Source organism: Arvicola amphibius, chromosome 4, assembly GCF_903992535.2.
Source record: "Arvicola amphibius chromosome 4, mArvAmp1.2, whole genome shotgun sequence".
Lineage (NCBI taxonomy): Eukaryota > Metazoa > Chordata > Mammalia > Rodentia > Cricetidae > Arvicola > Arvicola amphibius.
In genome coordinates, this window is record NC_052050.1 from 22,369,729 (window position 1) to 22,440,903 (window position 71,175).

The following is a 71,175-nucleotide window of genomic DNA, read 5'->3' on the forward strand; positions in this document are numbered from 1 at the left end:
TTCAGAACAGAGGCAGGGATGATAAGCCTCGGTTCCTCTCCATTTCTGAAGACTTAGATCTTGCTGTTACTGTAAAACGAGAGCAGAGGTCTGGAAGTGTCTCTCCGTTGGTAGCATGCTTGCTCATAGAGTGCTTGCCTGGAGACCACAAAGGCCTGGGTTCAGTCCCCAGACCAGTATAAAACTAAGTGGTAGCACGTGTGTACAATCACAAACCTCCGGAGGTAGAGGCAGGAGGATCAGAAGCACATTGCGTCCTCGGCCAGCCTAGACTATACAAGACTTTATCTCAAGGTGGGAAGTGAGGCGAGAAGGAGCAGAGTCCAATCAGAAAGGCATGCAGGAGGCATCGGCAGCTTTGCCCAGGTCTCATGCTAGAACAATCTGAAACCTTGTTGGATCATTGTCGGTCAGTATCTACCTGAATGAGCATGTCAGCAATACTCATGGGAAGTATATGATTAACTTTTCCTATTAACTGTGAAAAAAAAGTCAGTTCCTTTCAAATTAGCAAGAAAGAAATTACCAAATCAAAAAAGAGCTCCATTAAATGCAAAATCAATTCTAATGCTATCACTAATTTTGACTTTGATAACAATACAAACAAAAAAACTACACGTTGAGGAATGTTCCCTCTCATCACACCGAGGGGTTTTAATTGCATTTGATAATCAGGGATACGCTCTGACATTGGGAAATCATGCAGCAAATTGAATGGAATGGAACTGTCTTTTCTGAAGAAATTACCAGTCACCAAAACCTCTCAAAGATTAGAACAGTAATTCTGAAAAGAAGAGAAAAAAAATGGCTCCACCTTATCTTTTCTAACGTCTGACCCAGCCTCATAAAAAGAGCCAGTAGAGTAGGTTTATGGAAAAGGAATTATCCAATTAGGGATTAACAAAACTGTAGCAGGGATTAGGAAATGACAGAGAAAAGGAACACCCTGCTGGCGTGTATATAAGAGCCAACAGGCAGCCAAGAACAGTTCTCTCCAGTCTCCCGAGACAGCTCAGCACTGGCAAGAACAGCATGGAGTGCTCAACTCAGAGATGGTCCTGCTCCTCCCGAGTCTCCTCCTCCTCCGGGGCCACAGGCAGCAGGGCGCATGCCGGTGGAAGCATCTACAGCAATGGGAGCAGCTGTGGGCTGGGGGCAAGTCCTTCCTGGGCCTTCCAGGGAAGCAGCAACAGCTGTGGCCCGAGTGGTGGACCTACAGGCAGCTTCAGAAGTGGCACTGGAGGGGGCTTTGGTAGCTGCGTGGTAACGGGTGGGTTTGGAGCAGCCTCTGGCTTTGGTGAGGGCTCTGGCTTTGGTGGGAGCTCTGGCTTTGGTGGGAACTCTGGCTTTGGTGGAGGCTCTGGCTTTGGTGGGGGCTCTGGTTTTGGTGGGAGCTCTGGCTTTGGTGGGGGCTCTGGCTTTGGTGGGGGCTCTAGTTTTGGTGGGAGCTCTGGCTTTGGTGGGAGCTCTGGCTTTGGTGGGGGGTCTGGTTTTGGTGGGAGCTCTGGCTTTGGTGGGGGCTCTAGTTTTGGTGGGGGCTCTGGATTTGGTGGTATGGGAGGCGGCCTTGGTGGTGGCCGTGGCGGTGATGGGGGCCTTCTCTCTGGAACTGAAAAGCAAACCATGCAGAACCTCAATGACCGTCTGGCCAGCTACCTGGACAAGGTGCGAGCCCTGGAGGAGGCCAACGCCGACCTGGAGACTAAAATCAAGGCATGGTACAGCACACACGGGTCTGGAAAAGACAACTGTGGAAGAGACTACAGCAAATACTGGCCAGTCATGGAAGATCTGAAGAACCAGGTGGGACTCAATAGCTCCGGGTCATAGACTGTGATGAATTTCCTTTTACATTTATTTGTGTGTGTGTGTGTGTGTGTGTGTACGCACTTACGTGTACAGAGAGGGGGGCATGCATGCCAGGGCACAAGTGTGGAAGTCAGAGGACAACTTACAGGAGTCGGTTCTCTCCTTCCGCCATGTGAGTCCAGGGATCAAACTCAGCTCATCATACACGGAAGCAAGCGCCTGCCCCGGCTGAGCCAGCTCGAGGGCCCTCTAAAGAAATGCTGAGTCGAGGAACTGTTTGTGTGTGCAAAATGGGTCCTCCTGTATCTTGATTGTGGCTGTCCTGCATATGACATACGACAGTAGTGTTCTGTCTGAATCTCAAATGTGATGACGGATCGCCACCTGACAGGTCGTAAGAGGGGCGATACTGAATGGATAATTAGGGTGACCTAATTACTTCGTGACTCATTCTGACTGGTTAGTATACTTTTGTGTCTTTCTGGATTCGTCTTTAAAATTATTTTCTTCCGATAGAATCTGGTAAAATGTTGCATAATGTCATGAAATGGGAAATTATGTATGAGCCGTATGTTTTTAAGTGGAATTCTGTGTTCACATTAGTTTCTTCAATTGGCGAGGAAATAACTGATCTTCCGAACAACAGAAATAGGCAGAGGACGGCATTCTTTAAAACAGTGTCCCGTGTCTACCCCAATAGCTATGCACGCTGTTTCCCGTTGCGGAGACGCGGGATGCTAAGTGTACACGCGCCGCTGCTGAGCCAGTGTGCAGGCCAGTCCACCTTTAAGAGTTAATGACACAGGCGATGTCTACCCTCATGGGTAGGTATTATAAGTAAGACAGAAAAGTCAGCTAGGAGTCTGTCCTCCCTCTTTCCCAGGTCATTTCAGCCATCATTGAAAATGCCAGGAGGACCCTGCAGATCGACAACGCTAGACTGGCTGCCGATGACTTCAGGATGAAGTAAGAAGCATGAAATCCTCGAAAACAAGTATCACAGGGAATGAAACACAGCCCGATTGCCGAGGGAAAAGCCCTTTGTGGGTTCACAACCAAAATTCACACAGAAACCAGAGGCGGACTTGGATGGTTTTCTTTTTGTTGTTTTAGTATTTGCTTGGTTTGGAAAGGGTTTTCGTGTTTTGGTTTTGTTTTGTTTTTAGACAAAGGCTTGTGTAGCCCAGACTGGAGCTGAACTCACCATGGAACTAAGGCTGCCCTTGAACTAACCCGTCACCTTCTTGCCTCTAGCTGGACTGCTATGTTACAAAAGTGAGCATGGCTCACAGGACTAAACTCTAGAGGCCATTGGTGGAAGAGAAGGGAGGAAAAGGAAGGGAAAGCAAGATAGAGTGGGGGGGGAGGAAGTGGGGAGGGCGAGAGGGGAAATTAAGGCTGATAAATATTAAAAAAAATATTGTACACGGCTAGAATTAATATTAGAAATTATTTTTCTTTATGAGATTAAAAAAATCATCAAAGAAACCTCAGCTAGTTTTATTTATCAAAATACTCGGGGGTAACTGGGGGTGTAGGGCCTGGGTCCCACACCACAGAAAGAAAAAGAAAAACCAGGACTCCAAAGTCAAAACTTTTTCCAGGGGTGTGAAAGAGAGGTACTCTGGGGCTGGAGAGATGGCTCAGCAATTAAGTGCCCTGACTGCTCTTCCAGAGGATCCAGGTTCAATACCCAGCACCCACATGGAGGCTCACACCTATCTGTAACTCCAATTCCAGGGCTACCGACACCCACACACAGACATACAGGCAGGCAGAACACCGGTGAACATAAAATAAAAATAAATTCAAAAAACATAAAAAGGAAGGAAAGAAGGGGAGGGAGGGAGGACGGATGGAAGAAAGGAAGGAGGGAGGGAGGGAGGGAGGGAGGGAGGAAGGAAGGAAGGAAGGAAGGAAGGAAGGAAGGAAGGAAGGAAAGAAGGAAGGAAGGACGGAAGGACTGGAGAAGGAAGGGTCCCCTCACCTGCCTTCCTGCCACCCCTTCCAGGTATGAGCAGGAACTGTGTCTCCGGGAGTGTGTCGAGGCCGACATCAACGGCCTGAGGAAAGTGCTGGATGACCTTACCATGACTCGCTCTGACCTGGAAATGCGGATCGAGAGTTTAACCGAGGAGCTAGTCCTCCTGAGGAAGAACCATGAGGAGGTAGGAACGGGTTCCGCATACATGAACAGCTCTGCCATCCATATTTTCTCCCCACCCATCCAATGGCCAGAGAGCATGTTGCATCTTGACGTTCCTCCAGGGTGCCATGGTTTCCAATGTTTATTTACAGTAACACAAGCATTAGAAAGTGGCAGCTTACCATCCGCGTCACCGTGGCGCCTTTTTAAATCCCTTCATGCTAGGAAATGAAGTGTGCGCAAGGAAGATCTGGAGGCGACGTGACGGTAGAGATGAACGCTGCCCCAGGAACCGACCTGACCAAACTACTGAATGACATGCGGGCCCAGTACGAGGCGCTGGCTGAGCACAACCGCCAGGAAGCCGAGAGACAGTTCAACGAGCGGGTATGGTGCGGCACCAAGCGCCTCAACCTGCAGCTGCGCATCAGCCACCACCTCTGCTGCTGCAGCCTATGGCAACTGTGCTTTATTTCCATTTAGAGTGCATCCCTGCAAGTTCAAATCTCGACGGATGCAGGGTCAGCCAATTCTGCCAAGAACGAGGTAATGGAACTGAGGCGCACGGTGCAAACCCTGGAAATTGAGCTTCAATCCCTGCTGGCCCAGGTACATACAGACAGGGGTTGGTTACTTTGTTTTAACTCTCCAACAAAGAGCCTAGCCAATGAGTTCTCCTTTGGCAAGATGCTCACTACACATGTAAACACAGAAAAAGGAAAACTGCTTTGTCTGCTAGAAAGAATAGTCAGGCATGAGGGGGCGGGGGAGGGGGCGGGGCCCTCGCCTTTAATCCCAGCACTTGGGAAGCAAAGGTAGGTGAGTCTCTGTGCATTCTAGGCCAGTCAAGTTCTACAAAGCAAGTTCCAGGACAGCTTACACAGAAAAACCTGGCGTGTGTGTGTGTGTGTGTGTGTGTGTGTGTGTGTGGTGTGTGTGTGTGTGTGTGTCTGTGTGTGTCTGTGTGTGTCTGTGTGTGTCTGTGTGTCTGTATGTGACTGTGTGTCTGTGTGTGTGGAGGGCAAGAGTCAACCGCGCTGCTCTCTGGGGCTAGAGAGATGGTTCCATGGGGAAAGTACTTGCTATGCAGGCATGAGGACCAGAGTTCAAATCCCCAGCACCCATGTGAAAACTTGGGGGAGCGGGGTGCATGGAAACAGGTGAACCCATGATTAAACTAGCCAAATCAGTGAACTCCAGTCTCAATGAGAGACCCTGTCTTGAAATGCATAGGGTAACAGAAGAAGATCCGTATGTCAACTTCCAGCTCCACAAACACATGTGCATATGGGCACATGCGTATACACACACACACACACACACACACACACACACACAAAACTCTCTCTATTGGCATTAAAGATTTCATTTGAGCTGTGCCAAGGAAAGTTAGAGAAGCAAAGACAAGACAATATAGATTGTGCCCGTAGCAGACAAAAGCATATCCCTACTCATATAAAATCGGATATTTTTCTAAATCATCCATTGGCTTATTTTCAACATGATTGTTTATTTCTTTTCTTCGTCTTAGAAATGCTCTCTGGAAGGGAGCCTGGCTGACACCGAAGCTGGCTATGGGTCTCGGCTGTCTGGAATCCAGACACAGATCAGTTGCCTGGAGGAGCAGCTCAGCCAGATTCGGGGTGAGACGCAATGCCAGAAGGCCGAGTATGATTGCCTGCTGAACATCAAGACACGCCTGGAGGAGGAGATCGAGACCTACCGGCGCCTGCTCAATGGAGAGGGAGGGTGAGCGGAGATGCGTGAGGTGGGCTTGTGAAATCAAAGATGGAGGGGGAGGGGTCAGACACAGCCGGATCAGAACACACGGAAAGCTGCACCCTGGAGCCTCTGGGGGCTGGAGGACTTCTCCCACCTTAGGCCAGTGCAAAGGAGAACACCACTCTTTCTTCTTGCCTGCAGTGGGTGTGATTATGGAAACTTAGCGTCCAGGCATGTGGTGCTGAGTGACTCAAGATCCAGGAGCTGTTCTGGCCAAGGAAAAGGTAGACGTTTTCCTAATATTGATGATAATGTTACCATCTAAAAGCATTTTTATGATGAATTGTCGCTGAAGAGTATTTCACAATGAAAAGCAGGCTTTACGTGTTGCATCTTCTTACTGTTGGGTTGGGGAAATGGCTCAGTCAGAAGTACTCGCCTTGTAAGTATGAGAACCTGAGTTCAACCCCCAGACAGAACCCATGGAGAAAAAATAGCCAGGCATGGTGCCACAGACTTATGGACTTGTAATTCTAAGGCAGGAGAAGGGCAAAGACAGATAGATTGCTGAAGCTTTGACTAGCTGCTGAGAGACCCTGACTCAAAACAAACAACAACAACAAAAACAAGGTGGGCGTTGCCTGGGAAACCACAGTGAGGTTGTCCTCTGACTTCCACATGCACACACAAACATGGATGTGCACCTATCTATACACACACACATGCACACACGTTTTAAAAATAAATGTTAAAACATGCACAGTTGCTGACAGCATCTTAAGCAGAGAGCGCACAGTCAGGAAGAGCAGAGTTTCTCCTGCTCTGGGCTCAGTGACCATCTTCACACCGACCTTGTGGTCCCGTGATTTCCAGATCCCAGCAAGACAAGAGTGACGAAGACCATCATAGAGGAAGTGGTAGATGGCAAAGTCGTCTCCTCTCAAGTCAGCAGCATTTCTGAAGTGAAGATAAAATAAGCCGTTTCCAGATCAGCAGGGGCGTCTGTCAAGGGAAACAGTTGAGAGGGGAATTGGTGAAGAGCACACCAATCTGACCTAGTGATGGCTCACTTCCAAGAGACCTGCTGTTCAATAAAGCTGACCAGCCCATTTCTTGCAGCCTTGTATTTTCTTATTAGAACATTCTTTCAAAAGTAGAAAGGAGAAGTTGGCTCTGACTGCTTCTGTGCTTCAATAAACTTACTTTTGCAAGCTAACAAAAGTCATTCCTGGATATTTATTTTCCCAAGAAATTTAATATTTTGCCGGGCGGTGGTAGCACACACCTTTAATCCTTGCACTCAGGAGGCAGGGACAGGCAGATCTCTGTGAGTTCGAGGCCAGCCTGGTCTACAGAGTGAGTTCCAGGACAGGCTCCAAAAAAAAAAAAAAAAAAAAAAAAAAGAAATTTAATATTCTACCCAGGGATAGAGTTGTGATTGACAGCTCATTGTTGTGTTATTAACCTTAATTCATTATTTAGTTGATGAATTCCTTAGTAAGGGAAGATATCAGCCATTCAGCGTGTGGGTTGTAACGTCACACAAGACAAGAACGGGGGGCTGGAGAGATGGCTCAGAGGTTAAGAGCATTGCCTGCTCTTCCAGAGGTCCTGAGTTCAATTCCCAGCAACCACATGGTGGCTCACAACCATCTGTAATGGGGTCTGGTGCCCTCTTCTGGCCTGCAGGCATACACACAGACAGAATATTGTATACATAATAAATAAATAAACAAATAAATAAATGAATGAATGAATAAATGAATGAATGAATGAATGAATAAATAGACAAGAATGGCACCATCGCTGAAAGTAGACCTCAGTGTCCCTAGCAATGCAGCCAACAGTCCTAGCTCCTCAGACAAGGGTTAAATTATTAGAACAATCATCTTATAATTCATCAATGCCTATTTACTTATGCCAGTCACTGAACAACTGTTGTATACATTTAGAAAAAGACACACAAGTTATACCAAGTACTTAAACAAGTTCACAGCTGGTCGCGGCTGTTCACACCTGTAACCTCAGCACTTGGGGGGACTGAAAAGGAGGAAAATGCCACAAGTTTCAGGGGAACCTCGGTGACACACTGAATCCCAGACTAGCCAAGGCTACAGAGTGAGGCCCTGCCTGACCAACAGTACAGAGTTTATGTTGTCGCTGAGGAGGGAAACTAAACATGAAGACAGCAGGCACTACAGGGTACTCTAGACTTCAGCCCAATAGGATGGCACACGCCAACAAATTCCAGCACTCGGGAAGCAGAGGCAGGAAGATCAGGAAGTCGATGTCATCCTCAGCTACACAGCAAGTTTGAGGCTAGCCTGAGCTACATGAGATCCTATCCCAAAAGAAAAAAAAAAAAAAGATTAGCGTAGAACTTGATTTGACAGTATTTGTCAAACACAGTGTGGAAATGAGACATTGTGTGTTTGGAGACGGTAAGAGATGGCCCAATAAAGAACATAGAGAAAGATGGTTGGACATGTGATATGGGATCTGATTTCCTAACACTTTAAAAGCCCCAAAGAGAAGAAATGTTTGGAGCTTGTTCCTTTGCCAATTTTAGCCAGAACTCTAACCAAAAATTACCAGTTGGCAGAGCTGGCATTTCTTCTCCCCACTCTCCACATTGGAGACGTTTTTACCCCATGGATAGTGGCAGCTCTGTTTTATTTGCACCGTATCGCCAAAGGCTTAAAACTCTGTCTTGGTGAGAATACCAAAGAGTTCCGGTTGGATGGCTCAAGAACCAGGCCGAAGATCTAGCCAGACTTCACGCAAAGCATTTCATATTGGCCACAGCCCAAGTTGGAGAACCAACTCCATAAGCTGGTCCTCAAGGGAGAAAAGTTCACCAAATATGATACAGAGAGCCAAACTTAAAATTATAAAGCAATGAGCCTGGGATAGAGCCACAGCTCAGTTGGAAAAGTGGGCTGAGTACAGTCCCTAAAGGTGACATTTTTTTTAAAGCCACGCTTGGTGTGTACACTTGTAATTCCAGGGCCAGGGAGGCAGAGACAGGCAGATGGACCCGTGACCCTCCCTGACCAGCCAGTCTAATCAACCATCTCCAGGCCAATGAAGAGACCCTGCCTCCACCCGTCACAAATGAACCTGAACTTAATTCACAAAACCTGTAACTTCACATATAACACCAATCAGAATTATGTAATATCAACCTTAATCATCAAAGCAACTGAAAATGTAGATTTTGTAATCTAAGCATACTAAAGGAAACATTAAAAATGGACACCATGGCTGGAGAGATGGCTCAGATGTTAAGAGCATGTACTATTCTTATAGAGAACCCGAGTTCAATTCCCAGCACCCACATTGGGTGGTTCACAATCACCTGTAACTCCAATTCCAGGGGATCTGAGACCTTTGCCCTCCATAGGCACCTTATACTCATAAAGACACCTGCACACATGTACATAATTAAAATACAATAAAAAGTAAATCTTTTTTAAAAAGGAATATTAGTCAATTCTTCCTTTAGAGTCCCTCCTTCTTCACTTTTCTTTAATAAATCTGGTTTCTGTGCTTAAAAATAAAAACACCTGGATACCTGTAACTTGTTCAGCCACCCACCCCAGAACGAAGATCATGGCCTAGAAAGACAGTGTAGCATTGTAAGAGAAAAGGCATTTCTCATTGCCTCAATTCAGTAAAGAAAACACAGGAGAGTTCTACTCAAAGATTAAGAACAACCGAAGGAAAAACATGACCCAAACGATGAAACCTCGATGTTTCCAGAAGGGGAAGTGTGTTCTGTGTAATCATCAGCCATTAGCTAGGAGTCTTCCCAGAACTGGCTTTCTAGCTATGGGTCTGACTACCTGGGCCTGTGTTTATGACTGATGTGGCCCTGGTATGTCTCCAGAACCCTTCAACCCTTGTATTAAAGCAAACTATAAATCTACTCAGAAAACTCCCTGGAGCTGAGAGCCCTGCTCCCTTGGCCAGTGTTAGCATGATGCATTAGTATTGAAAGTGTTGTTTATACAAGGAAAAGCCCAGCTGCGTGCACCAAGTTACAGCGTTGCAATAGAACCTTCTTAATAATAGGCTACTGAATCCCATTGGATCATGAAATCTATTTAGTGGGATGAGTAAGACATTAAGAACTTAGAATTTGCACGTTATTCCCTGTCCAAACACTATGTTCATACTATACAGCAGGAAAGGGTTTGTATGGGAACTCATCAGTTGAGCTCTCCAGTGGCATTTAAAGGAGTGGAGCTTCATCTGGGCGGACCTGCCCAGGAGGAAGAGCCAAGGCTAGCAGCAAATGGATTTCCACCCGATGTCAACTTCTGATCCAGAGGTTCATGGAGCTGTTCTCATCTTTGTGATCTTAAGGGGCGATGGACAGAAATGAAGAGAATGCTTGAAGTGCCATCTGTCGTCGCTGAGATTACAGGCGAGGGGTACTGGCAGCCAGCTGGAAAGGGTGCTTGTTAAAGGACTCCAGGTGCTAAGGAACAAGGCCAAACTTGCCTGGTGACTTCATGGAATCAGCAGGCAGTTCAGAAGACGGAGACAAAGGGAAGGACATAAATCATCTGAAATGTGGTTCTAGCAATGTTGCCCAAGCCACCTCCCAGAGTAACAAATGCCACAAATAAGAAATGGCTTTAAATTATTACCTCTAAGTCATATGTGACATTGAATAACAGGAAAAAAAAAAGGTCAAAACCTTCTAAAAGGAATTTACTCATCTGTGACATCAAGCCTTACTGAGATGGGGAGAAGAAAGGAAGCGCTGAAATAGTGTCCAACAATGTACGTGTTGGTGTCCCTGTGCAGACTGAGTGCAAGAGCTAACGACAGAGGTGCCCAGTCCCCTGGAGCTAGAGCCACCACAATCATTCGGATCCTCCCCGGGAGCAGCGAGCACTCCCAACTGCTGAGCTACCTCCAGGCCCAACCACCTATTTAAATTAAAAAATTAGCAGTTGAATAGCATAGGAGAGAGCTTCCTAGAACCGGTTCCACGCTAGGGCAGGTAGACAGGGTATGATGTAGTGTTGTTTTTCCGATGTGGAGGTGCAGGGAGCTCATAGCAAAATCGCCGCGGGATGCGTGTCACTCGGCTTCAGCTTTCTGCTGAGTGGCAGAGCGGAGCTGAGCAGTGTTAAGATTTAAGTGTACCCCCAAAGGTCAGGTATTGGAAGCTTGATCCTTCTTCTCGTTGCTTATAACTGTCTATAAATAAATTGTCTTGAACAATTTTTTGTTTACTTAGCCTAAGAATAAATATATAAAATAATTTTTAAAAAAGAACTAGGGGTTGTGGGTGTGACTTGGGGATTGCACGACATGTGCAATCTGGGCATGAGAGCCCATAGGTAAAGTTCTGATATCGATGCTCTTCATTTCTCTCACAATCATGACAATATAAAAAAAAATCAGAATTTTAATGAGTTGGGTGGTGACTCTTACTCCGGCCTCCCATTCAGAGCAGAAGTTTCTCCTGGAAGATGACTCTAATCTAGATTATTCCGAAGGGCCAAGGTGCCCAGAGCTCGAAACTTCTTCATTTGGCAAAGCAGCCCCATCAGTCTGAACAAGCACAGCACTGGCAGTGTTCCCTTGTATGGGGCCAAGCCTCGCTCCTGGGAACTTCCTGCTCTTTGATCCGCGGCCCTGGCTTTGGACAATGTTCAGAAACAGCCACTGTGTCGTCTCCGTTCTAGACAAAGGTCTTGATTTCTTTAGTTGTGTCTTCTCCGACTCAGTCTTCATCATCAAGGTCACAAAAATTTGAATCCCACGATCACTTTCACATGGAAAATCTCCTTCGATGAGTGTATGGTGGCATGTGGCTACTCTAGCACTTGGGGAGTGCTGCAAGAAGAGTCGGTTTTAGCATCATCTTTGGCTACACAAGGAGTTCAAGATCACCCTGGGCCACATAAGACCTTGCCTCAAAAAGAACAAAAACTTGATGTTCATGTCCTATGCCACCTCATGGGGCCCACAGGAACCATGCGTGGTGAATCAGAGAGCCATGCTGAGGCCAGTCCCGCCCTTCACTGACCCTGCCTCTCATTCAACACTGCAGCAAGAAAGCTGGCCACCAACCCTCACAGGAGAGCTGACCCCTGTACTTGGAGAGATGGCAGTGCCCCCACCCACAGGAGGGGAAGAACTGACCGTGATGACATGGGCATAGGGAACCTGGCTCTAACCCCTCGTCTAAGTCTGGTCAGCTAGGCTAACACCCAGGCCTACAGCAGCGCCTTGGGTTGGCCCACCCTAGCATCTACCCCCATCTTGGACCAGCTGGAGCTCTTAAGAGGACTGGTCCTCTGGAAGGATACCCACAGGATCTCCAAGACTCTGATTGGCCGCACGATGTCCCAGAGGAGTTCCCAAGAGGATCCAGTGATGGTGGTGTACCAGAAACCAGATGCCTTGAACCAGACCAGTGGCTCATTGCATTGAACATTCGCTAGTCAAGCTGATTATGTGACATTATGTGACACACTCCTCCCTGTGCCACAGGATAATTGAAGAGTGTGGGAGAGGCGGGGAAAGATGGAGAAGGAAAGAGGCTTTGTGGGGGGTTTGTTTTGTCCTTGGTTTTGTTTGCTTGCTTTGGTTTGGTTTGGTTTGATTTTTTTAATTTTCTTTTGGGGGAAGCTGTAGGGATAAAGGAGGATATGGGGGAGCTGGGAGATCATCAGAATTAGGGTACATGATGTGAAATTCCCAAATAACAATAAAGAAATTATGCTTTAAAACACATAAATATACATATACACATATATTCGTACATATGTATTTCTTCTGAAATAGGACACCCAGAATTAAGCACAGAGAGTGCAACCAGCCTCTAGCTTGGAAGCCATGCTGTCTACCCAGCATGTCACAGTCAACTGCTCTGTCACCTGATGATTTCACAGAGATTGTACCCTCCATCTGATGTTTGATTAGCTTACTCTACTTATTTTCATAAGGTCTTGATTATTTGCAGGTTACCATTTGAACCCAAAAAAATCCTTTAGTAACTATTTTATCTCTGTTACTCAGCATATAAAATATATTTTGTATCATTATTTTAGAAACAAAACTCACGAAAATACAATTGCTACCACCATAATATTCCCTGGTTTACCCATGACAGCAGGTCCAGGTTGATATATGTGTTCCCTAAATATATCATGTGGGCATTTGGCTCTAAGTGTTGAATTATGCCAGTTTTAACAAACGTTTTGAGTGTTGTTTAATTAATAGATATTGCACTTGCAGGCATGGGAGCAAATTCAGACTCCCTTGAAAACGGAAGATCATGAGCCACACAAGTATCAGCTACGCCAGCTTCATTCACAAAAAGCATCCTTGGTGTTTGATGGCTTTTGTCAGGAAGAAAGAAGAAAACAGGAGAGGGGATGAGACGGGAGAGAGGATAAAGGGGAGAGAGAGAGAAAAGAGGAAAGAGAGGAGGGAAGAGGAACGGGGAGATCCCTTCGTTAGTCTGGGGTCTGTCTCACTGCCTCTGACTGCACGGTCACAAAGAAAAGGACAGTGAAAACAGAGCCCACACGTGTGCGCACACACAGTGACCATGGAAGGAGTAAGGCATAGTCATGCAGAGGGTTAGAGGACCCGGGAAATGCCAGTGTTTGCTGCTGTATCAGCCATCCATTGCCCTTTGCTCTTCTCAAGAGAGCCATGCTTTCCCGAAATAAGACAGAATGTCACCAGTCACTTCAAAATTCTGAGGCAGGCTCCGAGACAGAGTTCTAACTTTTCTTTTAATTACCAAAGAATATAGTAAAGTGATTCTGGCCATTTTCTCTCCCTAGATTTCATTATTAAATACTTTGACTATCAAATGCACAGGCTGCGTGCACTTAGACCCTGCTGTTCTGCCACCTCCAGAAGTCCCTAAAAATGGATATTTTCATCAAAAGAGAGGGAGCTTTTGTCCTGCAGTTCCAAAGGACTGGACATTTTACAGGCTCAACTTGGAAAACAGATGAAAACCTATGAAGGCAGAAATTGTATATGGGAAAGCCAAAGTTCAGTTACATGGACTTCTAAGTCCACTGCTTGCAGGTATCTTCTTCTCAGAAGCCAAGAGAAATTCCATAAAGAAGACATAGGGGGCTGGAGAGATGGCTCAGCAGCTAACAGTGCATGCTGCTATTACAGAGGGCCAGGGCTCAGCATCCAGGATCCACTTTCAAGGTTCACAATTGCCTACCTCCAGCTCCACGGGGATTTGGTATCCTCTTCTGGGCTCTGTGGGCACCTACACACACATGCACACACCCTCCACTCAGGCTGGTACACACACACACACACTTAGTAATATTTAAAAAAATAAACAAGTTTTTAAAAGAAAGTATTAAACAACTGCTTAATGTATCTGCCACTAAAGAAATTGTATATAAATACATCTACATTTTAATTACATCATTTCTTTGAAAGACCTAAAGCTGACAGTCCTGGACATCAGCATAGGGCTGGGGATAGAGCACCTGCTTCTTGTGCCCAATACTCCAGGTTGACAGACCTCAGAGAAGCTCTGGGTGTGCCTCACCTTCATCACAGAGTGGACACTGAGCTGTGGACTAGCCAAAATGTGAATTTAAGCTTTATGTACAGGGATAATTGTTGGGGGCACAGAGGCACAGAGGTGCTAAGAGAATCAGGAACATTCATCAGGCAGGGGTGTCTCCTCACTGGAGGAGATAAAATCAAACACCTGCCTTCCATCCAGAAAGCTGGGAGTAGGTTTTGTTAACGACCTGGTGGCCTTGTTGCCATCTGGAGAGGCAGACCTCACCCGCCTTTGCTCTAGAGACCGCACCCTAACTCCTAAGAATGATTATCCCAGACTCTTTCCTCCCTAGACTGTTACCCATCCCTAGGGAGGTGTCACATATACTCTATGGCCTGCTGACCTCTGCAATCCGTCAGAGACCACGCTAAATTCTAGGCCTTTCTCCCATAGAACTCACCTTCATAGTCACATGTACTTTGTAAAGGAGTCTCTATGTCGTCTCAGCTTGAGCTTCATTGTGCACCTGGAACTGAACCGACTGCTGCCTGGAAACCTTTCCCCAGATTGGACTGTGTTTTCAGGATGCCGACAATGAACCGCCTGTCATTCCCGAAGTCTGATCCAGGTTGACAAGTCAATCTGCATGGGGTTTTCATTCTCAGCTCTTTGTGGGTCTTCTTCCTGGCCTGGATGTATTTCCCTTTTGGGGAAGGATGAGCTCCTAGAAAACCTTGTAGCAACTCATCGTTTCCCTCGATGTTTTGAGACGGGTTCTCTCGTAGCCCAGGCTGGTATAAAACTTGACCTATAGTTAAGGATGACCTTGGACTCCTAACCCTTCTGCTGCCGGCTCTTTTGTGCTCAGATTACAGGCATGAACCACCCGGCCCAGCTAGAGCGCATCACTTACGATCATGCTGTGGTGATCCTGTCTCTAACAGAAACACACCATCTAACTGTGTCTCACAAGTAATTTTTTTCTCCCCAAGGCAAGTCCTCAAGCACGATGGTAAGTGTTCCAGCACGGAGCTCCACCACCAGCCCCAAGTAAGATTCCTGTAAAAAAAAAAAAAAAAAAAAAAAAAAAAAAAAAAAAAAGCTACGGTGTGTTCCTAAGGAGTCTATTGCGCTGTCTCTTTTGCACGTGCAGATCTTCAACACCTGACAAGAGCGCAGGGTAAAACCACCGCATCCTAAACAATCAATGTGCTGAGAACACTCTGTCCCGAGACTTCCAGCATCTTGGATGCAACAAGGAACCATTAACAGCCAATTACATCAACAAATATTGAACCGGAGGTTAGCGTCCCTCCACTATTCCTTTCATAAAATGTCCTAAATAGATCATGGGAATAGGTGATGGCAATAAAATTGTTGGAAACCTTCTCCTGGTGTGAACCCAAGCTGACCCTGCAGCAGAGACTCATTCACATCCACCGTCGCCTGTACCACATCCTGGGTGACCGGACCTCACCTGAGACCAATGAGAAAACACAGATGGAAGCCCTGGAACAGGCATCAGCTTATCTCCAAATGAACCACGGGGACGGAGGTGCCCGAGGAGCAACCTCTCCGGCCTTACTTAATCCCTATCGCCTATTCAGGGGATCCTGAAGGAACTGACTTCTGCCATTATGGTTAAGCACCTTGATCATTTCCAAGCCAGGATATTCAAAATCAGCCCATTGTCAAAGGGTCTGACATGCATGTGGGTAGGGACACTGGCCCCAGAACTCAGGGAGAGGAAAACTCAGCCACAACAAAGCAGATCACCAGAGCTGAGGACCCGGGTGGTGGGGCACGCCTTTAATGCCAGCCCTGGAAGGCTAAGGGAGGAGGGTCGCTAGCTGGGGTGGGAGGACAGCCTAGACTACACAATGGGATTCTTACTCTACCCAGCCCCCCCCCAAAAAAAAAGCCAGCCAAGGTCAGGAAACCTAGGACGATGTTCCTTCTACGACTCTGCTTTAAGAATGGTACTATTGTAGCAAAGTGCTGTCTCAGCCGTTTGCCACCTCAGACGCTGCCGCTCCTGCTGCAGCAGCAATTCCAGGAAGATTCGGAAGGAAGAACTGAAAGGGCTTTTAAGGTCCCGGAGACAGAAGGACAATCAACAGTAGGCCCGATACTGAACAGCCCCACTCCCACCGCACCCCCAGTGAATATTCTATAAGCCAAGAACCTCACAGACAGTTTCACGTGAAATATAAAATGTATTTTTAAAAACATTGTACCCCCCTAATAAAGGTGTTCTGATTATTTTAAGACTCAAGAAAAAGTCATCCTGGGCATGGTGGTACATTGTGCGCTGTAATCGCGCATGCCTTTAATCCCAGCATTTGGAAGACAGGTCGGAGGATCAGGAGTTCAAGGTCATCAACTCCATTGCAAGTTTGAGGCAAGCCTGAGCCATATGAGACTCTATGTCAAAAAACAGAGAAGGGGCTTAGGGAGTAGAAAGAGAAAGAGAGAGTAAGGGGGGTGTCTCCAAGACCTTGGACTTCTTCATTTAGTAACTGGACAAGGCTTTTTTCTACCTAATGTCTAAAACAGAAGGAGGAGGAGGAAGAGGAGGAGGAGGAAGAGGAGGAGGAAGAGGAAGAGGAGGAGGAAGAGGAGGAGGGAGAGGATGAGGAAGAGGAGGAGGAAGAGGAGGAAGAAGAGGAGGAAGAGGAGGAGAGGAGGAGGAAGAGGAAGAAGAGGAAGAAGAGGAAGAAGAAGAGGAGAGGAGAAGAGGAGAAGAAGAGGAGGAGGAGGAGAAGAAGAGAGGAGGAGGAGAAGAAGAGGAGGAGGAGAAGAAGAGGAAGAGGAAGAAGAAGAAGAAAAGTCTGGCAACCCCACCATGACTTCACACACCAGGCGCTGCTTTAAAAAATATTCCAGCCACAGAACGAGCTGGGCCACTGAGAACGTCAGCATGAGGTGCTGCCACCGCCCGGAAAGCTCTGGCTAGAATTCAGGATGAGATCACCGCTCCTCTTGCCAGGCAGGTGGCAAGGCAGGCTCCTGTCTGAATGCTTAAGAAACGTAGGCTAGGTAAAAACGGCTGCATGTAGGTCAGCTGGGGTTCTCTTCAGCACTGAGGAACATATGCCTTTTTAATCAGAAGATGGTGCACTTCAGCCTGAATAAGGTCTACCTCTGAAAATGTTATTAACTTATATGTGTACATGTTTTGCCTGTATATATGTCTATGCACTACATACATGCCTGGTGTTCAAGGAATCCAGAAGAGGATGCTGGATCCCCTGGAACTGGGGTGACAGGTGGTTGTTAGTTGCCTTGTGGGTGATGGGAATCCAACCTGGATTCCTCTAGAAAAACAACCAATGCTCTTAACCAGTGAGCCATCTCTCAAATCCGTTGTTCAACCTTTTTTTGTGTGTGAGACAGGGTTTCTTTGTGTAATCCTGGCCGTCCTGGAACTCACTCTGTAGTCCAGGCTGGCCTCAAACCCACAGAGATCTGCCTGCCTCTGCCTCCCAAGTACTAGGATTAAAGGTGTGCGCCACCACCACCCAGCTTGTTCCACTTTTTAAATCTCCTTTTACTTACACTGTATTTGTTTTCACATTTATTTATTTGTCTGTCTGTCTGTCTGTCTAGGGGTTAGGGCACATGTACCACAGTGTACATGTGGAGGTCAGAAGACAATTGGCTGGTGTTTCTCTCTGTCCGTCATGTGGGTCCCCAGGACTGAACTCAGGCTATCACATTTGGTGGCAAGAGACCTTACTACTCTCTAAGTCATCTCACTGGCCCATTTATACTCTAAAAACCTAAGATTATTCAGGAGGACCCCCCACTCACTCACAGGAGGAGCCCCCACTTGCTGGCACACTCACCATTCCACGTTTCAGGAGCAGTGAGGAAGGCTCTGAAACAGTAGCAACTGCATCTTCTGGAAACTCCAGGTAGCCACTGAGACAGGCTCGTCCGCTGCCCCCTCATTAGAAAGCTGCCAAGCTCCCCACCTGAACCTCACCCCTGGGCTGTCTGTAAATTCTTCGTGTAATCTTAGGGAAATGGCTCTTCCACAGGAGTCCCTCCCTAGGCCACAACTCCTGCAATACAAAAGAGCTGGTGAAGCCCAGGCCAGCGCTGTACCACTGGGCTAATCATCTCCCTGGCAACACTTGGTGATGGCCGGAGGAGATGTTACAACTTAGATCTTAACTCTCCTCTCCTCAAAGGCCTGTGTGTCAAGGTTTGTCCCTAGGGTGATTCCATGAGGACATGGAGCCAAAGGGGAGATCACTGGGACACTGGAGACCCCTCCTTTAAAGGAGACAGCGAGCCCACCGCCCCTTCTTCTTCTTTTCTTCTGCTTCCTAGCTCATGAAGTAAAAACATTTTCTCTTTATAAGCAATCATCTCAGGCAGTTTGTCACAGCGATGGCACCTTAGCAGCCTGGCACCTTCTAGCTTTGGAGTCTAGGAGTGTGCCCTGGCTAGAGCAGTGTCCTGGAAGTTGCTTAATATAGAACGTCTGCTATCAGGGTTCCAAACGGCATCTCAATCTTGGCTCCAGAGATCTCGTGGACTAACAGTTCCTTGGGGTGGGGTCCCTCTCCTGCGGATTGTAGGGAGCCAGGGACAGGTACTTCCCTCCTCTCTTGTGACCATTAAAAATGTCTCTCCAGGCCTGATGGTGGTGGTGCTCACCTTTAATCCCAGCACTCAGGAGGCAGAGGCAAGTGGATCTTTGTGAGTTCGAGGCCAGCCTGGTCTACAGAGCGAGGAGCAAATTCCAGGACAGGCTCCAAAGCTACACAGAGAGACCCTGTCTCAAAAACAAACAAACAAAACAAACAAACAAACAAAACCTCCAAATGTCACCAAGTAGAAAGGGGAGCTAAACTGTTCACAATTGCTTCTCTGCTCCTGAAAACAGGGTTCCCCTCCTCCACTCCAGCAATGCTAGTCCCTGAATGCAGCTTGATATGAAAGTAACAGGGAGCCTGAGATGGTCTCCTTCCTGGAGCATCACAGCTCAGCCTTGCCCAGACGTGAGTGCTGCTGAGATTATCTCTCATCTACTTGAGAAGGGAGAGACTAGAACGAGAGAGAGAGAAGACCCATGCACAGCCTGCTGCTCACCCTACCCAGACATCGCTGCTCATCTGTCTGTGTCTGGAAACCTTTACTCCCACTCCCAGGGGGAGAAAAAAATCCCTTGAAAAGTCGAAGCCAACTCCCATACTCAACTTCAGGGACCCAAATTGCAAATCAGCCCACTTGAAACTCAGTAGCCCAGAGAGAACAAAAGACAGACAGCGGGCTCTATGCAGCTCCTGGGCTTCCAGACACACCTGAAGCACGAAGCGGGGACCTGCCACCACCTGCACAAAGGACAGGGCCAGTGACAAAGCCACGCATATGGTAAGAAAGACAGGGATGGGGCAGGGGTAGGCACGGAATCCATTGATCTTACTGGCACTTTAAATTAAATGCAGCAATATGCTATGCTACCAAGGCTGGACAGACTTGCGCAAAGCCCATCTATTAAAAACTGCTTCGGTAGTTAATACCCCACCCCTGCTCTGTGACGGCAGAGTTAGTTCAGGAACCAGACCCTAGTCCCATTGATGGCTCCAGGGACAAGGGAGTCCACCGTTGTTCATCCAGTCAAACTGAGATCTAGGCCATCACGATGGTTCTGCCTTCCCTTCTGTCCTAGTTGGCTTAAAGTGTCAATCTGACACATCATAGCGTCACCCAAGAAGGGAGTCTCCAATGAGGGATTTCCCAGATCAGATTGACCCACGGGCATGTCTGTGGAGACTGTCTTCCCTGGTAATTGATGCAGAAGGGCCCACCCTATTCCATTCCCTGGGTGGATGGTCATCAGCCTTATAAGAAAGCTAGTTAAGAGGCTGTGGTGGCACTCGCCTTAAATCCCAGCTCTTGGCAGCCATAGGCAGGTGGAGCTCTATGAGTTCGAGGCCAGCCTGGTCTACAAAGCGAAATCCAGCACAGCCAGGGCTACACAACACAGTGAAACCCTATCTCAAAAAAACAAACACAAGTCAGAAAGCTAGTGAAGTATGGAGCATCAGAAAAAGCAGAGTTCTTTCAAGCTTTCTTCTTCGAGATCCTGACCTGACTTCCCTCAGTGATGGGCTGAAGCAAGAGAAAGAAACTAGGGCTCCTACACTAAAAACAAGCACAGGTGCCCCGGGCGTTTCATACTTTGTAGTCATTTGAGGTTGTTCAGTTCAAAAGCAAAATAATATAAATATATAAAAGGCTAAAACCCAGTGATTTCAATTTAGGGTTTTTAAAAAATTTATTTTTAGTGTGTGTGTGTGTGTGTGTGTACATGAGCATGCAGGTGCCTGCAGAGACAGAAGAGGACATCAGCTCTCCTGGAGGTGGCATTACAGGTAATTGTGAGCTTCCTGATGTGGATACTGGCAACTGAACTCCAGTCCCTTATAAGAGAGCAGTATAGTGTATCTTAACCACCGAGCCTTCATGTTCCTAGCCCCAGGCAACTTAGAGTTGTAAGAAGCATTCCAGATATTACAATTTGTTTTCTTTTGTTTTGTTTTTTGAGGTCGGGTTTCTCTGTGCAGCCCTGACTGTCCTGGAACTCACTCTGTAAACCAGGCTGGCCTCGAACTCAGAGATCCACCTGCTTCTGCCTCCTGAGTGCTGGGATTAAAACCGTGTGCCACCACTGCTCAGCTTGATATTACAATTTTTTTATAAATACCTAAAACAATCAAAACAAAATTAAGCTCCTTTTTATTCATAAACTTTAAAACTGATCTTAAAAAGGAAGTAAAATAAAGAGTAAATTCTTTTCTATTTTATTTAGTTATTGTTAAACAGGGGCTCGTGTAGCCCAGGCTGGCCTCTTCAAACTCCATTTGGAGCTGAGGATGACCACGAACTTCTGATCTTCCTGCCTCGTCCTAAAGGCTGAGATTACAGACATGTGCAGGGTTTTCCGCAGTGCTACGCGTAGAACCCAGTGCTTCCTGCACGCTAGGCAAGCACTATCTCAACTGAGCTACATCCCCAGCTCAAGGGTAAACTCTATAGGAAACCTTTCCATTATTCTCCTTCATAGTCTTCACTTCCAATACATCCCAAGGCCTGAAAAAGGATAGCTTGTACGTGAATTAAGTCCTGTGAAGGCAGTCACCATCACGTAAAATCAGAAGTCGCCTGTGGAACAGTTTCTCTAAGACGTATCTCCAAACACTGCTGGGTTCCTTTCCCAGATGCATACTTATAATAATAGATACAAATTTCTTAGATGTTATCACTGTGTCACATTTAGATGACTTTCTTCTGACATCATTTGACTCAGAATGCAGGGAGACGGTCTCGGTTACGCTTACTGGGAAAGGTCACAGGACACAGAGAAGGAAAAGAAGTACACCAAGATTTTGTTGCTGTTGTTGGAGTTTTTTGTTTTTTGTTTGTTTGTTGGGGGTTGTTTGGTTGGTTTTTCAAAACAGGGTTTCTCTGTAGCTCTGAAGCCTGTCCTGGAACTAGCTCTGTAGACCAGGCTGGCCTCGAACTCACAGAGATCCACCTGCTTCTGCCTCCCGAGTGCTGGGATTAAAGGCGTGCGCCACCACCGCCCGGCACACATCAAGTTTTTAAAAACATGATGTTTAACTAAAAACAAAAAGTAGGCCAAATAAGGCTTAAATATGTAGGTGAGTTGAAGGTGTTGTTTTTCCAGCTGCAGCTTGTGACCTCTTCGTTAAAAATATTGAAATACAATCAGCATTTTTAAGCGGAATGGAACAGAAAATACCAAAACATGTTACATAGAGAGAGTAGGCAGTACTTTAAATACTGTGTGGTAGGGCCAGTGACATGGCTTAGTGCCTAACAGTGCTTGCCACCGAGGTTAATAACCTGAGTTCAGTCTCTAGGAACCACACCGTGAGTGGAGAGAAATTACTCCCGCAAGTTGTCTTATGCTGTATCCTGCATGTACCTCCTACATCCACACACACATGACACACACAAACACCGAAAAGGTTTTAAATTTTAATAAATAAGACAAGTATTATTTCACATATAATTAACAACCCAGACATTAGCTAGGTATATAAGTACATCCCTGTTACCACAGCACTGAAGAGGAAATGGCAGGAGGATGCTAGTTCAAGCCCACCCTGGGGAGATGCTGTCCACCCATACCATTTTACAGAGGTTGTTTCACTGGTGTACCTGTGTGGTGGTTTGAATGAGAACGTCCCCCATGGGCTCAGACGCTGCCAAGTTGATAGCCAGGTTTGTGTAGGGTTAGGAACTGTGGCCTTGGTGGAGGAAGAATGCCACTGGGGGTAGGCTTGGAGGTTTTAAAAGCCTCATGCCATTTTCAGCGTGTTGTCTCTGCTTCCTGCCTGTGGTTTGAGATGTGCGCTCTCAGCTGTTCCAGTCACGATGTCTGCAGCCTAAATCCACCATCCGCCTCCATGATACACTCTAACCCCTCTGGAACAGGAAGCCCAAATAAACCCTTCCTTCTAGAAGTTACCCCGGTCACGGTGTTTTAGCACAGCAAGAGAAACAGCACTTAGGGAATTGCAAGAGTTTTTCTTGCACTCTGCCGCCTCTTGCATCAGGCTATCGTCCACACGGCTGCCACACCTCCTCAGTTCAGCTTCACCCTCCCTCTTCTTCCCACAGCCTCGTGCTTCATGCCGCACGTCCTCACCTTCAGGCGCCAACCTACTTAACTTGATGATGCTTCTCTCACGGCTCCTCCGGGCCCTGCTGCACATGCGCCCTAACTCCCGGCCACAGGCTGGCCTTCCCTCTGACCCCATACTTACCACCCCCTTTCCTCTCTGCGTCAGCGATTGCACTGGCCTCTGTCCTCAGCAGCTCCTAAGCATCAGCTGAGCCTCTATGGCCCTGAGAGATGGAGTATTCCTTTCCCATGGGAAAATTGAGGCACTAAAGAGCTTGACCACGGCTGCCAAGTGATCTCTACCAGTTTCCAGCCTGTGTCCCCCAGAGCACCTGCTCTTAACACCAGGCAGTTCTCACTTTCCTAAGGGAACAAGCCCCAAGTTCAAAAGACGCACAGCGACTTTGGTGAGCATCTCGTGCAGCGAAGGCATCAGCAGGGCAGGGCAGCAACTCGCAGACATCTCAGAGATAATGAGTTTTGAAGGTGACCAAGCTTGTGGCACCTGTAGGCCAACAAATCCTCCAGCCTCCAATCTGGAGTCAGCGGTGACAGATGGTGCCGAGCCACAAGCAAGTTATGAAATGTGAGAAAAACAATTAGGGAAGAGCTGAAGCTCGGTGGATCCACGTAATTAATGGATTTTTTTTTTTCTCCTGGCCACAGCATGAAAGCTACCTGTGAAGGGTGTGGCCGAGTGTGCACTCTACTCCACTCAGCTTGTCCCACCAAGGGTTTTGCTTTCATATCAGCTGGACTCGGATCAGAAGGGCTGGTGTGACAGCTGCAGTTTCCAAATGCAAACGCTTGCAGTTGAAGGCAAAGGGCATTTGAAAATGCACTGTACTTTTTTTTTCTTAATTGGACCCATAATATAAAGAGGCCATAGAAATATAAAAGTCAGGGCTAGGAGATGGTCTTGGCAGGTAAGGTGTCTGTCGTTAAGCTTGACAACCTCTGTTCCATCCCTAGGACCACGAAATAAATAAAGCAAGCGGACGGTCATCAGTTCTTCTCTGATCTCCACACACTTCTGCCATACACACGCACGCATGCACGCACGCACACACACACACACACACGCACGCACGCACGCACACACGCACGCACACACGCACGCACACACGCACGCGCACACACACGCGTGCACACATGGACAAATTAAATAAAATGTAAAATAAAATAAAATAAAATAAAGAATTATGGTTGCCAGGACTGAGAATCTAAATAAACAAAATGAGAAAAGAAAAATCCAACCGAGAGGTTGCAAAATTACAAGGATGTAAATTCTTGTAGTCTTGCAGCCCCCTGAGAGCTCTTTGTGTCATCAAGAGGGGTTTTTCAGGCTACAGAGATCAGGGAGCAGCAACTGCTGCAGGAACTCAGAGTGGCTTGTGCTGGGCTGAGGTGGCCAGGAAGGGTCAGCTGGCCATCAGGTGAGTGGACGGTGCACGCCTTCAATTTACGGCTAGACTGCCGCTCCTCTCCATGGAGAGATCAAAGCCTACTGCCTGCTAATTAAAGGTGTCACAGCAACCTCAGAGAGCTGATCTATCAAAGGCTTTTAGAGGATCAAGCGTCTGGAAAGGGGAGCCACCTGCTTTGTTCACAGGGATTGGACAGGAAGAAGGGAAGCGCTTTCCCTGATCCTCCCAGTGCTGACTTCCAATACTCTCATCCTGTGCAAGGAGGTGCTTGTCCTACGGCTGTTTTAGGGAGGTCCCGGAGACAATACCTTTTGAGAGTTAAAAACTAACACCCCAACATTTTCTCCAAATGCTCAAAATTATTTACAGGAACACAAATATTCTATTTGTGTCGAATGTGATGGTCTGTTGGTGCAATTAAGCTTCTTTAGACTGAGTAATTGCTGGCGTGGCATATTGATGCCTTTAATCTGGTCTCACACCCAAGAGGGAAAGATTAGCATTCCATTCTAAGTATACAACCGCAATGCCTAAGTGAGCAACCTCTCCTGGTCACACACACAACCAGAAAACTAAAACAAACTCAAACCTTCCAGTGAGCATTTCCAGGACATAAAATGTGCACTATGGGTTTAACAATAACCCATTCCATTAGGACAAGATACAGAGGAAATTCAATTAAAAAATTGTCTGCTGTAGAGCCAGAGTTTGGACACATTCCTGTGATCACAGCATGAGGGTTGGGGGGAGAAGAGGAGGGAAGATCAGAAGTTCAAGATTATTCCCCACAAGACAGCCAAGTTTGAGACCAGCCAGGGATAGATGAGGTCCTTTAAAAGAAAGCGAGAAAGCAAGAAAGCAAGAAAGAAAGAAAGGAAGAAAGAAAGAAAGCAGGAAGGAAGGAAGGAAGGAAGGAAGGAAGGAAGGAAGAAAGAAAGGAAGGAAGGAGAGAAAGAAAGAAGATTCTCTATTCTAACCTGAAAATAGGAGAACTATTAGGGAAGAGGAAAGGGAGCTGAGAAGAAAAGAGGGTACAGGAAGGACATGATCAAGGTATGATATATATGTGGGTAGATGAATGCACGGATGCAGAGATGAATGGATGGATGCATGATGGATTGATATGTCTTATTCATTTATACAATTTTAATTTTAATTCGCATTAAAAATTATCACTATAAAACCATTGCTAGAGCAGCGAGATAAGCGGACATCAAGCCTGATGACCTGAGTTCCATTTCTGGCCCCCACGTGGGAGAAGAAGAGTAGACTCCTGCAAACTGTCCTCTGACTTTCACACATAGACGATGGTACATCTGCCCCAACCCCGCATGCACACAGCGTGAAAGCGCAAAATAAACTTTAAAAGATGACTGTCTACTCTGATATTTATTCACAACAACATTAACTAAGTGCTAACCTTAGTGGGCAGGCTCCAAAGAAGTAAGATAAATGAAGTGATTTCGAACTAGATAGTGGTATTTGAACTTTGTGGATGGATTAAACGTAAATTATCTGTTCATGTTATGTAAACTTTACCTTGATTTAATTTTTTCCATTTTAAATAGTGCTGTATGGGCTGGAGAGATGACTCAATGTAAAAACAAACGAACAAACAAACCAAAAAACTACGACTTGGGTAGCCCATCACTGCCTATAACTCCAGCTCTGGAGACAAGCACCCACATCTGCCTTCTGTGGGCACCAACACTCATGTGCACAAACTGACACTAAGGCACACATACACATATTTTAAAATGTAAATAAATCTTAAAATAGTGTTCCACGTGGACGTTAAACTGAAAATGGGAAATGTTAGGTGTTTTAAATAAATCGCTTACAATACGGCATACTACTTCCCCCATGAGTCCATTGGGGAAATGTGATTCTCCACAAAGGAGAAAGCACATTTTATTAGCCAATAAGCATTAATCCGGGAGGCAATGTGCATGGCAAGGGAGTCACTAAGGGTCCACAAGCACAGAGCAAACCCTGGCACGTTAGACAACCAATCATACAACCAACAAGGCTGTGTTCTCAAAATAAGCTGTGGTTAATTCTCTAGTAAGATGGTCTGGTGGACCATTTGCCACACAGACGTCATCCTGGGTGCCAGGTGATTAGGGTGATGTCATAATCTTTTACACAAGACAAATAAACTTCCATCTTTATAACAGATGGAGGTTTAAAAACAAGGTGCCTATGGACATCAAGCTGCTAAACTTGGACGAGAATGGTGTTAGTGTCTTTGGACATTTACATCCCAAAGAGAGAGTTTCCAACTCCTTAAGAAAGACTGGAGTGATAGAGCACAACTCTAATCCCAGCACTCAGGAGGCAGAGGCAGACAGATCTCCATGAGTTCAAAACCAGCCTGGTCTACAAAGTGAGTTTCCAGGGGCTGGAGAGATGGCTCAGAGGTTAAGAGCATTGCCTGCTCTTCCAAAGGTCCTGAGTTCAATTCCCAGCAACCACATGGTGGCTCACAACCATCTGTAATGGGGTCTGGTGCCCTCTTCTGGCCTGCAGGCATACACACAGACAGAATATTGTATACATAATAAATAAATAAATGAATGAATGAATGAATGAATAAATAAATAAATAAATAAATATAAAAAAAAACCAAAGTGAGTTTCCAGGACACCCAGGGCTACATGCAGAAAAACCCTGTTTCAGGGCAGAGAGAGACATTTCCTATTATTAAAGTCAAGCTGCCAAAAAGCTTATTTAACCTTTTTTGTCTGCTTGTTTATTTGTTCTGGTGTGTGTGTTGTTGTTCATGTAAATATGTGTAGGTAGACACACGCATTAAATGCCAAAGGTTGTGCCCAGTGCCTGCCTTTATCACTCACTGTCTAATTTTTTGAAGCAGGGTTTCTCACTTAGACTAGAGTTTACCAGTTAGCTACAGTGACTGGCCAGAGAGCCTGGCGATCCATCTGTCTCTGTCTTCAGCTGAGACAAGAGGTGCCCGCAGCGACATCCCACGTTTCATGTGGGCGCTAAGACTCCAGGCTTAGGTCCTCATGATTGCACGGCAAGTTCTTTGTGTCAGGGAATATCATTTTAAGGTGTGTTACTTTTGTTTATGCTGTGGAACATTTGTTTAAGGATGTAAAGATGTGTTACTTTTGTTTGTGCTGCATTTAACTCTGTGAAGCTGTGATTCTTTGCCTGGCTAAAGCAATTGACAGGCTAATAAAGAGCTGAACAGCCGATAGCAAGGCAGGAGCAAGGATAGGTGGGCTGGCGGGCAGAGAGAATAAAGGGGAGGAGAAATGAGGACAGAGGAAGAGCAACGAGAGAACAAGGGGAGGAGGATGTCAGGGGTCAGCCACCCAGCCACCCACCCAGCCACCCACCCAGCCATGGACTAAGAGTGGAAGTGAGATCTACAGAAGAAGAGGAAAAAGCCCAGGGGCAGAAGGTAGATGGGATAATTTAAGTTAGAAAAACTGGTTTAGCCAAAAAAAAAAAGCCGGGCGGTGGCGGCGCGCACCTTTAATTCCAGCACTCCGGAGGCAGAGGCAGGCGGATCTCTGTGAGTTCGAGACCAGCCTGGTCTACAAGAGCTAGCTCCAGGACAGGCTCTAAAGCTGCAGAGAAACCCTGTCTCAAAAAAAAAAAAAAAAAAAAAAAAAAAAAAAAAAAAAAAAAAAAACTGGCTTAGAAACAAGTTAAAGCCCAGCATCACTAACTAAAACTACATCTCTGTGTGTGACTTATTTGAAAGCTGAGTGGTGGGCCCCTCAAAAAGCCAAAAGAGTAAAAAAAAATCACACAACTTTGCCCACCGAGTCGTCTCCCCACCCTTTGTTTGTCTTTTTGAAAGACTAACACTTGAAAGCTAAAGAAAGAACTTACAAAAGCATGCATAAATGATCACATTAAAAGGAATGAAGGAGACGTCTCTTCCCTGATTTCGTTTTGAGAGGTCTTGTTATGTGTTGACTTTAATAACCTTCAGACTAGAGCCTCCTGCCTCAGCCTCCCAAGTGCTCCTGGGATTATAGGCATGTACCACCACGCCCATTTCTTCCCGTGTGTGTGTGTGTGTGTGTGTGTGTGTGTGTGTGTTCTGGGAGTTAAAGGGACTATTCTTCCCTCATTTTTAACAGAAAGAAAAAAAACTTATTTAAAAATTTTTTTACCCTTTTTTAGTCTTTTCTTAAAATGTAAGTAGATAAATAGATGGTTGACTGAGAGAGAATAGATAAATGATACACAGACAGACAGAAAAACTATGTAGTCAGGGTTACCTTGGTGACGGATGCACACGCTAAACATGGTAAGGTCCTAGTTTCAATTTCCAGTACAAAACAGTTGTCACCCTTTCAGAGGACTGTTTCTTGTGACACTTCCTATTTCCTACCTTAAATCAGAGGAGCTTCTACGGACTCAACTCCAGTCGGTGAAGCACTGACTTAGGAAGCATAAGGTCCTAGATTCAGATCCACAGCCCCCTACATAAAAAGCTGGACCAAAGTCCCAACCTGTAATCCCAACCCTGGGGAGGTGGAGACAAGAGGATCCTTGAGGCTCATTGGCCAGCCAGCCTCACCCAATCAGTGAGCTCCAGGTTCAATGGCGATCCTGTCTCAAAAAATAGGAGTACTAGCTGTGGGGGCTCATGCCTTCAGGAGGCAGAGGCAAGCCAATCTCTGTGAGTTCAAGGCCAGCCTGGTCTATGGAGCAAGTTCCAGGACAGCCAGGACTATTACACAGAGAAATCCTGTCTCTAAAAAACAAGAGAGAGAGAGAGAGAGAGAGAGAGAGAGAGAGAGAGAGAGAGAGAGAGAGAGAGAGAGAGAGAGAACATTGAGGAAGACACTAAGCTTTAACTTCTGACTTCCACATGCACAGGTACCCCTGGACAAAAGGACACATATGGAAGATACAAAATACAAAATCCACTAAGAGACGAGTTTTGGTTTTGGGGGTTTGTTTGTTGTTTGTTTGTTTGAGACAGGGTTTTTCTGTGTAGCTTTGGAACCTGTCCTGGAACTGTAGAGGCTGGCCTCAAACTCACAGAAATCTGCCTGCCTCTACCTCCCAACGCTGGATTAAAGGTATGCACCACCACCACTCAGGGAGAAGAGATTTTTTAAAAACATAGTTTTTAAGTAGGTGGCTAATAGAAAGGAAAGGACAGCACACACCCAAACATGGGCATGGACATCCAAAGCAAGAATTACACTGGAAGTTTCTTATCAGTACCCAGATAGAGGGCTTGAGGGTCCTCTCCATGGTATATCTCGAATGGTTGCTACGAACTCCCCTTTGGTAAATGGCTCTCAGGGTGGTTTCTGGGTGCTTTGGTTAGGAACAAGTCACATAAGGCAAACCCACAGATCACAAAAGTTTCACAAGGGGACTAAGGCAGCTTTTTTTACTATCAACAGAAGCTCTTGGAAGATTCTAGAAAATGGCAGGTTTTCATCTGGACAAGGACGAAAGCCACACTTGATCAACACACTTATACCTTCATGAGGGTCTGTTGCTGTTTTAACATTATTTTAAACAGTTATGTAAAAGGACAGTAGCCTCTTTGTCAGCAACTTCACAGCACATTTATTAATTGTGCTAGAATCTGTGACTCTCGGGGGACTTGAGCCAGGCACCAGGGTGAGGGTCTCTTTAGCTCTTATTTTTCGTTTTTCTGTCCTGATCCGTTAGGACCCAACAAAGATCTCGCTGTCAGAAGTGAGACGGGATGGAACATCTGTACCTGTGTGTGGACCTGGTTGCATGGGTAGTACCATTTTAGTTACACGCCAGAAAGAATCTCAAGACTCCCACGTTAGAAATAATCCCTGTGTCCAGCAAAGGAATACAGAAAGTGAAGGTATCTCAACAAGGCAAATCTTAATTAAGAGATAGATAGATAGATAGATAGATAGATAGATAGATAGATAGATAGATAGATGGATAGATACATAGATAGATAGATACATAAGATAGATAGATACATAGATAGACCACATAGATAGATAGATAGATAGATAGATAGATAGATAGATAGATAGATAGATAGATAGATAGATGGATAGATAGATAAGATAGATAGATGATAGGTAGGTAGGTAGATGATAGATAGATAGATAGATAGATAGATAGATAGATAGATGATAGATAGATAGACAGACACATAGATAGATAGATGATAGATAGATAGATGGATGGATGGATGGATGGATACATAGATAGATAGATACATAGATAGATAGATACATAGATAGACACATAGATAGATAGATAGATAGATAGATAGATAGATAGATGATAGATAGATAGACACATAGATAGATAGATGATAGATAGATAGATAGATAGATAGATAGACACATAGATAGATAGATGATAGATAGATAGATAGATAGATAGATAGATAGATAGATAGATAATAGATGGATAGATAGATGGATAGATAGATAGGTGATAGATAGATAGATAAGGATAGATAGATAAGATAGATAGATAGATAGATAGATGGGGTTGTCCCAGAATCCAAACTGGGTATAGCAACTCAATGAGGCCAAATAGCTCGAGTCTTTTATCCCTCACTCGGTGATACTGTGTCTCACCTCATTAATGGGAGCTCGAGTTCACCATCAGCTGTGATTGGCTCATTGTCCACAAAGAGGAAGGGGAAGGCAAGGAAACATAAGCCCTTTGCCCAGCTAACTACCTTTGATTAAAAAAGAGAAAACAACAACAAACAAGATAAACCTCGTTTCTCACAGTAGCCACAGAGGAAAACGGGGTGGGGTGGGAAAAGGAAACAGATTCTGAATTATTATGGTCTGTAAACTAACAGCAGAATATGAAGCTTTGGAGCTATATTGCAGCCATGTGCTAGCAAGGGCCCTAACAGAACCATCCTCTAATAAAGCTTATTTTTGAGCAGGAAGCATTTGCTCAATAGCAAGAATCAAGGCTGGAAGCAGAAAGCACCACAGAAGATGCCAGAGGAGACCTTGCCCTGCTTTTCACCCTTGGAGTGACAGGACAAGGGATGAGTTCAGCATGTGACATACACCCTGCTTGATCACTCCACATGAACGCAATGTACAGGACATATGGGCATGCGTGTTGAAAGTCTTTCTCATCCACTACGACACCTGCTGGGAAATGCTGACAGGACACGCAGGTGCCATTGCAAAACTCTCCATCAAAGTGCGCTCCTAACTGACACACGGAACAAGCTCAGCCACGTCGTGTGGAGACAAGCTATGTCCCGTAGCCAGAAATCAGCCGCATCTCAGGAAAGGGACCAGCCGGTAAAGGCCTCTCATCCATAGCAAGTTTTCGGAAAGATAAAAAAAAAAATCCTAGTTTGCTGACTAGTCATGTGTCTTTAATCCTATACCATATAAGCTTGATTTAAAATATCTTAAGCTGTTTAAAGAAATTATTCTTTGTAAATCAAGTAATGCCCAAACCCTGTGAGATCACTGACCAAAATTAAGATAGTGGACTGACCTGTCTATCTAAAGAGCCGCTTAAGTACAAAACTGCCTGGAGGGAAAAGCCAGCTGGTGTAAACTTGCATTGCCAGCAAGTCAATCTGTGATGCTTTTTACAGAAAACACAGTACAAGGCCAGCAGGACGCCTGGGCAGGTAAAGGGGCTGGCTGTCAAATCTTATGACTTGTGTTTGATTCCCAGAACCCACTGGGCGGAAGAGAACCAACTCCATCGAGTTATCTTCTGACCTCCACACACCACCATGGTGCATGTACTCACGGCCAGCAAATAAATACGTGTTTAACTGTGTGTGTGGTGTGTGTGTGTGTGTGTGTACAGACAGATAGGTAGATAGGTAGTTAGACAGATGATAAATGATGTGTGTGGTATTTGTGACAGGTATGAGTATTAAATGGATTACAAGTTTATCATCCTTGTATATAGCAATGTATCATATAAAAATAAACTGACCTGTTACTTCCCCTTCAATATTTTTTCCTTCTTCAAAGCAAAATTCCCATTCACGGTTGTCACACGCTCTCACAAGAAAAGGCTGAAGAGGGACGTCATTTTCTCCAAAGCCTAATGGCCGCACTCCTACCGTGACATTTAGTAAAAAACCGCCAGCGTGACAGCCAGCTGTCTGCCTCATGTGCTCGAGTTTACGAACAGGAAGAACCTGAGAAATGGCGTGCTTCCGAGCTACCCGGCTACCTCCTGGCAATCCACTTCCTTCAGCTCCTTCGAGCAGACAGGGAATACAGAAGACGCCTCTAAGAAGGACATTTCCGTTCAGGTAATACAGGACACAGGTGTGAGTGGAAGTCACAAATCAATGGCTTACAAGTGGAAAATCCTGATCCAGCCGACACTTGGCACAAGGTGGATGCCGAAGCTAACTGTATCTGCTTGACCCACTTGAGATGGTACGACACTGATGAGAGCCGGTCAGAGCTTCCTTATCATCTATTACAAACCTTAGAGTGCAGAGGGTTTTTTTTTTTTTTTTTTTTTTTTTTTTTTTTTTTTGGTTTTCGAGGACAGGGTTTCTCTGTGGCTTTGGAGCCTGTCCTGGAACTAGCTCTTGTAGACCAGGCTGGTCTCGAACTCACAGAGATCTGCTCTGCCTCTGCCTCCCGAGTGCTGGGTAATTAAAGGCATGCACCACCATCGCCCGGCCTAGTGCAGATTTTTTTAAGGCAAAGCACTTTTCATCCATGGGGACTGACGTGATGTCCCCATTGATCTTTCTCTTCCTGTATCACATTGTTACTCTGTGATCACTGTCATTTGGAGAATTTAAACAAAACCCAAGAAGTTTCCCAGGCCTTGGTCTCAGAGCGAAGGGAACTCAGGCCCAGACACGGGTTCAGTGGAAATACCATTTCTCCTCACATAGATGTCTTCTGCTTTCTCTATGCCTGGCCGGGGTGGGGAGGCCATGATAATTGAGTCAGACAGACAGGTTACGGAGTTGAGCTTCCAGCACTGGCAACAGGAACTCCCATCCCTCTCTTGAGAGAACAGCCTTCCCGCAACAAGGGGAAAGAGGATAAGATTAAGGGATGGGCAGAGGTTGGATCTTAAGAAGGGGGCTGCAGATCGTGCGCCTGCATCAGAGAGCCTGGAACCCACCAAACTGGAGGGGTGTTTGGGATGAGATCATGTAGAACTGTGCCCTGCTCTGTAGATTGCACACCAGGCAAAAAAAACAAGTGCCAAATAGGTTCTGGGTGCACATGGAGTCTGGGCAGAAGATGCCTACAAAGAACCCACCTGCTATCTCCTTGCCGCCAACCCTCAAGCCCTTCCTGTGAGAGGATACATAGGCGAGAGTGGCTGGATGCTTCAAAACATATGGCTTGGCTTGGAGATGTAGCTCATTTGGTGGGGCACCTGCCTTGCATGTCCGAAGCTCTGGGTTCACTCTTCAGCACCCTATAAACTGAGTATGGTAACAGAAGCCTGTGACCCCAGCACTCAGGAGCTGGAGACGCAGGGCGCGGGGGAGGTCACAAGATCAAGGAAGCTCTTGGCTACATAGCAAATTCAATTCTAGCCTGGGCTACATAAGACCCAGTCTCAAAACAAATTTAAAAACTAATAATTATACAAAAGGCTCCTTCCTAGTGGATGCTGGGTGGTGGTGAATGCAGAGACTCGTGGGGGCAGAAGGGGCTGAGAAAGTGGCAGGTCACGGATGAGTACCTGAATGAGAGGTGTAGCGTTCCATCTAAGGCTCCAGGAACATCATTGTCCGGGAGGGGGGGGGGGGGAAGGGCAGAAAAACTGGAGGAGCCAAAGGATAAGAAGAAGGGGTGGGAATGCCACAGCCGTGGCGATCATGAACTCAAAACGGCTTCAGATGCCCACACTGGGTCTGCACCAGAGTAGGCCCATCAACAGTCGTGCTGAGCTATTTCCTAACAGATTCAGGGAGAGGGTGAGTCATCGCTTTCAGGCATGTACCCACTGGTGAACCCCACTGTTCTCCAGTGGGTAGGTCCGGTCAGACGCTCACACAGAGGGCTGTAGTAAAACGAAATAATTCACAAAACAAAGCCGGAAGTCATGGATCTGGAAAAGGGATTATGTGGGACTATGGGGAGGAATGATAGGAATGAGGAGCTGTGGGACGAGAGAGCCTGCAACTCTAGTCCTCGGGGTTCAGACTCCCCCTTCTGGCCTCTTCAGGCACTGCAGGCACATGGTACACAGATAATGTGCAAGCAAACACCTTAACACAAAAAATAAATAAACAAATCTTTTTTGAAAGGGGGGTAGCAAGAAATGTGATTAGAATGCATTTATATGCATATTAAGTCATCAAAAAACAGGCTAACTTAATTTTAGTGGAGAAAAGAGGCATAGTGGCACCTATTGAAATAAGACGCGTCTCCTTTTCTTCAGGTGTTTGTTTTTCACATGAATACACAGTGTGTATTGGAAGTCTGAAACATGATGTTGTGGTGTACACAGAGGTGGGAAAGTGATTTCGATAGTGAAGAGAATGAGCGTTCTACCGTCTCATAGTTATGTTTTTAATGACAGGAGCCGCTAAACTCTATTTATGCAATAAGAATTCCACATGCCATATAATTTTGTTAACTGTATATTAGCTCTCTAGGCTTGCTGGGAGCAGTGACACACAACTTTAATCCCAGCAGTCCGAAGGCAGAATCAGGCGGATCTCTGTGAGTTCAAAGCCAATTTGGTCTGCAAATTGAGTTCCAGGACAGCCAGGAATACATAGAGAGACTTTTTCTCATAAAAGCCAAGAATGCGAAATAGATCTCTAGGCTTGGTCACCCTACCTACCGGCCACTTTGTGCCCTTTGACCTTTACTTTCGCACATCCTACTCCACCACCCACACATAGTTTGTTCCCACAGCTTCAACGAACGGAAGAGTCAGGCGCCTTTGAGAGTGAACCTAAGAGCATCTCTGTAAGAAAGGCACCCGTCCTTGTTTATTCTACAGCATTCTGAAGCATCTAGCTAATGCTCCGAGGATCGCGTGAAGCCCACAAATGGCATTTGATGAGCGACTGTGACTGCTTGTCTTAATAAAGAACAGTATTTCTCACAAGTAACTACATTTTTTCTTTAAAAGAAAAAGGAATTTGATGGGCTGGAGAGGTGGCTCAGAGGTTAAGAGCATTGCGTGCTCTTCCAAAGGTCCTGAGTTCAATTCCCGGCAACCACATGATGGCTCACAGCCATCTGTAATGGGGTCTGGTGCCCTCTTCTGGCCTGGAGGCATACACACAGACAGAATATTGTATACATAATAAATAATAAATAAAAAAGGGATTTGAAATCTTGAAATGGCTAACCCTTTTGCTCTCGTGCCTATGAGTGTGTAAATTCTAACCCCTTGGAGCAAACCCAGTGCTGTTGTCTTTACGCATGCGTAAGTATGTGAAGAGGATTTCCTGATGTGCACGAGGAACAAATTTCAAATTTGCACTGTCTAACCCACTAGCTGCAAGCCACATAGTTTTGTTTTTCCCTGGTGCTGGGACCTTGCACAGACTAGGCAAGCTGTCCACGAATGAACTATACCCCCAACCTATTGAACACTATTGGTGTGTGCGTACATGTGTGTGTGTGTGGATTTATACACTGTGTACATTTGTGTATAAGCCAGAGATAGATGTTGGGTTTCTTCTCCAGTCCCTCACCTCCCTATTTTTGAGGCAGGGTCTGTCGCTGAAGCTGGAGCTCGTGAATCTAGTTAGGATGGTTGGACAACGAGGTCCAGGGACCTGCCTGTTCTGCCTCTGAAACACCTGCATTATGAACGCATGTCACTACACCCATTTTTTTTTTAATGCAGATCCTGAACATCCAAACACAGGTTCTCACCCTCGTGCATGGACACATGTTACCGGATGAGTCATTCAGGCCCGTATTGGACACTTTAAATGTGACTTGCCCAAACTGAAATGGGATATATCATGCCCCTTGGATTTCAAAGACAGTACCAAAAGCAAAGAATATAAATATTTTATATTATTATATTTTCAACATATGGGATTAGACAAAACATATGGGATTAAAATTTATTTCACCTGTTCCTTTTGTATCTTTTGATTTGAATACTAGAGCACTGGAAACCACACATGCAGCTTGCATTTGTAGTTTGCCTTGTGTTTCTCTGAGAGGACACTGGCTTAGGTGCACAGGAAATAAGGGTGATCTGCTTAAAGGGAAGGCTGCCAGGACCGACCTCCTTTGCAGCTAGTTCAGCTCCCTAGGTTCAGGGCAGGAGCTACCTGAAATAACAAGGAGCATTTGATCTTGGGCTCCTGAGTTTAAGTCAAGTTTAGTTTGGGGGCTGGAGAGATAGTTCAGTGGTTAAGAGCACTTGTTGCTTAGTCATAAGGACCAGAGTTCGGTTCCCATGTTGGGTGGCTCAATGGCACCACTTACTCCAGCTCCAGCAGATCCAAAGCCCTCTTCTGCTCTCCTCAAGTACCTAACACACATGAATGCATACATTCACACAGACACATACACAGACATGGATACACACACATACATAAAAAAGTACTTCATTAGAAGTAAGTTAACTCAGAAATTTAAAAGAGCAAGAGGTGGGTCCACAGGATGGGTGAGCTGGTAAAGACGCTGCCCGTCAAGACTGACAACCTGAGTTCAGTCTCTGGAACCGCATTATGGAAGAAGAGAGACTGTGCCAGAAGGTTATCCTCTGACCTTCACACCTGTGCCCATGGCACGCCACACACACACACACACACACACACACACCACACATACACACACATTTTTTTTTAAACAAGAGGCACATCAAAGGCCCTGTGGGTTTTAGAACCAAGATCTGACTCATTCACTCTGTAAACAACAACAGGCCTGTTCTCAAAAAAATATTTCAGTTGCATCTAACACGGTCGCCATCTTGAACAGGAATCCAGGTGAGGAGGGAATGAAGAAGCAGACAGGGCAGGCAGCTTGCGGTCAAAGTCCCTATCTCAGTGATGCTGTCCCTTCCTCGAGCCACCTTGGACAGAACACTTAACCCCTCTGACCACAGTCCTTCCATCTTTACAGGTCACAAAATGTCAGGAACTGAGAAGATTGGGCCGAACAGTGTTATCGGAAGAGCTGAAGACGAGTCTCTAAGTGTGAGGTGTTGCTCTCTGCACATTTACAGAAACATCAGCCTCAGAAGGTGCCCCACCACAGGGACCAAGGGCTTGCTTTCACAACACTGGCAGTATTCACTAACCCACGACTTCCACACTGCTCCAGCGCCCGCTCCAGACTCGTGACTTCAGGAGTTCCCTTCCATTCACCGGACTCTGCTCTGGGGCTGACAGTCCCCCACCAATTGAGAAATACAGCTAGTGGCATTATCGAGAGAATGCCTGAGAGAAGCTTTTTCCAACAGCTGTCAGAATGCTTGCGACGGATAACACACTCAGGTGACTCACCGCACCGTTTGGGTTTTCTTCACTGTTTTAAGTTAGCACACAAAGTTCTGGGCCCCATTGCAGAGTTTTGGTCCACAGGTGTCATGTCCTTTGTGCTCCAACCCCCTTTGCCCATTTCCCACAGCCTTGCCCTTCTGCTGATTCTTCCTCCAGGCTGTTTCTGGTCAGCTGGGTTCTTTTACCCTCTGTTTTCCTCCCCCTCCCCTCTCCTTTTGCATTTTGTTTTAAAAAAAAAAAAAAGTCCAAATGCTGATTTTTTTTTTTAAAAAAAAAAAAAAAGAGCTATAAAAAATTTTAAACTATTATATTTGGAGCCCAGTTTAATGCCCACACAATAACACAATATCTATAATATCTATACACAATAAAATTTGGTGTGTGGGGGTTTTTTTGTTTGTTTATTTGTTTGGTTTTGTTTTTTGAGACAGGGTTTCGCTATAGTTTGGGGGTCTGTCCTAGAGCCAGCTCTTGTAGACCAGACTGGCCTCGAACTCACAGAGATCTGCTTGCCTCCTGTTGTTGTTGGTTGGGTTGTTTGTTGTTTGTTTGTTTTGTTTTTTGGGTTTTGGGGTTTTTTAAATTTTTTTTTTTTTTTTGTTTGGGGGGGGTGGGGGGGGTTGGTGATGGTTTGGATTTTTGTTGTTTTGTTTTCTCCCCCACCCCTTCCAAGACAGGGTCTCTCTATGAAGTCCTAACTGGGCTTGAATCCAAGATCTTTCTGACTGAGTCCTGAGGTAGCTAGCAAGCCTGACCACCATGCCTGGCTAACGACAGTGCTCTTAATGTCCTGACTCATTCCCTACCACAAAATAATAGAACGCCCCACCCCCCACAGGCCAAGAGTTCACATGTGTAGCGGACCCTAACAGTGACCTGTGGGTGTCATTTTCTTCTCTTCCCTGGAGATTCTGAGGTTTCTGCTGTACCAACGACAACGAGCGCGAACAGTTTCTCACATTTGCATAATTGACTAGCCGCCCGAGTTTCCCTGCTTCTGGTGGGAAAATGGATCTCTGCATCTTTAAGGCTCCGCGGGGCTGTCTGCTCCGGCGACGCAGGCAGGCAGGGCAGGCTCTGCCGCAGCAGCAGCGACTCCATCCCATCGCTAAGGTCCAGTTAGCCAAGGTGGAGGATGGGAAAAGAATGGAGCTGTCCCAGCTCCTCAATGAGATCAGGGCAAACTATGAACAGCTTCTCACCAGAAATCAGATAGAGACGGTGCTGTCAACACGGATGCAGGTAATGATTTCATTCAGCCAGGCACCTTCAGGATAAGGAGACAGTCCATGTCTCCCCGAGTCCTGTCCCGGCCTCTCTGAGGTACAGTATTTCTTTTGCACGCAGCATCTACTGGGGAGGCAATGGAGTTGTTTCTGCACTGGGTCTGGGGTGGCAGGCAGGGATAAACCCCGTGGCTGTGCTGCTGAATGACCGTTCAATAAATATTGATCGATGAATTGGGATTTTATGTAGATCATAAGGTGATGGACCGTCATTACCAAAGCACGGGGTCAACACACAGTAAAATGGTGCACTCCGACCTCTTTAGATGTTTCTGGAAAGACGCATTCCAAACACTCTTCAAAGATATTATGGAGTTAATTATAGAAGCGATTTAAAAACATCTGTATAGCAGAAGCTTGATAGTCAAGATTGTTTGCCTGCACATTCTGAGGAGGAGATAAAAGCAAGTAAAATATTTTTTGAAAGGTTTCTATCATCTTTCCCGTGCGCTCAGCTTTCTGCTGATTGCCATTGCTATAAATAGAATCATCTGAGTGTGTGAACGCGGGTTTCAGCATCAGAGAGACAAATTCTAACAATCAAAATTCCCCCAGCTGGGTAGTGACTCGACATTGAAAAGTGCCCATTGTTGCATCTGGATTGTGAGAACGGTTTACTTCTGACATAAATGCAAGATATTTAAAATAGATGAATGAAACAGAGCCAACTCAGACCAGGGCTCAATTCAAAATATAATATATAGATAGATGTATGCACGTGTATTATATATATATATATATATATATATATATATACCGTTAGCAAGAAATTATAGGACTTCATTCCATTAGCAATGGAAGATCATCGTAAATTTTGCTTGTGGGTAACATTTTCAGTGTTCAAAAAGAATGACCAGTTCCCTGGGAAAATATTAAGAGATGACGACTTTTAGCGATGATAAACCAAATGAATACTTTATTTTACCAAGTAGAAATCTAAGCTTAGTTTACAAGTCCCCTTGCTAAACCGGGTGACTACGAAGAAAAACAGCAAAAACTCTCGCGAGTTCTGTTTGCAAGGTCTGATAACATAAAGCTTTTGAGAGAAATGCTTTCCCCAAGTAATTCACAAAGCCAGTTTATTTTATTACCCCAACATATTGCAAAACCCTGGGTTCAAGCCCTAGCACCAAGAGGTAAGTAAGTCAAATAAAACAAGCATATAGTTGCTGCATTAAAAAGTTACCTCCAAAACTCAATGGGCTAAAATTTTAGGCTATTGTATTCTGGCTTGTAATTCTGTGGGATGAGGAGCAGCCTGGCTGTGGAGACCCTGGTGCTATATGAGATGCGGAATAGGATGCAGTCACCTCAGGATCCTACTGTCTGGCATCTCCAAATGATTGGCTAATGTGTTTGGAACCTTGGCAGCAATTTACTGAAAGGCTGACTTGAAACACCTGAGCCAGCTTCTGTCTCCACGTAGTCTGGGGTCCCTCTCCACCTAGCTTCCTTACAGGACCCTCTCTAACCTTGTATCCAGATTTTTTCTACAATGATGACCCAGGCTCCCAAAAACATAATGTGAAAGTTGCCAGGCTTTCTTAAGGCATAGCCTAGAATGGGCACAGCATCACCTCTACCATACCCAACTGGTCACAGCAAGACTCAGGACATGAACTTGAGGAGGGGTGATTCACTGGGGACCGTCTTGGGAATCTAGCTAATACCCAGTTTACCTGCCAGTTTACCTGCCAGTTCCCTACTGGGAATTCAAAAGACCAGTGGTTCCCCACAGCCTTATGTCATTTCCAAGTCTTTTCATTCTTTTTTATAGTTGTTCCCGTAGTTGTTATTGGTTGCTTGACTTTGCCAACTTAACACTAAACATGTGATCCATGAGCTGATGAAAGAAAGAAAAAAAATTCCCTCCAGCATCTTTCTTTTTCCATTTTTCGGTCAGGTGAAGGGGTGATTACGTGTATGTGTGTGCGTGTTTGCATGTGTGTGGGTGAACTGTGCAAGATTCACATGCATGTTGGTCTGTATGTTGGTAGGGAACCACAGTTGATCTCAAAAATGGTCCTCCATCACTCTTCCACTTTGTGAGTTGAGGCCAGGTTTCTCAATCAAATCCAGAGCTCGCCCCTATGTCCAGACTTGAGATTTTCTATCCCACCTTCCAAAGCTGGAATTCCAGGCAGGCTTCTGTATTTACCCAGCATTTACATGGGTTGTGGGGAGGCAAACTCCTGCCTGTAGGCTTTCATGACAAGCAATTAGTTACCGAGCCAGCTCTCCAGTCCTTTCCTCTAATCTCTTGCCCTAAACTTGATTCTCACAGACTTTTACTGACTCTGGCTTCCCTTAAACAAAATCTACCATATAACCAAATTTACAAATTTAAAAGAACATTAAAACGTTGTCTTTTTTTTTCTTCATATCAACTCAACACATTGCTCCTAATGAGGTCAAATGTTGATAACGTTGTTAACTGGTGTTTTCTTTTAATTCCACCAGCATGAAAACATTTCAAGCAAAACAGAGAATACCCAGTTTCTTCTCCCCCACCCCCATGCCTGCCCAGGCAGGCATTTTACCACTGAGCTACACACCTTCCCCTAATTGTTTTTATAATAGGAGAATATTTAGAAAATAATCTTTCAGATGTATTTTTGGGAGACTTGGAGGATACAGCTCAGCTAGCTTTACTGTGAGAGCTTGAGGACCCGATTCTGACCCGCGGGACCCACATATAAAAGGGAAACGCGACGCTGTGCACGTGTGGTTCCAGCAATGCGATCTGGAGACAGGCACGCAGATCCCTGGGCTCACTAGCCAACCATTCTAGCCTCATCAGCAAGCCCGGGTCCCAGTGGGAAACCCTGTCTCGAGAAAACCAAAAACGAACAAATGAAAAGATCTTTTGAAAAAAGTAAAAAGGGTTTTTGCAACACAGAACTTTCAGAACCTGACGCCTATGACAACTTGATCTTCCAATTTCCTAGCATAGTAATACGTTTTCTAGAGGTGTCTCCTCCCAGTCCGTCCATCCAGCATTGACCCCTTTGGGGATATACAGCTGTGTATCTGCCTCTATGAAGCAGCCTACAAAAAAAAAAAAAAAATGAATGTTGGAAAATAGTCACTGAATTTCCCTTTCCCTCCATCTTCATTATCGACAGATAAGGGGATATCAAAGAATCAGAGGTCACAAATTTGTCTCGAAAACTTTCTCTTCGTTAAAACAGATGTGTTTCTCTGTATTTCACAGGCTGCCGTAGTGGGAAGGGACTTTTCAGATCAATTTTACAGCAGAGACTGGGGCTGGGAGCATAATTGACTGGCTCAGGGATTTGATTAATTAGTAATGGACACACACTTGTAATCTAATAGTGAAAAGAAGATGCGATTCGATTCCTGTATAATTGTTCTGTGGTTGCTTTTAAGCGCCTCCCTCTCAAGAATCCCCTTTGGGGTTTTTGTTTCTCTTGGGTTTCGTTTCCTTGCTCTTGCCGTCGTTGTTTGCTGTTGTCATTGCTGACTCTCTTGCAGCTAGAGGAAGATTTAACGAAGAGAATGGACAAGGACGAGGAGGCTCTGAAGGCTGCTCAGGCCGAACTCAAGGAGGCTCGCCGCCAGTGCCACCACCTGCAGGTGGAAATCGAGTCTCTCCACGCCGTGGTAAGGAAGATCACCAGAAGATCGCTGCACCCCAGAGGCTATGTGATTTAGGGAGAGGAGGGGCCTTGGGAAAGAAGCTTGCTGGCAGAGCATCATGTATAACAGGGAGGAAAAGAAGACACCATCACTCTGCAGTGGAGGCCACTGAGCGCTGGCCCGGAGCCTAGCTCTCTCCCGCCCAGTGGCTGTGAGCAGCTCACTGGAGGTTCAGTTTACACCTAGAAAAATTCAGTTTTACTTCTCATTGCTCTGGGGCTCCCTGACAGTTGATTTAAAAAAAAAAAATGGATTGTGTGCTGCTATTATCTATAGTCTTCCAAAAACTGGCTTCTTGCATTGGTGTCATTGAGATTTCTAACGAAAAAATACTTAAACTCTTTCCTAATATGCCTTTTCCTATTACGTTTGTTTGTGTGTGTGCACTTGTGAAAGCCAGAGGACAGGCCTTGTGATCCAGTTCACGCCTTCCACCATGGGGGGTGGGGGGAGGGTTTTAAACTCAGGTTGAGACAGATACCTCGTTCACTGAGCCACCTCACTGGCCCCAGCATGCCTTTTATAAGCAGTCTGTTTCACTTTTGATATTCATTATATTTTCAATAATTTACAAAATCAAATAATTCAGAATGACAGTACGTAAATCACAATGTAAACTTTTTCTTGCCAGAGGAAATATTACATTATTTTGAAATACAGAAAGCTATCTAGTTATGTATATTTTAAAAAAAAAATATCCAGTACTGGAGATGAAACTCAGGGCCTTGTGCATGCTAAACAAGTGCTTTACCACGGAGCCAGGAGCCACATCCTCAGCCCCTGCTCCTTGTTGTTATTGCTATTGTTGTCGTTGATGTTGTTGTTGTTGAGATACCATTCCACAAAGTTGCCTAAGTGGGCCTTGAACTGGTGCTCCTCCTACCTCCACTTCCTGAGTAGCTATGATTACAAGTGAGTGTCATTGTGCTCAATCGCTAAATATAATTTTCTTTGGGGAAAAAAAAAAGGAAGACAGGCATAGTGGTTCATGTCTATAATCTTAGCATTACAGAGGCTAAGGAAGAAGGATTGCCATTAGTGCAAGGTCAAATTGAACTTCAGAATGAACTAGGCCTCCTTACACACACACACCAGTAACTCCAAGTTCAAGACCAGCCTGGGCCACATCATGAGACCTTGTCTCAAACAGCAGGAAGGGGGCCAGCAAGATGGCTCAGCTGGTTAAAGTGCTTGCCACAAAGGCTGATACCGAGTTTGATCTCCCCAACTCACATGATGGAACAAGAAAAACAATTCCTGAAAGCTCTCCTCTGACTTCCACATGCATAAAATAAATGTTAAATGTCCGGGCCCAGCCTCAACAAAAATACCTTTCTCCAGAGTGGAGGTGTAGGAATTTAGAAATATAGTAAAGACTATGAAGACGCGAACGAAAATAATAAAACGCAGAAATATATAGGATAGTATTGGGAGGGAATTTCAGTGAGTACTGAAAATTCATCTGCGTTTAATTTCCAACTGGTTAATACACCCCTGACTACAAAAGGCAGGAGTAGAACAAAAAGACTACATTAACATACAAATTCAAAGTCATGGGGCACATTCATAGCTGACGCCTTAGACTCGAGCCCTTGACCAAGGACTCTGTAGGCAAATCACTCCCTGGGTGGAATCCCAAGTTCTTTCCATCAAGGGAACTTGAACTTAGTTGGATCCTTAGACTTTTGTTTTAGGCCGGAACCAACTACTTCCCTATTTCCGGAGCCCAGGTCTGGCAACTAGCCACACCTGTTGACAATAGCCTTGAGAGAGCAGAACTCTTTAAGTTAGGAAGCACAATAATCTCAAATGAACTAAAAACAAGTCCCAAACTCTCTGACCTTTGACCTCTTTGGGCCTCCACAGTTTAAAAAAAAAATTCAAATAGCAAAAAAAAGGTCCTCTTGCATAAGTAAAACGCAACTGTTATAACCTTTCAAATAAAAAAAGTGGTTCTCCAGGTGTGACTCGGTGCCTATCCTGTTCAAGCCCCTGGCTTTGATTGCTAATGCCAAAACCACAAATAAAAATAGATAGACAGCTGATGGATGGATGGATGGATGGATGGATGGATGGATGGATGGATGGATGGATGGATGGATACACAGACTGACAGACAGAATGGAACAGGTGACAGAGACTTCAGAAGTCCATTCTGTGTTGCTGGCTCACTGCTGCTGATGTCTGTCAACAGGAAAGGGGCCTTGAAAACTCTCTGCAGGCCAGTGAGCAGCATCACCAGATGCAGCTGCAAGACCTGGAGTTGGTGGTTGACAGGCTGGAGAAGGAGCTGCAGGAAGTGAGGTGCGGCATCGAGAGGCAGCTGCAGGAGCATGAAATGCTTCTCAACACGAAGATGCGCCTGGAGCAGGAAATAGCCACCTACCGCCGCCTGCTAGAACAGGAAGAGCTCAGGTACCTAAGTCCACATCACTAATGGCACAGGGTAGTGTGGGGCCACATTCACAGAGCCACTGTTGATGCCATCAGAGAAACCAAATCCAAAACAAAGCCCACTGCCACCACAGCTGTTCACTGAGCTCCTATGGCAAAGTGGGATTAGCACGCCCTCCAGGTAGCACGAAGAACTATGTCCAGCCTGCTCAAACCAACACATTCATAGCCAGAGTTGGCTGTTACAACTCTTGTTCACTAAGGTGGTTTTTCTTGGCCTTCCCACTTTCTCCATTGCTTCTCTCTTTTAGAACTAGTCTGCATTTCATAGATCACTCCCAAAGAAGTTTGGTGACTCACAACCTTGCCCTAAGTTCCCACCCCCACCCCATAGTGAACACCAAAATGATATTACTATAGTTAGCAGGTGGGACTCAGCTAGCGGAGAGGGCTTGCCCAGGATGCATGAAACCCTGAGTTTGTTCCCCAGCGTCACATAATCCAGGCATGCATTCCTGTAATCCCAGCACTGGGAAGGCGGCGGCAGGAGGATCAGGACTTCAGGAAGTTCAAGGTCATCCTCAGCTCTATAGCAAATTGGAGGCCAGTTAAAGTTATAAGAGACCTTCTCAAAAAATGAAAAAGAGTAATAATGTGATTCTGCTAAAGCAGGGAAAGCAATACTGTCCTGAGCCATATTTAAATGGCTTCAGGTATCCTGAAATAAAAAAAAAGCTAAAGGGGAATTCTTATTTATTCAATATTGTATTTTACAACCATTTATAAGGCCTGAGACCCTTGAACATGGCATTACCTCCATGTCTCTATATTCCTGTGACAATAAATCTTTTTTCTTGCTTGTTTCAGAATTCTGAGTCTTCTGCAAAATGAGATGGAATAAGTTTAGCTTGTGATAAGCCTTGGCATTTCTTAAATCCTTCAAAATCATAAACTGAATTCAAAATATACCACTTACTAGCTGAGTGACCTTGGACAAGTTACTTAACCTCTCTGTGCTTCTCCTCAGCAAAGTGAGAATAATAGTATCTACACCACAAGATTACTGTAGGACCTAATGAGCTAACATCTGTAAAGTGCTTAACGCACACTGTGCTTGTAAAAAATATATGATTTTATATATGGTGTGAATGTAATATATTATTAAATAATGATCATAGATGGCAATTCCTAATCATTTGAGATATTGACAGATTGGTTTTTAACATTTTAATAATTTTCTGAATTTGTATTATTATATTTGATATAAATACAGGCAGATACAAATGAACAGTGTTATTACACAAAAACCAGAAAATATAATGAACAATGTTATTAAGTAGTAGAGTTGTATTCCTATGACTTTTGAGGTCCTACATGTTAGCATACTTCTAGTCTCTCCAGTCTAAGATGTTTTGTTTTCTGGGAATCTAAACACCGCCCCTTTGCTCCCCACCCCCCACCCAACCTTAACCCACACCCACTCCGCTGGCTCCGAATTTGATATTTAGTAGTCTCACACAGCTCTTTGGGTAATATAAATGCCTATTTATACAATGTAGAAAATCGGTCTATGTACTGTCTTAACCTTTATAAAAACTAGCTCCTAGTGTCCCTCCACTCTTCCTTGTGCCTGGAAGGCTCACTGGCAAAGACACTACATGGCCTCGCTCACCACTGCTGAAGAAGTATTCGCATTGTGTGAGCGTAACAACTTACCCATTCTCTTGTCTATTTTCTTTTTGTTTGTTTTTGTCTTTTACTACTGCAGTGTTGTTTCCATGACTCTTTCCGTTTCAGATATTATGGTTATATCCAAGGAGAGAAAAAAGAAGAAAAACCTACCAGGAGTAAAGTTGGCTTTCTTCTGCCCTCAGGTGGGTTTCTGACACTATAGACTAATTTGAAAACCGGCATGTTATTTGTGGAGCTTACACAGGAAATTCTCCAAAGCAGCAAGAGAAACAATTTCAGGACTTGAATGTTGTGATTGCCCACCCCCACCAATGTACTTTATGTCCCTTTTCTTTTCCAACATTGTAATTTCATGTAACATTTTCACAGCCATTATAAATGAAATATCTTTTTCAACGAAAGTCTCACAAAAGTATGAGAGCGAAAATGGGGAGACCATGACCAAACAGGCAGCGTCAAATGGAAACGTGAAGGAGAGCGCAGAAGCTCGCGGCACCGTTCAGTAAGTAAAACAGCCTGGGCTACGAAGCAGTGCGAAAAATGATGACGTTCACTTCAGCAGCCTTTCAAATACTTTCAATATACTGTGATTTTTCAGGCAGACATGAAGAGACACACAGAACAACACAAACAAGAGTGTGAAGAGAATTCATCTTTTTTTTACTAAAACTAAAATCAGAACATAAAAATTGTGTAGAATCCCAGTATCTGAGAGGCAGAGGCAGGTGGATCTCTGTGAGTTCAAGGCCTGCCTGGTCTACAGAGCGAGCTCTAGAACAGCAAGGGCTATGCAGCAAGACCCTGTCTCAAAAAAGTAAAAATAATTGTGTAGAAATTCCACAGAATTCCATATTAAAGATTCTGTTTTTGTGGTTGTTAAAGTTGTATGTGTCTATCAGAAATTCCACAACCTGGGTGTGGAGAGACGGCTGTGGTAAAGACGGTGGCTCTCAACCATTCGCTACTCCAATTCCAGGGAATCTGACCTCCGTGGGCGCCAGGCATGTACCACTCGGGACACATACATGCAGACAAAACATACACACAAACAAATCTAAATTATTAAAATCCTACAACCTATGTATTACACACATTTCTATTCATAAATATGAACTATGCATTGCCTCTATCTCTTCTATTAAAAACGTTTTTATTTTCTCATTTCAGGACAGAGAAAGTGGATGAAGTTATAAAAGAGTGGGAAGGTTCGTTCTTTAAAGATAACCCCCGGCTGAGGAAAAAGTCTGTTTCTCTTCGATTTGATCTCCACTTAGCAGCCACCGATGAAGGCTGCTTACAGAGCAGACAGGATAACCTGCCAGACATTGAAGTCAGGCTCATCATGAGAAGATCATGCAGCATCCCCTCCATCAAGCCCCCGCCAGCCACCAACTAACCCAGAGATAGCATCTATCAGACACTAGTGTGGACCCAGGTCGGCCATGCCGATGCTCAGCCCCGAATGTAAGTTATTCCATGTGTATGGATAACATTAAGATGCTGTGGGCTGTGGATCTCTTCGGAGAACACATATAATAAGAGGTAAAGTTGCTAGGACTCCAAAGATGAGCATATTTTCTTGGAAGGAGGCGTGCTTAAAAATAAATCAGAAATTCGGTGTGGTTTCTGTTTTATTTATCATCCAAATAGTCTTTATCCTGCTGAGTTTTATCAGAAACTTGAAGGATAAGGTGATTTGGTTAAGTCTGTAATTTTCCTCAATGGCTGAACATCCTCAGGATAATAGCTTCTCTGGATACTGAAGAGTTATACTGAGTTACTCTCCATGGTTTCAGGACCACAGAATCTAAAGTGTTTGTTCTTCTAAAAAGACAGCAGGTAGGAACAAATGTGTAAGGAGAGCACGCCATAATCTTAGGATTTTTCCTTTTGAGACAATCATTTGAACCCTCCCTCTCTCCACATGTGTGTACATATATGTATATATTTTGACCAGTATATATGCTTTAGCCACAAAACAATTAAGTAACTTTTAATATAATACAGGGATTTAACGTGTCTTTTTCTTTCTATTACCTCAGGTTCATTTTAGCCTGACTCATTCTATTTAGTAGAAAGGAATGATGTGGTTTCATCAAGGATACAATAGCATATTAACTGCTTATTCTTGCATAAGCATCGGAACTATAATTGCATCCTATACATAAAAATGTGTCTTTTGGGCTAGAGGCACAGCAGGGCGGCACTGGGTCTGAACCTCAGGACAAAAAAGGAAAATTTCATTCATCATTAAATGCTACAACTTTATTAAAGCTTTGATGTGCAATCATATACGCTGTTGTACTGGTTACTGTCCTATACAACAATGACTATGGCAAAGCGATACATTTAGTGCAATCTACTGCCGTACTGTTAGTACTGGGCATTGTGAATTAACAGCTTGCTACAGAAATTCCACTATGCAGCTATTGTGTGTATAACACGCAGTACTTGAATTTGTAAATGAGTTTTGTTTGCTTCAAAGCATTTTAAAATCGGAAAGTAAATGATACCGCTATAATAAAAAAATTGAAACATGAACTCTAAGGCTGCCTTGTATTTGAGCTCTCTTACTTCAAAGCTGTCTGTGCATGGCTGAGGCAAACAACGCTGGCTCACTCGAGGAAGAAAGGAAACTGCAGTCACAATAGGTGGTGGGTTTAACCAGCACTTCCGGGTGCCGACAGCGCATACTTCCGGTGCCAATGGAGCACATCTCTAATCCCAGCACTTGAAAGGCAGAGGCAGAAAGAGTTTTTAGTTCCAGGCCCAGCCTGAACTACATAGTGAGATCCTACACATACACACACTTTTCATAATCATAATTACAAAACCCTATGATTCTGGAAAAAGTAGAATAGTAGAGAGCATTATTTGCAAAGTTCTTGCAGGATTCCAGGCACTGCAGTCAGCGGATCATCTGCAAGCGTCACAGCCACTGTACTAAATAATAATATCCTTTCTGATAGAGGAATAGAAACGAATATTCCTCCATCTCCTGAAAATATCCCAAATGCACGAGTTCATAACAAAATACAAAAATAAAGAGTAATTCCATTTACTGACAATTGGAGGATCTGAGCCCCAGCTCTGCCAGTAATCAACCAGATGAGAAGAGGGTTCGCTCTCTGTCTCTTAGGCCTCAAGTTCACACCTGAAGACAAAGAGAAGGCCATGCTTGCTTCTAAGTGCTGCCTTCCCTGTAGTGATATTTTGTTTATGTTTTAACAAATAAAGCTGAAGCGTTAATAAGCCACTAGAGGCCAGGGAGTGGAGGCACACATCTTTAATCCCAGGACTCAGGAGACAGAGGCAGTCAGATCTCTGTTAGTTCAAGGCCACCCTGGGCTAAACAAGAATGAATGTATCTAAAAGAGAAAGAGAGTTTATGTAAAGGTGACCCCAGCACTTGGGATCCCACGCCTTTAATCCAACACTAGGGAGGTGGAGACAGGAGTGAGGTGGCTGGGAGGAGAGAGGAATATAAGGCGGGAGGAGACAGGAACTCAGGGCAGTCTGAGGTTTGGTGGAGACAGATGTAGTCTGAGGACAGGATCGTCCTTCTGTCTAAGCATTGGTACAGGTAAAAGAACTCTCCAGTGTCTGGCCTCTCTGCTTCTTTGATCTTCAGCACTTAACCCCTATATCTGACTCTGGGCTTTTATTATTAAGACCAACTAGAATTCGAGCTCCACTTCCCTACCTCACAGCTGCTTGAACTAATATGCACACTGAAATATCCGGCAAGGCACTACTCAAATGTACACTTCTACAATGAAAACAGTCTCTGGAAGTAAAGAATTTGTGAGGCAAACCATAACTGACGATGATTAAGCAATAGTTCAAAGCATAATAGCTATTTTAAACTCAATTATTTCAGAAAAAATTATTCCTTCCTGGTAAAGTACCCAACTTGTACTGTTCTGAAATGACAGTCTTTGAAGCACAGTGATGTTTAAAGAAAAAGAAATGATTTTTATATTAAAGTTTAAAATAAATTATTTGGAAATGATTTTTATCTATTGTATATATGTGATGTTATTACATTTCTCTGTCTGCATGTGTACATGTGGATCACATGGAACATGTGGAGGTCAGAGGACAACTTATACGGTTGGTTCTCTCCATATGGGTGGATCCTGAGGCTCGAACTCAGGCCGTCAAGCTATGAGGCAGGCACCTTCTTTACAAGCTAAGCCATCTTGACAGTTCCCTTTATACATTTTTGAAATCTTAAGATCTAGAGGAAGAACCAAAGGGGGATAATGAGATCATCATCCATTAATTTCACAGATAATAAGCATCTAAATACATCATCCATTGTTCAAGATATCAAACATCCTCACCCCTAGACAATGAACTACAGGTAACCAAGGAATGCTGAGAGCAAGAGGAAGTCCTCCCAGGGACGAACCCCCTAACGGGTTATCCAATACCAAAAGGTCAGCTCTGAAATCATGTGATAGGAGCACTAACTGAACTGAACATGTTGTGTTCATATAGTTATGTGATACACACACACACACACACACACACACACTGCAGCACCGTGAGCCCCCACCTCCCTTTCTACCACTGCATCCCACAATCGCTAAGGCAGGGAAGTAACAAGACTAGAGTTGCTGAACAGGCCAAAAAGTAAGAAGATACTGGATCCCTGATGTGACTTTGTGGGTCCTACATTCACCCTCTATGTGCTTTTTATGCTAAAAACCAGTTCCAGATACATTCTCTCATGCCACCCATTCGTCTGCCAAACTCTCTTTAGTCTTTCCTTTCAATGTGCTCTTTCATTTAATTTCTACTACTGGGTATGAAAATACTGGGCGATGGAAGAACTGGACAGTATCATCGCTTATCCCTGCTCTGCAGGGCCGGCCGGTAGCTCCAGAATTCAACCAGTTTCTCTAAACGCTAACACTGCCCTTAGATAACCACGGGTCATCTAATCGGTTTTTCTCCACCATGACCCACATCCGCCAGGTACTTGGAATTAATAAAATGAGCCTTGGAATGGTCCAGAAAGGTGCCGCCACACACACTAGCTGAACACCTAACTATGAAAGTAGCCCTTAGAAAACACTGGTAATTATGAAATTGTCCTATATAGAGGGTACCAAGACACTGGACTACAAAGAGCCTGGGAAAGTTCCCAGAAGGCATCACAAAGAAACAGTTGAGCAGCAGGCAGGTGAGGCTAATCGGAATTGGTTCTCCTGGAAAGACACGTAAACTGTCACAGGTATGCGAGCTGGCGAGAGTGAGCTGACAGCTGAGGACCCTAGGCTCAGAAACCCGTCGCCATCACTCAATCTCTAGAAGCATCTAGAAAACTACAAAAACTCCCGTGTTGCTTTTCGCTGAGGCTGCTGAGGCAGGGAGCCCCGCTGGGCGCCGGCGAGAACCTAAACGCGGCGACCCGAGTCCTCCCCGCCTCCATCTCCATCCTGCAGCGGCGGCGTACTGAGGACCACAGCGAAGGGTAGCGCCGGGGTGCGGGGTGTGCGGGAGCAGCGTCCCGCCCTCTCCCGGCAGAGGCTCCGGCGTGCTTTCGCCCGGCGCGGGTCTCACACGGTGACACCACCGCCTTGGTGGATCCCTGCCGCGCTCCCGGCGGCGCAGTTCCTGCCGCCCGGCCGCGAACCAGGGCCCGCAACGCGGCCCGGCCTTCTCCGCCCTCCTCGCCGTGACGAATCGGCGCCCGGCTGGGATAGGATCCGAATTGGAAGAGTTCTGAGGAAACTGGAGAGCCTGAAAAAAAAATCCTCGGCTGCACTAAGCCTCGCCACGTCCTCACGGGAAGGGCTATTCGTCTGAGGAGAGCCGGCCGCGGCCCGCAGAGAAATCCCGGAGCGTGTGGAAAGTGCGAGCGCGGAAGCTCCGGCGCGAGGGGCGGGGCGAGCGCGGGACAAAGGGAAGCGAAGCCGGAGCTGCGGGCGCCTTTTCGGCCCGCGGGTGAGTGTTTCCAAGTGGGCCCGACCCGGTCGGGGAGGGTGGCGGGCCGTGGTGTGTCGGCTTGGCGGGACTCCGAGTTCCCGCGGGGTGCTGGGGTCAGGTTCGGCTCCGAGGCGGGAACTAGGGCCGATGCGGCCTCTGTGAGGCCTAGCGGCGGCGGGGTCACAAGGAAGCCCCATCCGGGACAGCTCCTCCGAGGCGCCACTTTTCCCTTTCCGCTGGACCTCGGACGCTGGCCGAGCACCGATGCACACCCCCCTGCGGGGAAGTTGTCAGAAAAGCTCAACCTCGGCCACAAACTCAGGGGGTGGGGACCTCGGGAAGCCCTCCGAGCAAGGCCAGCGGGGGGGGGGGGGCCTCACCCACCTGGAAGGTGGTTCCCTTTTTGGTTCAGGCGGCGACCTAAAGACTCCCGAGGTGGCCTGGAGTGAGGAGTGAACTCAGAGACGGCGTGGGTTGGGTTTAAACCCACCCCTGGCAGTTCTGGGCCTACGGCTTTAGACACTATCTTAATCGCCCTGAGGCTGTTTCTTGGTTTATAAATGGGGACAGCCGTCTGTGTCTGGTAGGGTCGTTGTGAATAGTGAGCGAGGCTGTGATAAGCCTACCTTGTAAAGGTAATTAATTATTCAACAGATACTGAGTTCCACGCCAGGCGCTAGGGTTAGATCCACTCTTACGAGTTAGAGAGCAATCATTTGTTAGCCTTGAAGTGTAAGGGACCAGGGACCTTGTTACAGTTTCTGTCGGGGCGCCCCACAGCAAGGCCTACTGGGTGCTGAAGGAAGAAAAAGAGAGCCCTGGGCTGAGAAACTGAAGTTTCCACCTCAGAGCTCTCACCCTGATGGTGCGAGGCATTTTCTTAAAATGAAGACTAAAAGAAGGGGGAAAAAAAATGTTGTACATCGCGATGGGTACTCCAGTAAGCATAGTTTATTCACCTTTCTAAAAATGAATTTTCATCTCTATATATATTACCATTTGTGGTGTGTGTTGAGTAAAGGAGCGGGCTCGCATCTGTCCATGTTGTGAGCTGGTAATACCAGGGCCAAATCCATGAAGAATTGAGCTAGGTTTGAGCAATACAACAATAAATTAGACCACCCCTTCTCTCTTTCAAGACAAAACCGAGCCATATTGGCCTGTCGGGTAAGGGAAGATGCCATTGATCTTTGTAACCAGATAAGAATACAGAGAAGATACAGGTGTTCTGCCCAGATAATTTATCAGGAAAGTCCCTGAGTAATTTCTGAAATGGGCTGTAAAGGACCAATAAGAGTCATTCCAGTAGACTCTGAAAATGTGTTCCCTCACTTATGAAACTATTTACCAACAAAGGAGAATGTGAAGATCATCGTTATCATACCAAATTATCTTTCACACTGTTTCCAGGAATAAGACATTTGCTCTGTCTCAATAAAAGATGTCCCCTAAAAAAAAGCAGAGCTGCTGGTCAGGGATTTGTCAGCGTCTGATAGGCCTCCTTGGGGTCACCCTGATAATACATCACATTCTATTATGATCATTGTTTTCTTTTACCAGTCTAAGTAGACGTTTGCATGGCATCAGCAAAATGTTTTCCATACGAGACGTGGCTCAATACCATAAGCAAAAACCTAAAGATCCATTTCTAATACAACTCTAAATTTCCCAGTAACTTTCTTCATTTAATCCTGATCAACCAAATGATTACAAGAACTAGTTAAAAATAAGCAAAAGGCTTGATTGCTAGTAATCAATAGTGACGTAATTTTGCTCAGAAATACCAATCAAACTACCCTATTCTTTAGGAAAACATTCTCTTATGCTTGCTGAGTTTTGATTCTCTTTTTTTTTCTTTTTTTTCTTTTTTTTTATTTTAGTGTCTCAGATTCATTCTTAAGGAACTGAGAACTTAATCTTCCAAAATGTCAAGTAAGTTTCAATTTTTATATTTATCAATCTGTGTTAATACGAGACTAATGCCCTAGCAAATGGGAATTCCAACTACTCTCATTTTTTTTTTTCTTCAAAACAGGACCATTGGTAGTTTTGTTGCATAGTATTATATCTCAGTTGTTTACAAGAAGTTATTTATTTTCTTTCAAACAGAAAGACCATCTTATGCCCCACCTCCCACCCCAGCTCCTGCAACAGTAAGTTTTAATTTTCTTGTTAATGTAATAGCCAAGTCTGGCCTTGATACAAAAACCCAGATGTCTTCCAGTGACAGTCACTCAGTCATCACAGCCACAAGACAGAAAATTCAGCTAAAAATCAGCACTTCCTACTAAATAAAATAATCCTTTTCATCCTACTTTGAACCAAATCCAGCATCTAAAATTACATACTGTGAGCTTCCAACCTCCTGTGCTCTGTTTTTTCCTAATGGGAAATGAATGAAACACTTCTTCCTTGTTTTCCCTGTTAAAGAGTCTATAAGTTGATTAAATGCTCGTTCTGGCATTATTTACCCTTTTGCTATTGTTGCTTTTAAACCTAACCTTCAGCTGGTTATTACATGTTTTTCTCTCACTCTAAGGGCTAGGGACATAGCTGAGTGGCAGAGCGCTCGCCTAGCATGTGCAAGGCCCAGGTTGGAGCCCCAGCAACACAAATTTTTTAATTAAACTTTCTTGTCTGCATATATAAAATTTTCACATTAAATAAACTTTCTAGTTCTGAAGATAACACTCATCATAAGTCTTACTTTCAAGCTGCTCAAGTAAGAATTTCATTACCCATGGGTCAGAACTTGCTGCTGAATTTTGTTCCTCTCCATAAATTATGCTGATTGGCCTACTGATGTGTTTCTCCCAGCAAGCTCTAGCCCTGCTTGATCAGCATGGAAAACAATCCTCCAGGCCACAGTGCAGCTCTCACGGCAGCTGTGCAGGCCCCTGTGGAAATGCTGAAATGGCTTTCTTCATTTAAAAAACAGAAGTCACTTAACAGAACCATAGCCTACAAAGTCAGAGTCAGGGCTATTTTGATTTCTTTTGTTTTGTTTTGAGACAGGGTCTCTATGTAGCCCAGGCTGGCTTCGAAATGGTGATCCTTCTGCCTCGGCCTCCCAAATGCTGGGATTAGCAGCATGCCCAGCCCCAAATTAATTCTTTAATATCGGCTAGCTCTTCCTTCCATCCCTCTCCAACTAATTTCAGGCTAGTCTCCTTTTATTACTAATGAGTTCCTTTGTCATTTTGTTTTCTCCATTAGGTAACTAGTCTGATTTACTAACCTGTAGGTGAACGTTTTAGTTATATTTATCAGCAGTTTGTTTCTCCTGAGATGATCTTTTTAAAAAGCGTATCATACATCTTAAGTTCACTTCATGTAATACAGTCTGTAAAGTTACTTTGGTAGACTGTAAAGTCTTGTGCTTCATTATTTTCTTTCTTAAAGAATAATTCTTACCGCCATCTCCATCACATACTCATGGTTGTGTAAAGATTGAGTTGAGCGATTAAGAGCCTCAAAGATATAACTAGGTCCTTCAACTTTAGAAGTGGTAGAATTACTATATGCTAGTTTCATTTTTTTTAAATTCCCCTATTTGCTCACGTTATTGATTCATATTGAACCTGTAACTCTCATTCTTTATGCAGTGTTTGGAGGTATCATTTTATATAAATAGTGCCTCCAGTAGTTTATATGAACAAACTTGCTATTTATTTTTGAAATAAAGATATTTAAAAAACAGGATCCCCTCCTGAGTTTTCATACAAAGAAGGGGATCTTTTTTTGTCCCTCATACCATAATTTCACATTTTCACACAAAATTCAGGAACTAGGAATTCTAACATCTAGTAGAATGAATATAGAATGAGTTAGCCGCTCTCTCTCTCTCTTTTTTTTTTTACTCCATTGCTTTTCCCACCATCACCACCACCCACCCCTCCACAGCCACCACCCAGATGAGCCACTCCATGTGTAACATGCACTTCTTTTGTGCCTTTACTATTTCATCTGTGTTTTGCTACTTAAATATGCTTAATTTGCGTCTTTTCTAACTATGGGCTATAATTGATCACTTTGTTCTCCTCTAAAAAGTATCACATGTGCTGCCTGCTTGAATGTCTTTGGATACTAAGGATATGTACAAGGGCATGTTTTAGGAAATGACATTGATTTTGTGACAACTAAAGTCTAGCGGGGATGTGTCAAGTGAACTCTTGTATAATCAGGAGAGCTATGTTAATTGCATGTAAAAATGACATTGCTATCACTTATTATGATTGAGTTTGACTAAGTAAACTATACATTTTTGGTTTCTCTTTACTACATTTTTAATGCATTTTTTTGATTTTTATGAACATTGGATGTCATTGTATTAACCATAAGGCCACAATTATATAAGAACCCATTTGTGATTTTTATCAACACATAATTCACAAAAATCAAGAATTTTGTCGCTGCAGCGAGCAGTTGTATTTGGAAAGGCTGAGAGCCTTCAGGAATTCAGATGAAAAAGAAGTTCAAGTCTGTCAACTAAAAAGACGTAGTTCCCATTAAAATTAAATGCATAAACTGTTCATGATCACCTATGGAAGATGGATCAAAGAAGAGATGGAAGAGAAAGCCTATGAGAGAATGACTGGGTTAAAGATCAGATAGTACCCCAGTATGAAATCTATGCATTTCTTACAAGTCCTTGTTTGAAATCATGCATGTGACATCCATTGAATCCAGCATATGTTCTTTCCTACTGACAATTCCTGGCCTCCCGATTTGAGTCTCTTCTCATTTGTCACATATAAAATTACTTAAAGCTGTCTTTGAAAGCAGATCCATTTGTTTTTGTTTTTAGTAAATGAGTGCATTGGTAGCATCCACATAACTGTCCAATAAATCATGTTTTGTTTGCATGTAGTGTTTTCAGACTTAAAGTTTATCATACTTGAAGCTTTCCCATCTCAGACATCACAGATTGCCAAATTCTTCTCTCATACTGTTGACCATGAAGTAGTTGTAGATGTTTGAAACTGCAGTGTGATGCCTTCCTCAGAAACAAAGCACAACATACTCTGTCTCACAAGCATCCCTAACCCCCACCAAGGAAAAGAGGGAAAGAGAAGAAACATACACAATCTCACATGCACATGCATGCACATACATACTTGCAGGCTGGTTTCTCAGTTTAAAAAAAAAACTTAATTTCCTCAACAATAACAAAAAGAACAATTACAACACATCATTGCTTGTTTAAATTCAGGTTGCTTTTGCATGCCATATTGCAGATCATTTTTCATTTCTGTGTTTTCCTCGTTTGAGCTCATTTCTCATTCGTGTTTTTGTCTCATTTGTTTCCATCAGCAAATGCCCAGCACACCAGGGTTTGTGGGATACAATCCATACAGTCATCTCGCCTACAACAACTACAGGCTGGGAGGGAACCCGGGCACCAACAGCCGGGTCACGGTAGGAGAATCAACTATTACAGCCTCCGGCAAACAACTGGAATTGACCAGAAATGCCTCCAGAGTTAGGTCCTTTTGAATCAGACGCACAGCCATTTAAAAAAAAATTTAACCTGACTTTTCAACTGTTTTGTACAGTCTTACACTGGAAAAAAGAAAGTGCAGTCTGGATATATACTTGGAAGAAAAGAAATCCATTCTGTTTGGTGATCAATAGGGATTAAGCCTTAAACACTTAATGCTCATACTATCTATGTAAACAAATCTCGAATTCTTTTGGTTAACATACTTTATGTCATGAAGAGTGTCTTTTTGTTGTCTAAGGTAATTGGCGGTACTCTCAAGGATGTAGTTTCTTAAGGAATGCTTGGACTAGACCTGGCTTCATCTGAACTAGAAAACTTTGGGCAGACCTGCCCATCCAAACTGCCACACTCAGCTATTTGTCTTTTGGATTTAGTAATTGACCTATCTGAGACTTGTTTCTTTCCAGTTTAACACAGAAAAAGATTTTACTGTCACCTCAAGGAATTTCAGAATAAAACTTGAATTCTTGGTGTCAGATAAGTGCAACTGGAGGTCCAGTCCAGTCTGTTGTAAGAAAGATGATTCCTAAAATTTGGGGTGTTTCTTTAAGTGATCTAACTAAGATAATCAAAGCTGGATACTTCAAAGCTTTTATTTTTAAATTATTTTAAAATCCAAGGAAATTAAGGCAATAAATCCAAAAGTCAAGTACCTCCATTAAAATGTGGTGTTGGTGAGAATATATACAACACAGAATGGCTGTAATCTTTTTAGTATCTGGTTTTTCATTTGCTGTTTTCATAAAAAAGAAATGTAACTCAAAGAACAAAACAAAACAAAACCCTCTCACCCTGTAGTAAAGCTATAGCTGAAAATTCGTCACTATCAAACCGTGTGTCTATCTTGGTAAGCACATTGCTTAGCTTGATAGGTTTTGTTTGTCTAAATTTTTCATTGTTTCTGCATAATTTGTACTTCATAAGCATATCAAGTTCTATGTGCCATATGTATTTCACAGTATCTGAAAACGGTTCTGAAAACTATGTTTCTGTGTGTGTTGTGCAATGCACATAGTTTCTGTGTGCAGCAGTGTGTGTTTTTCTCTGGCCTAAATGTGTTGTTTCACAAGTGTAATGAGTGGCAAGGTTATTGGATGAAAAAGAACATTATAATTCACATAGTAAGCAGAATTAGTTTTAGATCATTTGTGTTAATGCAGAAATTTTATTTATGGATATTAAGTAAGAATGATGATTTTTGAATCACTCCATACTTGAAGCTCTTGGTAGCCATGCTGATGAACCAGTAGTCTCTGTGATCTAGAATAACTTGGTTTTGGATTTGAATAAACAGCCAGTTCTTAATTTGTGGATAGCTGTGAGGCCTCTCTGTTGATACAGAGTACAGTCATTCAGTAGAAACCTGATTAGAAAAGGGAGAGTGCACTCTTTCTGGACCTAGGCTGGTCGTGTGTTTTCAACCCTTTCCCTCCTAGGGAGTAGAAGAACTCAGAATGCAGAGTGAGCTCTAGCCGTCAGGGTAGGGAGTGGGTTAGGAGTGAAGTTTGGTGTGTGCCTTCTCTGTAGTTGTTTCCTTGTATTACTGTCCTTTTCTTCTATTACCACCAGACTGACGTGTGAGCAGACTGCTGGAAACCTAGGACTTGCTTTCTCTTGTATGTCTGACTTAGTGTTTTGGGACTCAGATGCTTATAAAAAGGGTTTGTAGAGAATGACCCCAATGATGCACTACTTAGTGAGCAATGTTCCTGTTGAGTAAATTGTTTTCTATAAATAGCCATAGTGATTTGGTGAAATGACTCTGTGAAACTCCAGTCAAGAGCTGTCTTAACATGTGGGTTATTTTCAGATAATAAAGCACTTAGGTACGGGGCTGGAGAGATGGCTCAGAGGTTAAGAGTACTGACTGCTCTTCCAAAGGTCCTGAGTTCAATTCCCAGCAACCACATGGTGACTCACAACCGTCTGTACTGAGATCTGGTGCCCTCCTCTGCTGTGCAGACATACATCGAGGCAGAATGTTGTATACATAATAAATAAATAAATCTTTAAAAAAATAAAGCGCTTAGGTACCAGATTGAGACCTTTGGAGGATTTAGAATAGCTTTGAGTGTAGCCCATGCCTGATCGGTTTATTCAAGTGATAGTTCACATTTTCTAATATACAGATCATAAACAGATTGAAATAGAGTGTTGAAAGTAGCCTACTTCTTGCTAGTAGAAATCCGGTCGCCAGAAGAAAATCCTTAAATAAGACCTTGCCAGAGAAACAGCTAAGAATTGAGAAACAACAAAAAAATTCTCTTGTGCTGTTCAAGATGAATCGACCACAAAATACAAATCATGGACTTTCTCCACATATTGACCAGGCCCTAACTCTTAGATCAGAACAGTTTTTACAAACCTAAGTATTTGCTTCCCACCTCCAATTCATTGCAAATAGGAAGAAAGAAATTGGAAAGGTGGAGACTTAGTGCTACAGGTGGGATAGCAACAAGGAAGGGTTCTCATCGACAGCAAAGTTGAGCTTTTCAAAATTGTGCTCCTGGCCACTTAGCCAAAGAGCAGGGCCGATTGCAGTTTTTCTTATTCACAGCACAGCAAGCACATAGTAGCTGTTTCTAGTTGACTCTTAACAAGAAAGGACGGAATAACGCACTCAGTGCAGAGTAGAAAAATGTTTGGGACATTTAGAAAGGAGTCTGAGATGTTAAGCAAATTGGTGATATGTGATGATAAACTTCTTTAGGGTCCCCAAACCAACTGGAATTTCACTTATTATTCTTAGGGATTAGGGGAAGTATTGTTTCGTGTTGTTTTGTTTTGTTTTGTTTTTTATTTGTAATTCTGTTTGGGTACCTTTTTTGGAAAGGAGGTGAATTAGCAAATCTATTAATGTTCTAAAATGTGATTCTTTGGAAGATTTGAGAAAATATTAATAAACTTTGTTTTTTAGCTGTTTTAATGTATACCCAAAGTTTGAAATGTTAACATGTTAGAATTTTTACTTATTAACAGTATTTTGGTCCCTTCAAATATGGGCACAACTTTATTTTGTTTTATTTGTCACTCACTTTGTGTTCTAAAAGTTTGTCTGGGACTGGGTTAGAAATGTTTTCTAATCATGTCCTGTATTGGGAAGCAGACTTTCCATGCAAAGGTTAGCCGTGTAGGACTCTTGACTTCTTAGGGCTCCTGCAGTGGTGCCCGCGTCCCTGATTGGCTACTCTAACCACTGTGTTAGTTCTGCCCGCATGTCTCGCTTCATTTCACCACCCCCTGCTGGTTAAGACCACATCTGTCTGTGGGTCTGAGCAGCAAGGACTTGTCAGTACGTGTGTTGGTGATTATAGAGTGAAGCAAGCAGTCCTCTCCCCATTCTGACCATGAGAGTCAGTGATGTCAGAGCCAAGTCTGATAGAACATGTTCCTTCTTATTCTGGCCCCTTCATCAGTGTGGAGATATGAAGAGGAGATAGAAAAGTTCAGAACTAGATGCCCTTGGAGTGGCAGCTTTATATGGGGCATCTGATGTCTCCTTGCCTGTGCCTGTATCTCCTCACATAAACAGGACCAATCACTTTCAATATTTTTTTTTAATTTTCTTTTTTCTGTATCCTGTCCTTCCTTGTCCTCATTTCTTTTCCACAAAAGCAATTTTGTGGAATGGGCCTCAAAAGTAACATGAGCAAGGTCTGCCAGTGTCAGCGCCTAACGCGCTTCCTTGTTTCCATGTGGCTGTCTAATGAGGACAAGGACAGTGTGACTTGAATCTGTGCATCTTGATCCACTGTAGGAAAACTGCTGCCCCAAGACTACAGAGACATGAAACAAAACAACAAGACAATGTAAAACCTTAAGAGAAATAAATCTATTTCTAAAGGACATATTTTCTTTTTAAATGTATTTGCTAGGTTTCCAGTTACCTCCTATTTCTTATTGGTGATTTTTTTTTTAACATGGGAGGTGGTCTTTATGTTATTTGTATGGGGTACATTCCTGATATAACGAGATCCCCTGTAGGCTGTGTGCGTATGGTAAGTGCTCAGAGTCTGCAGATATCCAACGTTGACTGCGTAATAGTAACTGAGCAAATAAAAGGTAACATTCCTAAGTGTGAGGCGTTTGGCATATAATTCCATTTTCAGTGTGTGGATTATGTATAATATTTTATTCTTGCAGCCAGGCTGTCCAACAGTGGAAATAAACTGCTAAGTAAAACATTAAATATTATGTGTTTAAAGTCATTTTCCTTTGATATAAACATTTCTGAATTTACAGTGATATCTATTTTCTTTGGCGAAAATAATAAGAGTTGTATCCATGGACGAGTAGAAGAAAGGCGCAGTAGAATTTTTAAGGGGCTCTCTTTCAGGTGCTGGTGAGCTCCTAGCAGCTGAAGAATGAGTGTGTTTAACTCTCTTACAGGCATCATCTGGTATCACGATTCCAAAGCCGCCAAAGCCTCCAGATAAGCCGCTGATGCCCTACATGAGGTACAGCAGGAAGGTGCGTACCGGGGACCAGAAGATGGCCTTCCGTGCCACTGCAGACGGTCTCAGCGTCATCCTTACACAAAATAGGGGGAAGGATTAAGTGGTTTGTTCTGATTTCAGAGTTCCAGAACTCATATCGAAGAGGAGCATGGTTAAATAAACTCCTAAAATCTTTTAAACAGATTAGTCTGTAGCCATGAGTAATACCTTTTGGAGAATATTGAAAGACATGAGAAAAATGTTAAGTAGAAAGGAGAATGTGCCAGGTGGTGGTGGCGCACGCCTTTAATCCCAGCACTCGGGAGGCAGAGGCAGGCAGATTTCTGTTAAAGTCAAAGCCAGCCTGGTCTACAGAGGGAGTCCCAGGACAGACTCCAAAGCTACAGAGAAACCCTGTCTTGAAAAAAAGAAAGGGGAATGCAAGACTATATATATTAATATCTTATTTTTATTAAGAATAATAATAAGTCTGAGATGTAGCTCAGTAGTAAAACATGTGCTGTCAGAGCCCTTAGGATCAATTCCAAGAGCACAAAACGAATTAATTTGTAAGTATAGTAAAAGTATTATTTTGATCATAATTATTATTTATGTGTTTGATAGTATGATGCCATTGTATTATACAAATTAACTACTAAATCTGCTTGAACTGTTAGAGACATATTTTAATTGTTTGCTTAATTTGCTGTGGGCATGTACTGTGATTAATGGTGTTCTTACATTATCAGTTTGAAGTATTTGAGTAAAATGACGTGGTGTATGAACTCCGCCAGGGTAAAGATGAAATGAGATAAGCCAGCTGTTGGCAGTTTTGAAGCAGGCTGATTGGTACATGCTAGTTTGATACTGTCTTCTCTGCCTTTGTTTGTATTTAAAGGGTTCCATAATAGAGTATTTTTAAATGACTATATACTTAGGCATTAATATTGGATTTTTAACTGTTGGCTTTTAAGGTCTGGGACCAAGTAAAGGCTTCCAACCCTGACCTAAAGTTGTGGGAAATTGGCAAGATTATTGGTGGCATGTGGCGAGATCTCACTGATGAAGAGAAACAAGAATATTTAAACGAATACGAAGCTGAAAAGGTAGGGGATAAATAAAATATTTTAAATATAAATAAAACATTTTATTATTTGTGAAAGAAACATAAGGCTTGACCAGAAAGCTGAGGCAGCACTGAAGTTGCATCCACCAAGCTCCACTCACTGAACTTCTGCTGAACCTCGTATTCCCTGTTGAAAAAGAGAGACGACTGTCAGGACACCATGCTTTGCCTCGTGCCCCACATTCAGATGACTGAGGCAGGCACACGTGGTAGCCTGTAGGACGTACATTATAAAACACCAACACCCCTTTCAATTTCAGATAGAGTACAATGAATCTATGAAGGCCTATCATAATTCCCCTGCATACCTTGCATATATTAATGCAAAAAGTCGTGCCGAAGCTGCATTAGAGGAAGAAAGTCGACAGAGACAGTCTCGCATGGAGAAAGGAGAACCTTATATGAGCATTCAGCCTGCTGAGGATCCAGATGGTAAGGAGGGAAGTGGGGTTTGAGTGTGCTTTCTCTCTGAATTAAAATAGAAGATAAATCTTAATTTATTGTATTAAATGGAAAGCATAATTTTAGATTATTTCAATAATAGGGTCTTAGAGTGGAAAGTAAGTAAAGAAAAACAGCTGTGTGCGCTACTTCTCGGTGTCTTTGTGCTCAGAATGTAGGATTTGTTTGTTTTTTGAAGATAGGATCTCACTGTGGTGCACAGATTTATATTGAACTGATTTCTCCAGCCTCGGCCTCCAAACTCTGGATTACAGGCTTCTGCGGACACACCCTAAGTGACATTATGGGTTTTTTGTTTGTTTGTTTGTTGTTTGTTTGTTTTGGGGGGGTTGTTTTGTTTGGATTAGTTGGTTCTTTTATTTTGGTTTGGTTTTTTGCTGCAGTTTTTGTTATTTGGTTTGGTTTTGCTTTTTGAGAGCAGGATATCTACATAACCCTGGCTGTCCTGGAGTGGAGCTCACTGTGTAGTCCAAGTTGGCCTTGAATTCACAGAGGTCTGCCTGCCTCTGCCTTGAACCTTGGGATCAAAGGTGTGTGCTACCACACCCAGATAACTTCTTTTCTAAAAATTTGAATTATCCAGTTACATCCAGTCTTTTTTTTAATTATGTGTGTAGCAAGCCTATAGGTTTGTACATGTGAGTCCAGCACCTGAGGAGGCCAGAAGAAGGTGTCAAACCCTCTGGAGCTGGAGTTCTAGGCAGTTGTGAGCTCCCTGGCATGGGTGCTGGGAACTGAGCGCTCTCCTAGAAGAGCTGCACATGCTCTTAATTGCCATACCCAATCTTACCGATTACCTAAATTTGCTGAATTAAAGGCTCTTGGAAGCAAAGATTAATGAGTGTGTGGAAGCATTATAAAACTTTATTCAAAATTTAGTATGAATTTGAGAATACCACTCGAGATCACTCCTGAGTGTGTCATATATTACATGTAGACAGGGTATCATGTATTACACACATACATTACTCACAGATGGCCAGGCTTCCTAGTTAGGATTCCATGTGCAGATGAGCAGATTACTCTCCTGGCCTCCGCAGCCAGGCAGTCTGTAACTATAAGGTGCTCCCAAGATAGTCCCCTCCCTTTAGGAGCGTGCTCATCCACTCACTTGGCATGCTGTGTAAATGTTTATTTGTCTCTGTGTCTTACTCCATGCTGAACAAACAGGATTGGAAGCAGCAATTACCAGCCACAAAAATTCCAGGATCATAATTTAAGATCCCATTTTAAACACACCAGAGGGGTTCTTAAGAACTTTAAAGAGATTTAAAGAGTGGAGGAGGTTACAACGACACCAAAAGACAGGAATAAATTCAGCCAAGTAGGATGAAGGAGCAGAAAGGAGCTTCAGAAGGATTCATTGAGGAGTTACTGGCAAAAATTCTCAAATACAGTAGGACGTAATAAAATTTGAACTAGAAACGCTTAATGAGCGTTAAACATTATTAGTACTGCTTAAAGTCCACATGCAGACTTGAGTTACCCAAAGAGATGATTGACACAGGAAAAAGGTGACTGAAACAATCAAAGAGCAATAACTGTGAGAGTGGATGTGTCTGTACAGTAGAAACAGAGGTTCGCATCTTAGAAGCCATATGTAGAGAATAAAACATTTCCTAAGCAAAATATAACAGCAGGAACTAAGCTTGAGAGGTTCTTACATGAGCAGTAACATGGGAAATAATTAAGAAGCTATATTAATATAATGTGGCCCTCTAGGACAGTATTTCCCAACTTTCTAATGTGGTCACCTTTTAATGCAGTTCATGTGGTGACCTCCCCAACCATAAAATTATTTCATTGTTACTTCATAACTAATTTAGTACAGTTATGAATCATGATGTCAATATTGAAATGGAAGATACCTGATATGCGACCCCACAAAAGGGTCGTTTGATTCCTCCAGCGGGTCAAGACCCACAGGTTGAAAACCACTGCTCTAGAATTTGGGAGGTAGAAATGCACAGAAAACCAAGAGATGGGAGCCACACTTCAAGATAAGAGGGCGACATCTGCAGACCCCTTAGAAAACTCAGAAGGTCCACAAGTCAGACCTTGATTCACGCAAGATAGCAAAGGCTTTTTAAATGACTTCAGAGACCATGGTGTGCAGCATGCGGGTTTCCATGTGTAACAGGGTTTCCTAAGCACGGCCCCTGTACACTAAGGATTGGCTGTTTTGGAGACAACCTTTATTTTTATCTATATTGGAAGGAAAACTTGCTTTGTTTAATGAGTTAGTGTAAAGAAAAGTAGATATTAGTACAGATGACTCCCAGGTGAAGGTGATAAAGCAAGATAAAGGAGATACTTGTGTTCCAGAAATAAGCACACATGCTAGGTATGGTAGGGCACACTTGTTATCCCAGACTTGAGAAATGAAGGCAGGCAGGCTGATGCGAGTTCAAAGCCAGCCTGGGGTACACAGTAGATTTTGTCTCAGAAAGATCACACACCCTGGGGCTTGAGGGCCCAGTAGGTAAAGTGCTTTCACTGTGCAAACACACGGACTTAAGTTCAAGTCTCCAGCACACATATAAAAAGCCAAGCATAGGACAGCTGGCACATACCCATAACTCCAGGATTGGGGAGCTAGAACAGGCAGATTCTGGGACCATGGTGGGCTGTGAGTCTAGTCAAAATGGTGAGCTTCCGGTTCAGTGAGAGACCTTGTCTATAAGGCAGAAAGAGAAGAAGGCACCTGTCATTCTCTGGTCTCCACATGCATGTGTGCACACTGCAGACCCACATACATGCATCTCACATACCAAAAATAACACAGTTGTGTACTGTGTGTACCTAAATTTGGGTAGCACCTTTATACGTTCATAACAGCCATGTGCATGTTTAAACTGGCAAAAATTAAAAATAAGTTATAATCAAGTATTTCGGAGTGTGTGATGATGCTCTTGTGTGTGTCAATGTTGAGTGTCTTCCTCAGTCTCCACCTTTCGTCATGTGGTTGGGTGTGGCCCTTGTGCTTCCCTGTGCAGGCACGTGGAGGTCGGGGGGACATCCTGATTGCTTCCTCAGTTTCTTCTCTGCTTTATTCTTTGATAGAGTACCTCTCTGAACCTAGAGCTTGCTGTTTTAGCTCGAATGACTGCCGAGCCTCCTGAATCTGCCACACCCAGCTTTTACTTACTGGCTGGTTTCAAATTTAGATCCTCATGCTTGCCTCACAGATCCTCATGTGAGCAGTCTCCCAGCCTTGAAATCAAGTTGTTTTTTTCTGTGAGATTAGTTTGGGTCTTTACCATTTTTTTAATATAATAAACTATAAGTACTGCCTGGAAAACTAAATACTGCTAGAGAAGATGGTGATAAGTTAATTTTACAAATGGGTATTTTTATTAATTTTAACAACTATGATAAAGATACCTCCTATTTACAGTCCAGCATTTGTCAAATGGAGAGTGGAACATTTGGCAGAATTTCAAGTACTGCCATCACATGCAGGCTTCACATGGATCCCAGGGCCTAAAGAGATGTGAACATATGTTGTTTGTATTTTAACCAAATCTCAGACATGAATTATCCCTTAGTACAGTCGTTCTCAATCTTCCTAATGCTGTGACCCTTTATTAATACAGTTCCTCATGTTGTGGTGACCTCCAACCATAATATTATTTTTGTTGCTACTTCATAACCAATTTTGCTACTGTTATGAATTATAATGTAAATATCTGATATATGACCTCTATGAAAGGGTCATTTGGTACCCCACCCTGGGGTTGAGAACACCTGCCTACTAGCTTTATGGAAACATTTCGGCTTGTTGTGTTTTCTGTCTCTGTGTGGTTCTTACTGTGGCCTGCCCTGACTCCCCTGATGCTGGGCAAACCTACTTGCTAGGACAGTTGAAGACCACGCTTACTTGGTGATTCTTGTTACCACTGTCCTGGTGACTAGCCAGCTGATTCCCAGAACATTTCTTTCCTTCTAGATTATGATGACGGCTTTTCAATGAAGCATACAGCTACCGCCCGTTTCCAGAGAAACCACCGCCTCATCAGTGAGATCCTCAGTGAGAGCGTGGTCCCTGATGTGCGGTCGGTTGTCACAACAGCTAGAATGCAGGTCCTCAAGCGACAGGTCCAGTCTTTAATGGTTCATCAGGTAAGGGCAGAAAGCATTCATTCTAATAAGAGGAGTCTCTACCACAAGCCCCAGATGATTTGGCTCTGAGGCAGTGTATTATAAGTAGACCTGTGAAAAGACAGGTGCAAACTGAAGAATTCTGGGCACCCCATCAGCCTTTGCTGCATTGCTATGAAATGATTTTCCCAAAGAATTTACTCATTATCATCTTGTTAATGGTAGTCTTTCCTTCCCTATTTTACTTTTTTTTTTTTAAAAAAAAAAAAAAAAAAAAAAAAAACTAGATTTTATACCTAATTTTTTTTAAATGTAAAATTAGTGGGCTGGAGAGATGGTTCAGTGGTTAAGAACATATACAGATCTTCCAGAAAACCTGAGTTCAGTTCCCAGAACCCATCTGAGGTGACTCACAACCGTCTGTAACTCCAGCTCCTGGGCACCGGGCACCTCCTCTGACCTCCCTGGGCACCTCCACCTGTGCACATGGCCACACATCACATAACTAAAGATGCAAATGAAGTGTAAGCTTTTCAAATGACGCACTTGGTGCGCTTTACATCTGCCCTAGCGAGAAGTATAACTGCATAATCTGATCTCATACCTTGCAGCGAAAACTAGAAGCCGAGCTTCTTCAGATAGAGGAGCGACACCAGGAAAAGAAGAGGAAATTCCTGGAAAGCACAGATTCCTTTAACAATGAACTTAAAAGGGTATCCATTCCATTCAGTGACTGTCTTTATCATGTGCCTGTTGCTTTGGTTTTTTTCTTAAAGTAGTGTTTGAAACAGTACTAACATTGCAGTATAACTTGTACTGTCTTTATAAATTATTCCCGTTTTTTAGAAAAATTACAGTAAATTTGCAGTGTCATGTAGTATACATTGAAGGAGTAGGCCCACAGGTGATAGATCCCTCTACTGCTTTTGTTTAAAATCTTTGTAGTTGTGAATTATTTTCACTTCATTGTAATTTATTCTCCGGTATATTCATTAGATGTAGTTCAGTTGCACTTTGTATTAAAACAAGTAAATCTCAACTGGGCGTGGTGGCGCACACCTTTGATCCCAGGTAGAAGAGAGTCTCAGTGAGTTCAAGGCCAGCCTAGTCTACATAGTGACTTCTAGGACTACATAGAGACCCTGTCTCAAAAAAAAAAAAAAAAAAAAAAAAAAAAAAAAAAACCTTAAAAAATGAATGAAGAGAGTGTTTGGTAGCCGACGTGTGAGTCGGGCATCCTAAGGCTAGCCCAGTCCTGGGCAGTGCCCCAGCAGCCCCTGCCCTGCTGTGTCTGGTTTGCTGCTACAGCAGCTTTTTTGTCCTGTATAGTTTGAGGACAAGACACTGATATGTGCTACTCACCCGTGTAAATACCATTACTAAGCCAAGAAATAACATACCTGATCCCAAGGCCCGAAGGGGGCAACATTGCTAAGAGTTGTCTTATTTGTGTTTGACTAGTTATGCGGTCTGAAGGTGGAAGTAGACATGGAGAAAATCGCAGCCGAAATTGCACAGGCAGAGGAGCAGGCCCGCAAAAGACAGGAGGAGCGGGAGAAGGAAGCAGCAGAGCAAGCAGAGCGCAGTCAGGGCAGCATTGCCCCTGAGGAAGAGCAAGCAGCGAACAAAGCCGAGGAGAAGAAGGATGAAGAGAACATCCCTATGGAGACAGGTAACCAGCTCCCTGGCAGGAACATGTGAGGGCCCTGATAGCTACCTTCTGACCTTTCCCTCTGGATGCTCTGCAGCAGCCACTCCCGTTAGTTAATCCCTGTGACTTTCTAGTCTCTCCATAGTAGAACCCAGGTGGGCACGTGTGGCTCTGGAGACAGATGGAAAGGGATCCTGTCCATTTCCCAATTGCTGGCACTGTGACTTTACTGAGCTCGTTTCTTCATTGAAAAGTACCTGCCTCTGGGTGCATTCTGGTACTGGATTTGACATAGGGTTAATAGGCAGTAATAATATTTTAACCTTTACCATTGTCCCCAAGATTCGTTTGGTCTTTGGTACATAGGCTTTGAGCAAAGTAAAAGCCATAAGCCAGATCTTGCCTCCATCTTTCTCTAAGTAAAGCGTCACTGGAAGATTGGAAGATGGCCACACTCATCTGTGACTGCTATGAGGTGATAACGTGTGTGTTTGTGTGTGAGAGAGGGAGGGGAGAGAGAGAGAGAGAGAGAGAGAGAGAGAGAGAGAGAGAGAGAGAGAGAGAGAGAGAGAGAGAGAGAGAGAGAGGAGAGTTTTCAGAACTTGTAACGAAGACTTCCTGGCCCACAAAGCCTAAAATGACAGTTATCTAGGCCTATGGGTAACTGACCTCACCATAGAGCAGTTTGCTTTTTGATGTTCTGATTTCCCTAAATAAAAGCATGTTTGGCATTTGGTTTTTTTTTTTAAAGGTAAAGTTTAGATAAAATACTAATAAATTTGGTTATTCTTGGAATTTTGAGATCAGCTTAACTTCTGGCAGCATTTGTCCTGCCTTGTGGGTAAACAGGAGTAAGCCTGAAGTAGTCGGGGGATGCCAGTAGAGTTCACAGGAAATAGAAGGGGCACGGGCATACTTTATACTCAAACAGCAACTGCCTGTTCAGGGCTTAATGAACATCAGCACCTCTACCAGGCGGTTATGCAGTGTGTAACTCAGCAGATTATCTTTTCTGACAAGTCTGGGCTCAATCTTCATTTTCTGGGCCTCTTTCTATTCGTGTGAACCTCTTTTTTACCATGAATTTGAGCCTGGAACACATTGTTGTGGTTACAGCGGGTGCTTGAGAATCAGATTCTGCTTGCAGCAAGGTTGTGCTCAGTCCTGAGTCTGTTTTCCCCTTGAATGAGATCTTTCTTACTCTGACAGCA

At 44.1% G+C, this 71,175-nt stretch overlaps 3 protein-coding genes across 3 annotated transcripts in view; all 3 read left to right on the plus strand.

Moving 5' to 3' along the window:
* Nucleotides 1-1,032: 1,032 nt before the first annotated feature.
* On the plus strand, nt 1,033-6,654 carry LOC119812520 (keratin, type I cytoskeletal 24-like). Its single transcript, XM_038327248.1, has 9 exons — nt 1,033-1,420; nt 1,562-1,803; nt 2,693-2,775; nt 3,821-3,977; nt 4,181-4,342; nt 4,439-4,564; nt 5,487-5,704; nt 5,879-5,961; nt 6,551-6,654. The coding sequence occupies exons 1-9, from the start codon at nt 1,033-1,035 to the stop codon at nt 6,652-6,654; spliced, it is 1,563 nt and encodes a 520-aa protein (XP_038183176.1).
* A 32,208-nt stretch (nt 6,655-38,862) lies between these two features.
* Krt222 (keratin 222) lies at nt 38,863-48,144 on the plus strand. Its single transcript, XM_038324632.1, has 6 exons — nt 38,863-38,958; nt 42,498-42,626; nt 44,857-45,077; nt 46,854-46,930; nt 47,118-47,250; nt 47,916-48,144. The coding sequence occupies exons 1-6, from the start codon at nt 38,863-38,865 to the stop codon at nt 48,142-48,144; spliced, it is 885 nt and encodes a 294-aa protein (XP_038180560.1).
* Nucleotides 48,145-52,484: 4,340 nt separating this feature from the next.
* Nucleotides 52,485-71,175, plus strand: part of Smarce1 (SWI/SNF related, matrix associated, actin dependent regulator of chromatin, subfamily e, member 1) — a 20,867-nt gene continuing 2,176 nt past the window's right edge. The window contains exons 1-10 of the mRNA XM_038326677.1: nt 52,485-52,703; nt 54,566-54,617; nt 54,795-54,838; nt 57,999-58,103; nt 62,578-62,658; nt 63,599-63,730; nt 64,011-64,182; nt 68,162-68,334; nt 68,925-69,026; nt 69,775-69,985. Of these exons, the coding sequence (XP_038182605.1) occupies nt 54,611-54,617; nt 54,795-54,838; nt 57,999-58,103; nt 62,578-62,658; nt 63,599-63,730; nt 64,011-64,182; nt 68,162-68,334; nt 68,925-69,026; nt 69,775-69,985 (1,027 nt within the window). The 5' untranslated portion in view covers nt 52,485-52,703; nt 54,566-54,610. The remainder of the gene's footprint in view (nt 52,704-54,565; nt 54,618-54,794; nt 54,839-57,998; nt 58,104-62,577; nt 62,659-63,598; nt 63,731-64,010; nt 64,183-68,161; nt 68,335-68,924; nt 69,027-69,774; nt 69,986-71,175) is intronic.

Excerpts from the sequence above, each read along its gene's own strand:
- LOC119812520 (XM_038327248.1), top strand. The coding sequence starts at position 1,033 with ATGGAGTGCTCAACTCAGAGATGGTCCTGCTCCTCCCGAGTCTCCTCC. Across the intron at positions 1,421-1,561 it reads CTTTGGTGGGGGCTCTGGCT|GCGGCCTTGGTGGTGGCCGT; the intron begins TTGGTGGGGGCT and ends GTGGTATGGGAG. Across the intron at positions 3,978-4,180 it reads TGAGGAAGAACCATGAGGAG|GAAATGAAGTGTGCGCAAGG; the intron begins GTAGGAACGGGT and ends CCTTCATGCTAG.
- Krt222 (XM_038324632.1), top strand. The coding sequence starts at position 38,863 with ATGGAGCTGTCCCAGCTCCTCAATGAGATCAGGGCAAACTATGAACAG. Across the intron at positions 38,959-42,497 it reads TGCTGTCAACACGGATGCAG|CTAGAGGAAGATTTAACGAA; the intron begins GTAATGATTTCA and ends ACTCTCTTGCAG. Across the intron at positions 42,627-44,856 it reads TCGAGTCTCTCCACGCCGTG|GAAAGGGGCCTTGAAAACTC; the intron begins GTAAGGAAGATC and ends GTCTGTCAACAG.